General features: G+C 33.7%; 2 protein-coding genes across 2 annotated transcripts; one reads left to right on the top strand and one right to left on the bottom strand.

Annotated features, from left to right (window-relative positions):
* Nucleotides 1-4,619: 4,619 nt before the first annotated feature.
* LOC124915749 (homeobox-leucine zipper protein HAT22-like) lies at nt 4,620-6,771 on the top strand. The gene is made up of 4 exons (XM_047456513.1): nt 4,620-4,680; nt 5,071-5,327; nt 6,461-6,540; nt 6,621-6,771. The coding sequence occupies exons 1-4, from the start codon at nt 4,620-4,622 to the stop codon at nt 6,769-6,771; spliced, it is 549 nt and encodes a 182-aa protein (XP_047312469.1).
* Nucleotides 6,772-35,152: 28,381 nt separating this feature from the next.
* Nucleotides 35,153-40,572, bottom strand: LOC124913914. Its single transcript, XM_047454351.1, has 5 exons — nt 39,817-40,572; nt 39,578-39,681; nt 38,676-38,852; nt 36,323-38,283; nt 35,153-35,418 (listed from the first exon to the last, which is right to left on the bottom strand). The coding sequence occupies exons 1-5, from the start codon at nt 40,029-40,031 to the stop codon at nt 35,263-35,265; spliced, it is 2,613 nt and encodes an 870-aa protein (XP_047310307.1). The 5' UTR covers nt 40,032-40,572; the 3' UTR covers nt 35,153-35,262.
* Nucleotides 40,573-72,089: the final 31,517 nt, after the last annotated feature.

The raw sequence follows: 72,089 nt of genomic DNA, 5'->3' as shown, positions 1-72,089 counted from the left end.
CATATTTAATTAAATTTATTTCATCATTTTAAGATTAATTTGAGATATTTTTTTCTCAATTTTCTTAAATTTTGAAAACTCATAACTAGAGATCTACCACTCTAAAATTTATAAGAAAAATTCATAAATGATTCATATAATTTATACAAAATTAGTATGCATTAACATTCAATCTTTACACAATTACATATTCTTTTACTAAATATGTATGTCTACTCGAATTTTAATTCTTGTAACCTTATATAATGTTTTAAATATCGAGATGTTGTGTTTAGAAATAGACATGGACAAGATCCCTTAGATTTATGCTACATCTTTTAGAGACATCTATTTGATTTGATCAAATAGTATAACGTTTTTTACGTTTAAAAAAGATAAATTATTTTGGAGTAGAGATTGTTCTTTTGAACGAACGTTTGTACCATAACTTCGAGACTCTTTCTTACACGTCACCAAACACCGAACACACTAACAAATTTTTAATTTTTTTAAAGATTAAAGTAAGTGGCGACTCTTATTGAGAGAAGTATATTTTTGACATAAAACTTGATTTTTTAAAACTCGAGTCAAGCTTACCATTTTGATCTTTAATCAGGGACGAATTTAGCCTAGGGCTGAGGTGGGCTTAAGCCTACCCCTAAAAAAAATCCTTATACTTTAAAATAAAATAAAAAATATAACATTTCCAAATATATTAACAATATATATCTTAATCTTTTCATATATCCTAATTCTTTCCTAGTTTTACCGTATCTTAGATTTTATTCTACTAATTTTTATTCTCTAATTATTTCATCAAAATTCTCATATTTATTTTTTTAATTCCAGAATAGGTAAAATTATTTCTCTTTAATTTTATTTTTTTAATTCTCTTCATAATTTTTATGTTCTTAATTGATATAATCATTAATTTAATTATGTATATGATATTTATAACTGATTTTATGTATGTTTGATCATGTAGAATTTGGAGAATTTATCATGTTAGAATTATTTAATTTTTTCTTCCACTTTTTAATCATTGTACTCCAACTTTTTGATTAAACGATACTTGAGTTTTTTTTTATATTTTTTCAACCTTATATTCAATTTTTCGATAAAATATTCAATCCTAAAAATTATGTATATAAAAAAACAGATCATCAATATGCTGTAAGGAAATGAAAAACATTAATATCTTCAATATTTAAGAAGATAGACCGTCAAACTAGTAAAGGTTCTCCACCTACACCTACAGTCTCTACAATCCAAAATTCATTTCTTAGTAATTCTTTATACCCAAAATTAGCATCGACTCATTTAATAGTAATGGTATTTTCAAGCTTGCAACAAAATTTTACCTTGAAAATTTATAGATCAAAACATTATTAACTTTGAAATATGAATTGGTACATTATAAACTTGATGTAATGTTGAATTTTAAGATTTCTACACTTGTTGAGTTGTGTCAACAATTGATCGAGAGTAGGTGATTAAAAGTTTATGTTATGTTGAATAAATTGATTTATCTTGTTTTAACATTACCTATTTTTACCACTACTATTGAGCAAACATTTTCAAGAATGAAGGAGGTGAAGACGAAACATCGCAATAAAATGGATGATGATTTTCTTACTCAATTTATTTAAACATTATAATATTTTTAATATATATATATATAATTTATTGAATTAAATTCTAGCACATTCCAACTTTAAATTATGGATTTGTCCCTGTCTCCCATTCTCACGATATTCGAAAGAAAATAAGGCATGAAGCCTCAACTGATTTGAGACGAAACGTTTCCTATTTGAATGAAAAGAAATCAGATCAAATTTGAATCACCTCTAATGGTCATGTTTTCAAATATGCTATTTTAAGTGAGATTTATTTTAAAATTTTATAAGTTGTATATTTCATTTGAGAGAATAAAAGTTGTAGTTTTCATATTTATTTCTTTTTATAAAAAGGTATTAGATGTGATCAAACTAAATTTCAAAAATATTCTAAAGATTAAATTTCTTGAACTTGTATGGAAAATATTTTAAGTGTTTTTGAGTTATAGTATACGGATGCTTGAGTTAGTCTTTAATTATTAATATTTGTAATAAAAGATTTGTATCAATGTCTATATTATCATGACTTCTTATAACAGTGGGTTAATTTCTTAACCTTATTCATGAAATAGTTGAATTGTATGAAAATTTAAATTATACCTTCGTTTAAAAAAAGTTAAAGAAAAATAAATAGATTATATATATATCAAACTATTATATAATTATGAATATAATTTTCTAAATCATTAGGGATCTGTGGTCTAAATCCCAAACACAATTTCATCCCAATAATTTTCTGCATAAAGAAAGACAATACTAAAATAGTGAATTATAATCCACAAAAAAATGTAGACAATCGGTAGCGGGTACATACTCATAATTTAAAAATAAAGAATGATCAAAATCTATTAATTATTACAATATTACCATAATCATGTAACTATTTAAATTATTACACAAATAATCGTCAAAGCTATGTAACAATCATAGATTTACCTATGACTTTAGAATCCATTCAATTTAGATTAATAACACAAATTATAAAAAATAAAAATAAAAATTGGGCAACACCATTATTTTACTCCACTTAAGAATGACGATTTCAATTTGCCCGAACCAATCCACAATCTTTACCGATTTGATCATTAATTGACCTAAAATTATATTTAAAAAGATATATTTACAATGTCACCACATACATTCATAAGTTATTTCTTCATTTGTATGTTAAAATAAAGATAGTAGGGATCACATATTTTAATTGTTTAATTTATTAGAGTATTTATATTACTAGTTATTTCAGTTTAAATAATTTGAGTATATAAAAAACATTATGTGTAATGTGTAAATTAATATAAAAGTGTAATGCTAGATAATTATCCAAACACAATGGTAATAAAAAATCAATCGTCCAAGTAAAATAAACCGGTTCATTTCTATCCCTAGTCCATATGAATACGCTTAATAGTTTAAATTCAAATCTTAATCTTTAAAATTAATTATAATATCTAGTGTCATATAACCTTCATATGTGAGACATATTACAAACAATGACACTTTTAAAAACTATTTATTCTTGGATAATCAAATGTACTATAAAAATTAAGTAATTAATTAGAATAATTGAAAGTAACAAAAAATCATGTCTATGAAAAACAAATATTATGAATTCAATTTTAATTAAAAACGGTTTAAGTTGAAGTCATTATAAAAAATTGATGGAAAATAAATATTAAATAAAATAATTTTAAAAAAAATCTAAATTTATGTTATGATTGATTTGTTTGGGGACTTAATTACTCTTCAAGAGGACTTTTTACACAATAAATTGTATTATTATTATTATTTTATTTTATTTTTTACAGATTATGCTTAAACAAATTAAATGTATTTAATTTCTATCAATAATTTACAGAATAAAATTTAAACTTGGTGGACTTATAAAAACAAATATGTATATAACTGATTTAATGTGTATTTAGATTCTAATTTAATATTGAAACAGGATTGACATAATAAATCACATCACTCTATCAAAAATCATTGTAAAAGTTAAATTGTATAACCTGGAAGGTTGAACTAATATCACAAAATTATATATATTTCCACAAAATTACTGCAACTGGTTGTTCATGATCTCATTCATGGTAATTGACCAAAACAAATACAAAGATTGCTTTAATCAACAAGAGATTACAAAATAATTTATAATGTTAATGTTGATCATTCAATCTAGGATTAATTATCTGGATGTATGCGTGTTGACTATATCATATATCTTTTGACCACCTCTTGGAAATAATAATAATGATTTTAGTAAATTTACATGTGAGGCTAAATCTCATTGAAAACTTAACTATCTGTATAAAAGTTTGTATTATCATTCTCATCACCTTTAATAAATAAATAAATAAATAAATATTAATAATAAAAGTTAAGTGAAAATTATTTGGGAAATCTAATTGATTTAATAATAAAGTACGAATTATTATATTTCAAAAATATTAATTAAGTAAAATTAGAATGAATACGAATATTTGAATTTAGTGACCATAATAATTCAATTAAAAAAAAAATGTATCCAACCAAGATAGTCATTACATGTCGCGACTTCAATACTCATTTAAAGTGTATTAAATGTAAGCGGAAGGGGATTGTCTTAGTGTGTCAATAATTCTGTTTAATTCTAAAATCTAGTAGAATCTCAAATAACTTAATTGGGTAAATAATTATTTTGTGAGAAATTATATCCAACAACAATTGTATTAATTAAGGAAACTAGAGACTTGAGAAAAATAATTTTTTTTGTGAGAAATTTTATGGCTCACATGATTATGTAATTAGATGAAGAAGAAATGAAATTAGTTTTGAAAATATTTATCATTTTTTGGTGATACATTTTGAGTCAAAGCTAATAGTAATTATGGTCATTAAGGGGAATTTGTATGTTACGGATATCTTAATTATTACATGTAATATTCATGACCTTTTTCCTCTAATTCGTGAAGTACCCTATAAAGATGTCTCTGCCATTTCATTGTTTTTCCCCCAACAATTGGCCAAAACATTCTCTCTCTCTCTAAAATGGGTATGAATGGAGAAGATGAAGCATGCAACACAGAGCTTAGACTGGCTATTGGAACCAGTAAGTGTCTTTAATTTTCATTCCAAATGGAACAAATTATTGAATTCAACCTATAATTGATTCAGAGCAATAATCCTTCTAAGTTTTTCTTATTGTTGTTAAGGGAATTTTCTAGTTTTAATCTCTCTTCTTCTTTTTTTCATTTTTGGTTTGATAAACTCATCACAATTCATTTTATGACTTGTAATTTAACAAACTTGGTTGTTTGTCTTTCCCTCTTCATGAATGCTATCAATGAAAAGTTTATCTAATTTTTTTATGAATCTTGTTTGTGAATGTTTATGAACTAACAAATTTACATACTAGTTTCTCTATGATAAATAAATTATGGAATTGAATTATAGTTTTTTATTAATGTATGGTTCAATGAATACGGATAATTTATCTCAGGTAATTTAATCGCCAATAGTAAGAATGATGACAAACACAAAAGGAAGGCACTGTCACTTTCTATGCCTGTGGATATGGACCCGATGGATGAATATTCCGACGAAAATCAAGACGATGTTGTGGAAATAAACGAACTTGATATATATAAGGAGAAAATGGGCCGCACTTCCATTCATGGAAGAAAGAAGCTAAGGCTTAATAGAGACCAACTTTCCCTGCTCGAGGAAACCTTCCAGATCCAAAGCACTCTTTCTCCGGTAACTTTCCATTTTTAGTTTGTAATTTTGATTTAAATATGCCCAACCCGATAAGTCGAACATCTAAATGTTTGTCTATTTGAACATAACTCATTTTAGTTTCTGAAAATTGATTTACATGGACATTAATGCATGTATGTGTTACATGAATTTCCTGACCCAATATGTTTGATTGTCATGTTCAAAAGGCTCCACCTCATTCTAATTTGTCAATCGTGTAATGGTTGTGATCAATCGATATTGGAGCAATATCACTCATCGGCATTGGATATTGCTAGTATCATATTAAGATTTAAATATTCTCTTATTTATTTTTCATTGACTAAGATGAAATGTCTGGCCTTAATCCAATCCTGGAGTAAACAATAAACACTGTGAGACTGAATGATGTTCGATTGTGGATGAAAACATCATATTAAAGTGAGAAGTCTGGTAGGTTAATATGCTAGTACTCTTACATCAGTTATATGGATTATTTGAAGTGATGGGAAAACAACTTGAAAATCATAGTTACAAAAATAAATATTATTTTGTTTAAAATAAAAATAAATTCAAACAGTATATAGTTATTATTAGTTTATTCTTACTTACAATATTAATGCTTAAACTAACTTGTAACGTAGAAATACAATTTACTTGACAATTGATATTGTTTTTCTCTCTCTTATTTGTGGAATGTAAAGCAAAACCGTGTTTAACTTAAATCGAACAATCTTCAAAGCTAGAAATTAGTGTTATCTTAAATCGAACTATCTTTAAGGCAAGAATTTAATTAAATGTTTGGTTTTCAGAAACAATAGTGCTTCCATCTAATTACTTGGTTGTTAAATTAAAAGCTGTTGACAATGTAAGTTAATAATAAATACATTTTGAATTAGGTCTTATCATAAAAAAACTGCTTTTTTAAGAATTATCAAATTTTGATCTCTTGATAATATTCTTTATTCACTGTTTAACTACATAATCTCTGTTTACTTAGAATAGTGTAAACAATAATTATGTATCAATAATGGTTTGTCTTGTGTCAATAATATCTTTTTTATTAAATTTTTTTTTTTTTTAATAATTAAGCACTTAGCTGAGAAGATATTTTGTGTAGCAATGTATTAAAACATTTGTTTACATACCTGCAGTCCCAGAAACAAGTATTGGGCGATAGATTGAACTTGCAACCACGACAAGTTGAGGTGTGGTTTCAGAATAGAAGAGCGAGGTATTATCAAAGATCTTCTCGTAAAATTTCAAGTTTTGTTATAAAGAATAAAAAATTAATGAATATGAGCATTAATGCAGGACTAAGCTTAAGCAAACAGAAGTAGACTGTGAGTTACTAAAGAAATGTTGTGAGAGATTGAGCATCGAGAACCAAAGGCTAAGGAAAGAGGTGCAAGAACTTCGGGGAATGATCCACCCTCGTCCAGCATGTTGTATGCACAAAATTTGAATGCTTGATGCTTCCATCTCGGACACAAAATGCCTACAGTGTGAAAGTTTTGCAGAAGCCAGCCATTATTCTTGGTTGGTTTAGAAGAAAAATAAAATAAAAACAATAAGAATACTCTAATAGTAGTACATGATGTAAGCTACAATATTCCTACACATTGTATGGATCCAAAGTGTGTTTTTTCTTCCTTTACCCTTTCTTATATGGCTTCTCATTTAGAGACAAAATCAAAGGAGAGTGTTTATTTTACCACCCAATATGTTATTGACATTTGAAACTCACAAACACTATTATTTATGTTGTTTTATGGTATTTAAAGAATGTTTATTTATCTTTTGTCAATGACGACAACACTATTTTTTTCCTTCTGTGATAGACTACAAGAAGTTATATTACTATATATATTAGTCATGCAAATTCAAATAGACCACACTAGGCCGATATGCACCCAATCTCTTTTATTATTTACATAGGGTGAGGCTTGTACCTTTCAAGGATATTAGAAAGCGATATTCAATGTCTTTTTCCTTTTCTTATCTTTTCCTTTGCGAGAATATTTTTTTGTTGTTTTCTTACATTTTATTATGCTTCTTTAATTTTTTTTTCGTTTTCTCTACTACCTTTATAAAATGATCATTCCTACTAAATATGTAGACTAACAATATTTGCATCTGCTTGATTACCTTTACAAAATGATCGATCATTCCTACCAAATATGTAGCCTAACAATTGCATCTCCTTGATTACCTCTAGTTGTCGAGGAAACTATAGCGAAATGGATTCTTTTACATAGTTGCATGTGCAACCCAAATCCATGTTGCCACCACCATAAATAGTTTCGACAAAGGATAAATTCTGTGTTTGAACCATTAAAATAGTAGAAGATGTTTTAAATTTTAGAGCATGTGGATCTTCCAAGATATCTCAAATTTTATGGCAAATTGAAGAGCCCAAAAGAGTCCTCAAAAAGAAATATAATTACCTGTAGAGAGGATAAGTAAGAGCCATTAAACAAAAAGTCATGGTTTAAACCATCCCAAACCAAATGAGTTGTTATGTGGAAGACAGGTTTTCATATGCAAAAATATCCCAAACCAAATGAGTTGTTATGTGGAAGACAGGTTTTCATATGCAAAAATATTGATCTTTTATCCTCAATATTTATTTTTTAAAATCCATGTTAAAAAACTGTTTAAAAATATATTTCAATAAGTATTTATTGCACGAGATTAAAAATTAATAATTAATTTTGAATTGTTGTCTATAATAATATTTCAAATTAATTATTAATCCGTTTTACAATTTAAATAAACTAAAGTAATCATCAATAAATTAATAATTTCAAAAAATATAAATTTTGATCATACTAACAAATTCAAAACTGTTTGAAGGGGCTTGGTTAACTAAAGGATATACGAGCTTATTGCACAAATTATTAAAATAATAATTATTTTTACGGTCATTGTCATGTTAATCGGACTTTAGAAATAATTAATTTCGAATTAGAAATAAATAAACTACAACCTAGTTTTTGACCAAGGCCTTATTTTGACGGACGTGCAACCCATTCAAGACGTATAAATGAATAAATTACGACCTATTTTTTGACCAAGAAAGTCCAAGGCAATCTCCTCCAACCGGTTCTTCATGGTTTTCGTTAGTTCATCCGATAACTAAGTGAAAGTCGCGTGAAGACTCTAACGATTTTTTAAAACGCATTTTTATCTCTCGGTAAAACTCCGAATTTAGCTATGAAAAGTACTACATCACCACATAGATGAATGTAACTTAAATCCTCTAGCTATTTCAACAAAGAGATAAACACGAAATCCCCAATAAAGGCCGAAGAACTATTGGTTATCTAGAACATTTTTCGGCAATTCGAGCGTTGTTTTTCAATTTTTGGCTAAAATTTTTATGGTAACTTATATATAGTGTTTTTATATATCGTAGAAAGAAATGTTCTTATATATATATATCATTACAAAAAAATACTCATTTACAATAGGTGTCCCAAAACTATCTTTGTATTAAAAACGGTCATTAGTATTTGTCTTAGTATTATTTCGGAATTTCGCAACCACATTTGCAAGTACCGTTACATTACAAATCGCTGGTTGCAAATTTGCATTGGTATTTACACTAACTGTTTCAACAAAATTTCCACTGAATCCAGATTTATTACAGAAAATCCAATTTTTTCTGATATTGTAACTAAGCATTATTAAAATATATTTGCCATAAGATTTGTAATATATGTTTTATTAATAAATTTAATCTTTTGTAATAGAAATTCTAATAAGATAGGTCTATTTAACAATAAAAATATATTCAACATAAATTGAAATAACGTATAAAATTATAAACTGCAATATGTTTCACAATAGCCAATATAACAAATATATGAAAATAAAGCAATAAAATTTGCATCTTTTCTATTAAAAGTTTATTCAACAAATACTGCAATATCTACACATTTTATATGAAAATGGATAAATGACAAAATTAGGATTATTGTTGTAAGGATTTGTCAAATTTAGAACTCTCTTAATTTTTTATCGTTTTAAGAACTATAGTTATAATATTTTGTTATATTTAAGACTACTCACTAACGGTGTTAATTTAGGTAAAAATCTATTAAATTATTTATCATTTTTTATATTTAATATATTTTTTTATCTCATTAATATTTATCAGTTTTAAACCCACCTCTCAATCTTTTAATATAAGTTTCTCTCTTCATTTCCAATTGCTTCAATGGCAATATCCTACCCACTGTTGTGACTTGTGATGTATTGTGCTCTCTCTTATTACAAAATTTTATTAAATTCTTTAATTAATTATCTTTTCAGTTCATCAACCAAGTTGTTAATTGAGTTCTTATTATCTAAATAAAAAAATTTAATCAAAAGCTTGCAATGTTGTTAGATAAAATTAGACCGGTTCACAGAACTTAACATAAATAAACTCTTCATGCAGGAACAAGGAACCGGACCGGTCAAACAAAAGAACCGGCTAAGAAGACTAGCCGGTCAAGCTACTAAACCGACCAAGAACACTTGGAACATGACCGCACAAAGAAAGGATCGGCCAAAGCTTAAAACCGGAAACATTAGACAGCCGATCAGCCACAAGGCAGAAGAATAACCGGAAGCTGTCCGGTTAAATCAATCACACCGGAGGCCATTCGGTCAAGCCAAATGACCGACAAGTACAAGAAGACAATTTGGGTATCTGTTGAGTATGATACCAAAGGAACAGACTGAATACTTCCATATCTATACAAGTCTGAGGAAAGTCTGCAGGCTGCAGAAGACAGTCCTACAGGATCTTTCCACTTCGGGATAAGTCAGAAAGAAGATCTTCCAAGTACAGACAACTGCTTAACAGATAATGTCCACATTGAGTAAAAGACAAACCTAGCAGGTTTGTCTTACACACCGGAAGAACAGACTGCCAAGTCTGTGAGATTGACCGCCAAGTCTGAGGTTGACCGTCAGGTCTGAAAAGATGACCGCAGGGTCTGAATTACTGAATCACTGAACCTCTGCACCTCTGCTCAGCCAATCAGATTCAAGGAAGTGAAATATGACCGTTGACATATTTCATCTATAAAAGGGGCAGTTGAAGAAGAGTAAACGTGGAACAAGCGGGACAACAAGAGAGATTCTAAGAGCATTTAATTTACAAGTGAAAATCAGTGTGTTCTATCTCTAGAGAAAGCCTAAGTGCTGAAGTTGAAGTGTGTGTGTCTTACAACTTCGGTGTAAATTGTAAGAGTGTTATCGAGCAGGAAATAAGTCTCGATCGGATTGTACTTGTATTCCTTAGTGAATATCCTTCTCGCGGTTTCGAGAGGAAGGGGTGACGTAGGAGCTTTATCTCCGAACATCCATAAAATTTGTCTTGTTACTTACTTTCTACTGGTTCCATTTTCTAACCGACTAACACCGCTCTAACCTACTTAACTCTATTCAAACCGGACCGCCATGTTACAAAAACCGACCCATCAAGTCTTCAAACCTTCATCATCCGAAACCGGTTCTGCCTATCATACAAGTGTGCTGCTTCAACCTGAAACAAACCTCTTCCGCGCTTGAACCTAGTTCAAGGGTTTGTGACAGTTTGTGTAGTATTGAAACCCCGGTGTTAATCTCTAACCGGATTAACCACCACCTTTGAGTGAAACCCGCTAATCGGTCCAACCCCGGTCCTCCAGCGGCGCCCTAGATCCTAACAATTGGTATCAGAGCAGTTAGTTTCAATACTCAATTAAGCATGTCTTTCGATAGGCCTCCAATGCTAGAAGGTGATGACTTTGCCAACTGGAAGGCACGCATGCACCTACACTTAATCACTTTGGATGATGAGATGGAGTCCATTCTGGCCGAAGGACCGATAATCATTGATAAGGACATAAAGGAATGGACAACTGAAGACAGGAGAAGAAATAACATGGATAATCATGCTAGAAACTGGATCTCCAACAGTGTGGATAGAAATACGTACTGCAAGATCAGAGACTGCAAAACTGCAAAGGAGACATGGGACACGGTTATTCAGATCTTTGAAGGAAATGAAAGAACAAAGGAAAACAAGATAATGGTAGCTACTCAGAAGTTTGAAAGCATCAAGATGAAACCGGGAGAAACTATGAAAGAGTACAGTGATCGGTTCACTAGTGTGTTAGATGAGCTAGCAACACTTGGAAAGAGGTATGACAACAAGGAGGTTATCATGAAAGCTTTAAGATCTCTTCCAAGTGCATGGGACATAAAGACAATGGTGATGAGGGAATCAAACTGCCTAAACAAGATGAAGCTGCATGATGTATTCGAAGATCTTAAGGCATATGAGTTCGAAATGAGGTCTAGAACTGAAGAAGAAGTCTCGGCCTCAACCTCAACCAGAGCACTGATCACATCCACAGAACCGGTTGCTCCTGCACCTACACCGATCAGAACCGCCGAACAGTTCACCGAGGATGCCATGGCTATGCTTGCTCAGAAGTTTGGGAGGTTCATGAAAAGAAGTCAACCGACAAACTACAACTATGGTGATAAATCCAATGTAAGGTGTTATAACTGTAACTGTTTGGGACATTTTAAGTGGGAATGCAGGAAACCGAGGAGGGATACCCGGAAACCGGATAACCAAGATACCGAAACAACTATCAACAAACCGGTGAAGGAAGTGAGGTTCAGAAAGCACTGATAGCCGATGATGGAGGAAGCTTATGGGCTCACAGTGACAGTGATGATGAACTCACATGCCTCATGGCAAATGAGGAACAGGTATTTGACTCTCCCTGTGAAGAATTTACTAAAGATGAGTTATATAATGCATTGAATGACATTGTAGAAGAGTATAAGAACCTACTAGCCATGTTACCTAAGCAACTCAAACTTAGAACCGATCCTATAGTACCCATTCCGACAGAACAAGAAGTACCCATTATAACCGAACCAGAGGTCATAGAACCTAATGAAATCCCTAGCATAGAAATCAAGTTAGAAACCGAACCACCACTCAATACCGAACAGTCTAGTGAACCAGCTAGAGAACTAACCAAAGAAGAAAATGCCCGACTCCAATATAAGATGACCGCATATAAGAGATCTAGTGATACGGTAAAGAAAATGTGTAGTCATTATAGACATCCTTTTTGCATGTTCGGCTTAGGATACACAAAGGATAACTCCAAAGACCAAAAACCCGTAGAGAAAGTAAGGTTTACAAGGAGTAACCTTCCTCTTATAAAATTCCTTAAAAGCTCCATGACCGCTGAAGAAGAGTTGACCGCATACTATAGGGAAGAAAAGCTAAAATACGACTATGTTGGTCCAACCGACTCTGAGAAATGGCTTGACCCTGAGAAAAGAAAAGCCGACATTCTCAAAAGTAGAAAAGCCAATCGTCAACCGCATAGGTCAAACCAAAGATCACCCTCATTTAAGACTCCCGTAGAAAAACCGAGATACCTGACACCGAGTGCCAAAAGGACGGTTAAAACTCTAGCAAACAAGGCTGTCCGGTTTGTCAAGGTTTGGATACCCAATGGACTAATCGCATGTGGACCCAAGTGAATGTGGGTACCAAATAGTTGTAAATATGTACATTTTGCAGGATATAATGAAACGACTAGGAAATTATGAATGGTACTTGGATAGCGGTTGCTCCAGGCATATGACCGGAAACAACAACCTGCTAACCGACATCAGAATAGAAACCGGTGCTCTAATCACTTTCGGTGACAACTCAAAAGGTAGAACTGTGGGCAAGGGTAAGATTGTCCATGGTAACTTAACTATTGATAACGTACTTTTAGTTGAAAACCTACGTTTTAACTTGCTAAGCATTAGTCAGATGTGTGATGCTGGATACACAGTAGAATTCCTTAAACATGCATGCTTAGTTAAGAATTCTCAAGGTATCATACTACTAACCGGAAATAAGTTAGGTAATATCTACAAGGTAGACTGGAAAACTAAGGTGGAACACCCTATATGCATGATAGCTAAGACTGATCAAACGTGGTTATGGCATAAGAGACTAAACCACCTAAACATGAAAACCTTAAACTACATTTGCGGTAAAAAGCTAGTAGAAGGTATTCCTGACATAGTATTTAACAAGGATAAGGTTTGTTCAGCATGTCAAATGGGTAAACAGACTAAATCAACCTTTAAGTGTAAAGGAAATATCCAATCTAGCCGATGCTTAGATCTCCTCCACATGGATTTATTTGGACCGATTCAGGTCGTTAGCCTAGGAGGTATGCTTTACACCATGGTATTTATTGATGACTATTCTAGATTTACATGGGTAATATTTTTACCATCCAAACGAGAAACCGCATCAAACCTTATCACACTGCTTAAACGTTTGCAAAATGAAAAATCAACTCGCATTAATAGCATTAGAAGTGATCGAGGTACCGAATTCACCAATAGTACTTTAACCGCATTTCTTGATGAATCTGGCATTAGACACGAGTTGTCTAGTGCTAGGACTCCTCAACAAAATGGCCTGGCCGAGAGAAGAAACCGGACTCTCAAGGAAGTTGCACGGTCCATGATAGCCGATTCGGGCATTGCTCAGAAATTTTGGGCTGAGGCTATCAACACCGCATGTTATACACAAAACCGGTCTCTAATTAACAAGTTTCATAACAAAACACCGTATGAGGTTTATTTTAACAGGGTTCCCAATCTTAAGTACCTCAAGATTTTTGGTTGTAAATGCTACATTCGTATAAATGGTAAAACATACCTTTCTGCTTTTGATGCAAAAACCGACACTTGGATCATGTTAGGTTACTCAGCAGTAAGTAAGGCATATAGAGTGTACAACAATAGAACTTTAACCATGGAGGAAACACTTCACGTGGTTTTCGATGAATCGGTTGAAAGTAACACTGCATCATGCTTTGATCTACACAACAGATTGGAAAACAACAATATCTATTCTGATAGTGAAGATGAGACACCGGTCTTCAGGAGGTTTGTCCATGACCAAATGGGTAATATTGAAACCCAGCCTGATCAAGCTGTTCCACAACAGGAAGCTGACACTTCGTTCCAATCCGAGGAAGTCGGTCGGTCTGACAATCCTGTTCAACCTACCGACATGTCTAGCCTTGCCAGAATCCATGTTGTATATTTGAAAGAGGTTGACCCCCTTGCTTCTCTCAGGGTACAATCCTCTTCCCGCCGAGCCCCCTTTCTCCTCGGTCCACAGAAGCAAGACTGATGCCAACAGTTCATCACGGAAGAAAGGACTCACTAAGCCGGGATCACTAACTAATACGAATCTAATTAATACTAATAGAATAGAAAAGAACTGTCTTTTCTGTATACTGAAGGTTTTGCCGAATTATTCTAGAATTCGATTAAATCTAAGATAGTAATAGTTAGTTTACGTTATGGAAGAAAGACATGTATATGGGATATTACATTAGATATTGACTAGTTATATATGAATTAAAAATATATCCAATTTGCCCTACTACTGTGAATTTAGATGGGAATTCAAAAAGAAGTTCTTCCATCTAGATTTGGTAGACATCCCTGAACTGAACCTCAAAAGAAATACTAAACATCCTCCTGAGCAAATTATAGGTGACCCTTCAGAACCTGTCCGAACTAGGCGTCAACTTCTGGAGGAATACTTTAATTCCGCTTTTATATTCCAGATTGAGCCGAAAAGAATAGATGAAGCATTGTCAGATCCGGATTGGATCTTGGGAATGCAAGAAGAACTAAACCAGTTTGAGAGCAACAAAGTCTGGTACCTAGTCCCTAGACCGAAAGATCATCCGGTCATAGGAACAAGATGGGTATTTAGAAACAAACTCAATGAGGACGGTTTGGTCACGAGGAACAAAGCCAGATTAGTGGCACAAGGTTACAAACAAGAAGAAGGCATTGATTTTGAAGAATCATTTGCTCCTGTAGCTAGGATTGAAGCCATTAGGATCTTTCTAGCCTTTGCTGCTTTCAAAAACTTTAAAGTCTTTCAAATGGATGTTAAAAGTGTATTTTTGAACGGTGACCTACGTGAAGAGGTGTATGTTGAACAACCACCCGGTTTCAAAAGTGCTGAATTTCCAAACCACGTATACCGGTTAAACAAAGCTTTATACGGTCTAAAGCAAGCACCTAGAGCCTAGTATGATACACTAACCGCATTTCTGTTACAACATGACTTCACCATCGGTTCGGTGGATAAAATGCTGTTTAAATTTGAAAAGAAGGAACATATCCTACTTGTTCAAATCTATGTAGATGATATCATTTTCGGTTCAACCGATCCTAAGCTGTGCGATAAATTTTCAAAACTAATGACTAACAAATTTGAAATGAGTATGATGGGAGAATTAAGTTTCTTCCTAGGTCTTTAGGTTAAACAACTCGAGGAAGGAACTTTCATCAGTCAACCTAAGTACACCAAGGAGCTTCTAAAGAAGTTTGGAATGGACACATGCTCCTCAGCGGCTACTCCAATGAGCTCATCGGTTAAATTGGACAAGGATGATGAGGGCCAATCGGTAGACCAGATCGCTTACCGGGGCATCATCGGTTCTCTCTTATACCTGACAGCGAGTAGACCGGACATTCTATTTGCAGTCGGTGTGTGTGGGAGATTCCAAGCAAATCCAAAACAATCCCATTACACAGCCGCAAAAAGGATATTGAAGTACCTAAAGGGAACATCTGATGTCGGCCTGTGGTATCCAAAGGACTCGTCCTTTAATCTAACGAGTTATTCAGATGCAGATTATGGAGGTTGTAAGATTGACAGAAAAAGTATCAGCAGAACATGTCAGTTCCTAGGTGACCGGCTTGTCTCCTGGCATAGCAAGAAACAGACATCGGTGGCCACATCAACCGCAGAGGCTGAATACCTAGCGGCCGGAAGTTGTTGTTCATAACTCCTTTGGATCCAACAACAACTGACGGATTTCGGTGTCATAGCCGAAGAGTCTCCGATCTTCTGTGACAACACAAGTGCCATAGCAATCACCTACAATCCGGTTCACCACTCCAGAACTAAGCATATTGACATAAAGCACCACTTCATCATGGAACATGTCATGCTGAAGCATATCCGGCTAGAATATGTACCGACTGATTAACAAGTAGCCGATATCTTCACCAAGCCTCTACAGAAGCTAAGTTCTCTCAATTCAGACTTACTCTCGGCTTAACCGATATTAGTCAAATCCTTCCTAAGAATGCTTAAAAAGGGAAACCGGTTCGGACAGACAAAACCGGTAGTTCTTTCTAACCTGTTGGACTTCAAATTTTCTTGGTATCAATGGAAGAACCGCCCAGCTTATCAGACAGAGTAAACCGACCGGCTACTTGGTGCATGCACCAAATAACCGCATCGGGATGAACAACTGATAGCTGACCGGTTCGGAAATAGGCTATCTTAGATTATTTGAATTTCAAACAAAAGTGGAATAACTATCAGTGTTTAAAGATATCTGTTCTGACACATTGCCTTTTCAAAGTAAAATGGTCGCACCTAAAAAGACGTGAAGATCTGATGATATCTTTCACAGTCCAGGTCTATGACCAACATCCTAGACTGCAAACATGCCTATTTCATGAAATACCTTTTATCATGCAGTTAATAGATATCATCACATGTAATACCTGGACATTAGGATACTCCCCTAACTAGTATTTAAGAGAAGCAAACATTCAGCAAAACAATCACAAGACAAAAGATCACTCTCTCACTAAGGCAAAAATGTCTCAGTTCCCTAACATCTTTCAAGTTGATTTCCAATCTGCCTTAAGCACGGAGCATTATGAGGTGTACAAAGTGATCAAATCCCTGGAAGATACTGGTCTTCGGTACTTCCTGGATGACAAGCAGACTATATACTCTGAATCAGTCCTGGAATTTCTGTATAATGCCAGGGTGTTCAGAGGAACTCCCCACTTCGATACCCACATCCAATCGAAAGTGGGAGGTATAGTCTTTGACTTCACCGAGAATGACTTCGCTAGGTGCTTCAACTTACCGAAGCAAGGGTTAACAGATCTGAATGTTCCGGCCGATCTCAAGGCCGAGATTTCCCTAACCTTTGCACGATCCAACCTGCCGGTCGATGATCATGGAACTAAATCACTATTGAAAGCTGAATATCAGCTCCTCAACGATGTGATAGGTAGAAGCATCCTGGGAATAGATGTGACAAACACTTATTGCACGGCGACCTTTAATATGATGGCGGCGATCACCACCGGTACACCGGTGAACTGGTCAAGGGTCTTGTTCGACGTTCTGATCTGGATGATTGGGGTGCGAACAATCGGCCTCGTTCCTCAGCTAAGCTACCTACTAGTTGAACTTGGTGTTCCGACCTGTCTGGGCGAAGGTCTAAACCAGGCTCAAGTGCTGACCAAAGAGATAACTGACTCCTTCTATGAGCGGTTCGAAAGGGCTTGGAGGAGAAGGAACCGCCACAACAACCCTAACGGTGTCGTCAATTCCCACGAACACTAAGTCACTCCTTCCTGCACCCGGTCATTTTGCTTCATCCACCGGGTGTATCTTTATCCAACATCATTATGATCACTTCGGCTTTTCTTATGTTTTTCCTCGGTTTTACTTATGATTCCCTCGGTTTCTTTTGATTACTTTCCATTATGTTGGTGCATTAATGAAAAAGGAATCTTTAATTAATGAGGTAACTCCCACCTAACATAAGTAATCAATATCCAACTAACTTGGTTACTTCTCAACTAACACCTACCTCGGACTTCGCAATCAGCCTCTTCCCAATAAACCTTGGAAACATAAAGATTCTCTTTTCTAATATAACAAAACTGACATTCAATGCTAATATTTTCCCTCCAAAACCGACCCTATATAAAGGGCCTTCCTCTAATCAACTCCACACATCCTAAAACCACAAAACTCTCTTTTGAATTCTATCTCTCAGCAAAACCGTAATCATGCCGAGTCGAACCTTGGGAAACTTCTTGAGCATCGACTTCAAATCATGTATGGAGGAATGGGACGGAAATCATGCAAAGAATATTATGTTTGAATCCCTTATAGATACCGGTCTTCGAACCTTCCTCGAAGAATCCGGTCCCATACTGATTGAGGATGTCAAGGCGTTCTTCAGAAGCGCCTGCATCAGGGGCAATTACATCGTCTCTACGGTAAGAGACCACACTTTCTGGCTTGATGAAGCCAAATTTACCTCCCTACTCAACCTGCCCACAGAAGGGTTTTCTGACTTCCCAACTCTGGAGGGAAGTGAGGCATTTTATCACGCACTACTCTTCTCTGGAACCATTGATCCGGTGGAAAACTATGGGTTAAAAACCCGCCTCGGTAGTCACGCTCAACTCCTTCTTGAGATTGTGACTCGGTCTATCCATTGTCAGTCTCCAAATCATCGATACTCAAAGAACACCTACAACATGATGACCCATATCATTAGCAAAACGGCCATCAACTGGTCAACGGTCCTCTTTCAACACCTGAAATCCATGGTGATAACCAAGAAAGGTCTCGGTTATGCACCTCACATCAGTAAGCTGATTCTCAAAGACCGGCCAGAATTTGGACCGGGCACACCGGCATCTTCTTCGAACATTCTTGACAAGGATGCGGTGGAAGAAAAGATTTCTAGAATGATTATTACATAAGTTGTATTCTTCCATCTTATGTATGTCTGTTTTCCCACCGATTTATCTTTCGTTTTTATTCTGCAATGTTTCTTCAATTTAACCGCGTCATCTGAATATTTTAAATATCTATCTAAGTAACCGATTAACACTGTCAAATTAATCGCGTTCCTATCCGGTCTCAAAGAAAAACCGCTTAAACTCAAAAGATTGCAAAATTCTGCTTACTCAAATAACCGGTTAACTTTAGAAAACCGCAGCATCAATCGGTTTCAAAAAGGAGATTGCGTCATCAAAGTCGAAAGCAAAAATTTCGGAGGGAAATTTCCCGCCCAAATCTCCCGCTCAAAATTCCAAACCCCCGGTTTACCGCCAACAGATTGGCGCCTGTTTGATTACCGCCTTTGGTTTCCCGCCCACTGTTTGCCGCCTATTCGGTTTGGAGGGAAAATTCCCGCCAAATGTTGATGGGACGGTTGGGTTTCCAAACCGCACCTATAAAAGGGGCTCTCGGCGACTTCATTTCACTCTCACGCGAAACAGCTTTCTCTCTCTAAGCTCTCAAACTCTCTCAAGCGGTTATCTGCTATTGTATTCTTCAAACTTTCTCAACTCTTTAAGATGGGGCGCAACTCGGTTCTGTTCAAACATATGACTCAGGTGGATTTCGAGGAAATCCGACAGAAGGGAACGCCTGCAGCAATAGAAGTTATTAACCGGGTAGCCGAGGCCGGACTAGAGTACTTTCTCGGCGGTCCCCACATTCTATATAGAGATGCGGTTGAAGAATTTTTCGACACCGCAACTCTTTCTGACGAAAAGATTACCGCGACTGTCAGCGGCACTACATTTGAACTAACCGAAGAATCGGTTGCGGAGAGCCTGCGCCTTCCAACAGTCGGCCAAGATGCAACGGCGGATATAGAGCTAAAAACGTTCGAAGCAGCTTGCCAGATACTCTCCGCGACAAAGGAACCGATAAAAGTATCCGGTAACAAAGCGACATTGCGACCAGAGTACATACCGATTTGTGATATCTTCACAAAGGCGGTTCAGGCAAGAGGAGGAAACTACAACAGTCTCACCAAGGCTAAAATCGGGATGCTAGTCGGCCTGATGGAAGGCACAAAAGTGAACTGGGCAAAGGAAGTATTCAGCAACCTGAAGGATATGGTGAAACCAGACTCAACCCGGTCATGGGGATACGCCGTCCCTCTTGGTAAAATTTTGCTTCACCATAACCTGAACATCGGTCCCGGTGTCATCATCCCAACAAGAAGACTGATAAGATCCAAACAATTCCTAGAAAGGAAGCAGCCGGCCCCCGGTTCCACAGGTGGCCGAAAGAAGACATCCACCAAGAAATCGGCCCCGACGAAAGAAAAGGCCAAAAGCAAAGGCAAGGAGAAAATAGTCTTCTCGGAACCGCCATCACACACAGAAGAGGAAGAGTCGGCTTCCACATCTGAACGAACCGAATCAGAAAAGACCGATGACGAAGGACCGGATGATGAAGAGCATTCGAGCCCAAGTCCCGATAACACCGGTACGGGCGCAAATCCTGAAACCACCGAAGAGGCCGGTGAAGAAGACAATGAAGAGGAGGAGGAGGACGACCAGACAAAGGCCGATACTATAGCGTGCCAAATCCTAGAGGCCATTACACGGCGAGCTGACAAGGTTGGTGATATATTTCGGGAATGGCACGAGTACCGGTTCACCAAACTCTTTAAACATGTTTTACCGGGCTTCACCGACGAAGAATGTTTCAAAAGGATGAAGGAGATCGAGGACATAGTTATGAACCTCACAAATGCGGAAACCATTCACGATGCTTTGGGCCGAACTAACCTCCTAAGACCGCGAGCTCAACTACATAAGCTAACCGTACGGATCCGGAAGATTACGGAAAGGTACGAAGAGGTAACAACGGAGGATACCTTAACGCCCTTGGTGTTAGAGAGACTTGAGAAAGCGAGAGGGGAACTCGTTGAAGAAATTGACTGGCTGGAGGTGATGTGCAGACAACGCCAAATACCGCACTCTCCAGTTCCTCAGATCGATAAGGGTCAAACTCATGGTGCAACACCGATTCAGGCGGATCCGGTGATAAACAAAACCGATGAAAGGGCGGAGCCTCCTCTCACCGAGCAACCTCCACATGAACAATCGGGAGTCTCCGAACCGGGCATTACAAAGGAATGGGTCAAGGGCCTTCTCCAAGAATTTGCAGACTTAACGGTTCACCCGTTAGACGAAAGGATGCAGAAAACCGTGAGCATGGCACTCCGGTTCGCCAACAATACGAGGAATAAGCTCGTAGAGACAGATAACCGGTTCTCACAAATCGATGCTGACTACCGGGAAGAAGTGGTTTTGCGCGACAACCATCTTAGGCAAACTAAGGCCTTGGAAGAAGAAAACTCAGGAGTAAAGAATGACTTCAATCGGTTTAAAAGAGAGACCGAACAAAAGCTAAGAAAGGTCACTGAGGATCTAGTCGGCAAGGCCTCGGATCTAGAGAAGAAGAATGCGGATCTTGAAGACCGCAACGACAAACTCGAGGCCGACCTCAAGGCGCTGAGCGCACAAGTTGATGAATTACTCAAGGCCAAGTTGTGTGCGGATGCAGCGGTTGTGGAGGCGAATGCCCAAGCGGCTAAGAAAGTCCAGGATGCGATGGACGAAGAAGCCAGGTTAGCAAAGGAGCCACCGCAACTCACCGAAGAAGAAAGAGCCGAGCGAGAACGAAAGACAGCGGCCAAGTATCCGGGACTTGCAAAGTCAGTAGCCGCTCAAGCTGCGAAGGATGCAGAGCGGTTAGATAGGGAAAGACAAAGGCTCGAAGGTTTTGCAACCGCTAACAAAAAGAAAAAGGAGGTCCCTTCCTCTTCGGTTCCGGAAAAACGAAAAAGGGAATCATCAAAGAAGGCTCAAGTGGCCGAGCTGCTGAATGAAGTCACTGACACGGTTATTGAGAGTCTACCGGATCAGGCTATTCACGCCGAAGAAGAAGATGAAGAGCATCTACAGCGGCGGACTACAAGACAACGAGTCTCCGAATCGGCCAGACAACCGCAACCGGTTAAGAAAAAGCGGAACAAGGATTTGATGGCCAGCTACGACTTCTCAGACTCAGAATAGGGGCTCTCTTTCTTTTAACTATGCTTATCTTAGTATTTCTATTTTCGGCTATCTCTCTATATATATAAAGTTATTTTTAAAACCGGCCTACATTTGCATTTCTACATAGTTTTGATAATTTTAAATAAAATAATCAAAAAGGGAGAAATTAATAAGATAAAAGATAAGACTTTTCCGAAAATTTTTCTCAAAATTTTTCCAAATTTTTCGAAAAATTCTCCCAAGTCAGTTTCAAAAAAATCCGGTCAAAGAAAGAACCGGCCTACGTTTGCAAACTTACATTGTTTTGATAATTTTAAATAAAATAATTAAAAAGGTAGAAATTGTTAGATAAAATTAGACCGGTTCACAGAACTTAACATAAATAAATCCTTCATGCAGGAACAAGGAACCGGACCGGTCAAACAAAAGAACCGGCTAAGAAGACTAGCCGGTCAAGCTACTAAACCGACCAAGAACACTTGGAACATGACCGCACAAAGAAAGGATCGGCCAAAGCTTAAAACCGGAAACATTAGACAGCCGATCAGCCACAAGGCAGAAGAATAATCGGAAGCTGTCCGGTTAAATCAATCACACCGGAGGCCATTCGGTCAAGCCAAATGACCGACAAGTATAAGAAGACAATTTGGGTATCTGTTGAGTATGATACCAAAGGAACAGACTGAACACTTCCATATCTATACAAGTCTGAGGAAAGTCTGCAGGCTGCAGAAGACAGTCCTACAGGATCTTTCCACTTCGGGATAAGTTAGAAAGAAGATCTTCCAAGTACAGACAACTGCTTAACAGACAGTGTCCACATTGAGTAAAAGACAAACCTAGCAGGTTTGTCTTACACACCGGAAGAACAGACTGCCAAGTCTGTGAGATTGACCGCCAGGTCTGAGGTTGACCGTCAGGTCTGAAAAGATGACCGTAGGGTCTGAATTACTGAATCACTGAACCTCTGCACCTCTGCTCAGCCAATCAGATTCAAGGAAGTGAAATATGAACGTTGGCATATTTCATCTATAAAAGGGGCAGTTGAAGAAGAGTAAACGTGGAACAAGCGGGACAACAAGAGAGATTCTAAGAACATTTAATTTACAAGTGAAAAACAGTGTGTTCTATCTCTAGAGAAAGCCTAAGTGCTGAAGTTGAAGTGTGTGTGTCTTACAATTTCGGTGTAAATTGTAAGAGTGTTATCGAGCAGGAAATAAGTCTCGATCGGATTGTACTTGTATTCCTTAGTGAATATCCTTCTCGCGGTTTCGAGAGGAAGGGGTGACGTAGGAGCTTTATCTCCGAACATCCATAAAATCTGTCTTGTTACTTACTTTCTGCCGGTTCCATTTTCTAACCGACTAACACCGCTCTAACCTACTTAACTCTATTCAAACCGGACCGCCAGGTTACAAAAACCGACCCATCAAGTCTTCAAACCTTCATCATCCGAAACCGGTTCTGCCTATCATACAAGTGTGCTGCTTCAACCTGAAACAAACCTCTTCCGCGCTTGAACCTAGTTCAAGGGTTTGTGACAGTTTGTGTAGTATTGAAACCCCGGTGTTAATCTCTAACCGGATTAACCACCACCCTTTGAATGAAACCCGCTAACCGGTCTAACCCCGGTCCTCCAGCGGCGCCCTAGATCCTAACAAATGTTATTAAAACTTCTCAAGAACCAGTTATTCGCCATTGCTATAATTCTTCGTCAAGAAAGTGCTCTTCTCCTTAGATTCGATCATTATCACCTCGCCCTATTTTTCGTGTAATTCAAATAACAATTGATCTTATGGGTTATGATCAATACTTCCTGTAATGTTTTAGATTGTAAACAATTGCTTCTCTGATTTATGAAAGCATATTATCAGCCAAACAAAACTACTGTGAGAGACAATCAGTCGATGACCCTCTCAAATTCATCTGCCTGACTATGTCTTCTCTCCATCGGCCATTTGAATTTCCTTTCTTTGTTTGTAGAAGATTCTGTGTTCATCATGTTTATAGTCATCTTAACCTCGAAAATTCTCTGTTTGCTTTGTTCATCATTAAAGCTCTCATTTTTATCGTTTATTGTCACGTAGGTACAATTATCGTCTGAATTCGAAAGAAGCCGAATTTCAAGTAGAGAACGAACACAAAGACGATCTGAGAGGAGAGCACAAAATAGTTCCTAGAAATCACTGGAAGTAATCATCAGAGAATTTAATCGTTGTCGGAATTCGATTGGAAAAGCCGGAAGCTGCAACTAGAAAAAGAATCATCTTAATAAGAAGAAAGACAGATGCGATTGTTTTCCGTCCATTTTTTCCTTTCTTAGAAGAAGAGTTGAAAATTTATGTAATTATGCAAGTTTAATATAAATAAAGAATTAATATGTTAAATAATTTAACAGATTTGTTAACACCGTTAATGAGAAATCTTAAATATAACAAAATATTATAACTACAGTTCTTAAAATGACAAAAAATTAGGTGAGTTTTAAATTTGACAAAACCTTCCAAGGATAATCCTAAATTTATCATTTATCCCTATATGAAAATGTACCTTCAACAAAAACTGCATTAAATTATAAAATTATGTTACGCAATACTCTTTGCAATAATATATTAAATTTGTTATTGTAGTAATCTTCGCAATATCTATAATTATAATTTGCATAATCAATTCGATTTGCATTATTTCGTTTGAAATTATATTTATATTACCCAAATTATATTTTGTATATTATATCATTATCATTTACATTATACATATCTGTAACTTTCTTCGCATTATCACATCTATAATTATATTATTGATAAAACTACAACTATTTCTGCAATTATCTTATTCACAACTTTGCATTATATTAACAATAATCGATACAATTTCATTTGCATTATTTCTAATTCACGATTTACATAATTCTAAATAATATATTTTCAAAATTTGCATTAAAATTGCATAATTTTCGCAACATTCAGAGCATTATTTAAAAATCAAATATTGTAATTCAATTGAATTCAATAATTCCTGTATATAAATAATAACCAAAACAAAGCTTATATTCATGAATTTGAAATCATTCATGTATCAATTCTTAGTACACCAACATAAATTTATTACAAATTTGCAAAACACATTTGCAAATTTAATTCACCAACTACTTATACATGTTCCATAAATATGACAAAATATTAACAAAAACATGCCAAATTGTACACAAAATGGAATTTCCAAATAACTCCTAATTATGCTAGCTTTAATCCATCTTTCTTTGTGATTGTCTACTCATATTTCAAGATATTATGTCCAACCAATATGAAATACAAAACCAATTAGAACTCAAACATTGGATCTCAAAGTTGAAGAAACTGCAGTTTTATAAGTTAAATAAGATATTCAAACAACCCTTAAACGATAACATAATTATATACTAACTAACATGTCAACACAAACAAATCACATAAGAGCATCATATTAGGTATAAGCATCATATTTTGACTTGAACTATCAACACAAACGAATCACCTAATAACATCATATTAACTATAAGCATAATAAATCTCTTATAGAGAAATTACCAATCTTCAGCATATTACATTACATACTCAGCTAGAGAATTCTACTTCTATCTCATAATAGTTAATAAGCAACAACTTTGTTTCCCAACAATTTAGAATCCACTAAGGATATAACATTTATTTTAAATTGTATTGCTAGAAGAATGATCTCAACTATTACGAAAAAAATACAGTAATATAAAAATAATAATATACAAAGTTAATAAACTAGAACTATCACAGGAAGTTATAAAAACAGTAATATGCAAAAGAATGATCTCAACTATCATAAGAAGTTAAAAAACCCTCTAGCTAATAGTCATCACCTAAAACAATGCTTCATTTCCCCAAATTATGACATGTTTGAAGATAACGTAGTAATATAATCCATAAGTAATATAATGCATCATATTTCAAATCACATTTATAAGCTATTTGAATTCTAGCATTATATTAGACTTGAGATATCAACAATATCTAATACATAAGTAAATATTTAGCAATCTAGAAATTGGTTTAGTTACAATAATATAAACAACATATAAATCATCAACTAAGTTTGGCTACAATTGGTTTAGAGTTATAGGTTTGGCTTCAATTGGATGTGTTTATGTTTGGCTTCAATAAACAGGAAGAGACTGTGGCATAACAGAGGCATCATATTTAAGGTCATTCTGTGCCAAAGCAAATATATAAAATTCAAGTAGTGTAGATGATTAATGAACCCATTATTTAGGGTATATAATTGTGTATTAAGGATGAAGAAATTCAAAAACATGTATTGTATATATATCATAAAAGTATAATAAAAATGGTAAACAACCAAAACAAGTATTGTTTCTAGATAAAGAGTAAAGAAAAACCTGAAAGATTGAAATGATTCGACTTCAAACTATAGCTCTATCTGTTGATCTATTGCAGAAGTTATAAAAACCATCTAGCTAATAGTCATCACCTAAAGCAATGCTTCATTTCCCCAAATTAGGACAAGTTGACATACAAAGTTTTGGTTAGAGAAATATAGAACTCATAATAAATCTACAAAATAAGTTTTTTTTCAGTTCAAAGAATCATACAGTTCAAATATTTAATATCTTTTTTTTCGGAAAAACGACTTAGCGTCATTTCATTAAAAATTCCCAAAAATGGGAAAAAAACCACGTGTTTAAGAGATCTTTCTAGACAGGCCTAGAATGATTTTGAAGTAGTAACATTCTGAATAAAAGCTAAAAAGCTAAAAACATAAATGAATTATCTGATTACAATGTTTTCAATTCTAGTGAGTTTAAAAAATGGTAAATTCTAGTTCCTACAGATATTCCAATTCTGCTCCGTGCTTGGAATTCTTGTTCACGTTCCCGCGAGGGCGCTGCAATCCAATACAATATCTTTCCATAACTCTTCAACTCTCCTGCGGGTTCTGCCATATACCCTTGCATTTCGTTCTTTCCAAATGGTATACACCACTGCTCCAAAGCCGCACTTGAACACGCTTGTTGAAAATCTATTTCCATTGGCTTTGAGTAGTACTGCATCTTTGATTTCATTCCATTTGCTCAGGAAACTGATCAGCTTCAGGCTTTTATAGAATCTGTTCCAAAGCTCTGAAGCAATACAGCAGCTCCTGAATAGGTGATCTACGGTTTCTTCATTTCCTCTACATAGAAGACAGTTCATGTTCGGGATGCTCATATACTTGCTGATACGATCACGAGTGCTGAGTCTTTCCTAGAAGGCGAGTCATAGGATGAACTGGTGTCTAGGGATAATCTTCGTTGACCATACAAGAGGAGCCCATTCTACTTTCTGTGCTTTTTCCCGGGTTACCTCCCATATTTTCTTCGATACCAGCTTCCCATTGTCCTCAACTTTCCATTCATGAATATTCGGTTTGTCGTGTAGTTGTATGTTACTTATATGATTAAGTATCCTCTGTTCTTCTAGATTTCTTCTCAGGAGTGAGTCCCAATTCTCGTATTTAATGTCTTTGATTTTTGCTTCTATGTAGTCCCTTCTGATGCGGGTATTTTGAAACTCCTCCTTGTGGATGATAAGTTGGTTTTCAAACCAGGGGTCGTGCCAGAATAGAGTGCATTTCCTGTCCCCTAGCCGGATGTCATAAAGATCTGTAATATTGCTTCTTAGTTTAAGAATCTTTTTTAGAGACCAACTCATACCTTCATGAATTTTGCAAGTCCATATGCTGGTTTCGTATTTCCTAAACCTCTTATGCACCCATTTGATCCATAGTGACTCCTAATTGCGCTCCAAAGCCCACAGATGCTAGAAGGTGAGAGTCTTGTTCCACTCGATACAGTTCTTCAAGCCGATGCCTCCCTCGTCCTTCGGTTTGTAGAAAGCGGTCCATTTGACTTTTTTTCCTCCTCTTTCGCTACTGCTCTAGATAAAGTTCCTCATCAGTGTATCGAGCTCCTTCATTACCTTCTTCGGTTCTTCAAGCCGATGCCTCCCTCGTCCTTCATTACTTTGTTGCGCCCAGTAGCCAACTATGCCCATGACCACGGTTTTGATAAGTTCGATCCTCCCTGCATAAGAAAGTTTTTTCACTGCCCAGCCAGATATCGTGTTTTTTACCTTTTCAATCAACGACTTGCAGTGTGAGATCTCGATCTGCTTCGCGGTTAACGGAATTCCTAAGTACCTTACGGGAAAACTTCCTTCCTTGATGCCCATGATGTTGAAGATGTCTTGCTTCGTTTCGTCATTCAAGCCTCCATAAAATGCCACACTTTTGCTTTCATTAATAGTCAAACCTGTAACCTCAGAAAAGAAAGTTAGTGCAGCCCTAATAGTTTTAATGGAATCAATGTTTGCGTGCGCTAGAATGAACAAATCGTCAGCAAAACATAAATGAGTTACCTCCTCTACCTCACAGAATGGGTGAAAGATGTATGGATGATTCTTCCGGGACATAGTGAAGATGCTCTCAAAGATCGCCATGATAGCTACGAAAAGGTAAGAAGAGAGGGGGTCCCCTTGCCTTACCCCGTTTTCACCCTTGAAAAAACCTCCGTGGACTCCATTGACGCTTCCAACAAAGTAGGATGATGAAACGCACTACATAATCCAATCAATAAAAATCATAGGAAAAGCAGATACAACCAGAAAGTCTCGAATGACTTCCCATCTAACAGAGTCAAAAGCTTTCTTGATATCTATTTTGAAAGCCACTCTCGGGGATATTTTCTTATTCCCGTAACCTTTTAAAAGGCTCTGCATGAGAAGAATATTCTGAGAGATTGTCCTACCGTGGATGAATACAGATTGATTAAGATTTATAATTTTTCCTATGACATTTTTAAATCGTTTAGAAATGATTTTTGAAATTATTTTATAAATCACATTGCAGCAGGAAATTGGTCTGAAATCTTGTACTTTCTCGGGTACCGCAGTTTTGGGGATCAAGGTTAGGACCGCTATATTTCATTGCTTTAACATCTTCATGTTCTTGAAAAACTCCAGAACCCCATCAGTAACGTCTTTACCCACAACCGACCAATTGTCTTTGAAGAACTGTGCATTAAACCCATCAGAACCTGGGCTTTTATTCCCATCAATACTAAACAGATCTTCTTTAACCTCAAACCGTGTGACCACCCTTATCAACTCGCGACTATCTTCTGATAAAATTTTCCTATCAATAATCTGATACAAGGTATTCAAATGACTTTGATGCTTCTTTCTTGTACCCATAAGTTGCTTATAGAAATCGATAGCCAAATCTTATACACCCTTTTGACCCTGAACATATTCACCATCATCATTCTTTAGCCTGTATACATTGTTTCTCATGTTTCTAGCCTTGCATTTTCTGTAGAAGAAAGTTGTGTTTTTGTCACCCCACGAGAGCCAACTCTATCTTGATTTCTATCTAATAAAATTCTCTTCAAGAAGACTCAGCTTCCTGAAATTTTCAAGCACGTCTCTTTCTATTTCGTTGAGTTGTTCATCATTATCATCCCTTAATAACCCTTTCTGAACTTCTTCCAGTTCTTCTCTAGCAGCCAGAACTCTATTGGAGATATTGCTGAACTTCTTCTTTTCAAAGCTTTGGAGATGATTTTTCAGGAGTTTAAGCCAAACATTTAATATCTTAATTAACTTGGTTTATTAATCTATCATTCCAAATGATCATACAGTTCAAAGAAGACAACATTGATACGTAATTCTATTACCATTAATCAATATAGTAGGTAGAGTTCAATCATCATTTTGGGTTCAATTGTAGATCAAAATATAAAGAATTTATTTTGTGATTTACAATTATTCGACTTCAAGATGAAAACAATTATTACTCTAGAAGCTTATTTTCTAATCTATTGATTAAGAAAAACAACCAACCATTAGGAAAACAAGAATGAGGCAAATTTGTCTTCTACAAATAGATTGAGGCGAAATCAAATAGACAAGAATGAGAAGAAAAGTTACCATGAAGAATGAGGTGAATATGTCTTCTACAAATAGCGAATAGATTTGTTGTCTTATACAAAAGAAAATATGTGGGCGGAAAGGGTTGGCTAGGGGAGGCAGTGGGGTATTAAAGAATCAGGTATTAGAGAATCAAGTATTAGAGAATCGGTTTGGAGAAGCTTTAGGGTTCGACGAGGTTTAACTAGGAAGTGGGTGGCGGGGTTTGGATAGGATGTGGGCGGCGGGGTTTGGCTAGGATGTGGGCGGCGGGGTATTAGAAAATCGTTGATGTGGGCAGCGATGGTAGGTGTCGGGGTTTGGCTAGGATTTAGGGAGGCTAGGGTTTAGAAATGATGGAGGAGTGAGTTTGGATAGAGAGAAGGAAATGAGAGAAATGATAGAATTGGCTAAGTGTTAGGCGTTTGGGAGAGAGTTTTGGCGCAAATAAAATATTTACGCGGTATATTAAAAAATTTCAACTGAAGGTAACTGCAATAATTTTTGCATTAAACAATACATATCGCGAATTAATTTTGGAGTAAAGAGTTCGGCAACTACTATGCATTAAACTGAAATATAGCGCTGAACTGCAATACCTACAACAATAATATATATTAAAGACCAATGTCATTTCTAATGCAGATCCAATGACATATTTGGTAATTATTTTTAAACTATCGGGTAAAAAATGCATATTTAGATAGCAAATATCAATGCATTAATCTTCATTTAGCGTTGAATTTCATATTGAAGGCCAATGCCATTTTTAATACAGATCCAATGTAATTTTTAATAATTATTCTTCTTATTCGTGAACAACCAAACCTGCGATGTTCAAAGACTAGTTTTTATTTCATATAATTAGAATATTGTAGAATTTAACAAAATATATTAAGCAAAATTATCTACAATTAAGTGAGCAGTAACATTTCAAACTACAAAATATGTCATCTCCTAATTGTTCTTCCATTTTCCTCCATTTGTACTATTATTCAAATTAGTTTGTAGATGATCCCTTTCCTCCGAAGCACTTCCAAACAATTCAGTTTCATCAAATGTATCTAACTCACCATGAATAACAATGGGATCACTCAATTCGTTCACATAATATAAGAGAATATGAAGGGAATATACAATTCTATGGTATAATATCTTGTTGATACACCACTTCATTTATCCATATTTCTTCTATCTTTCCTCTTGCTTTTTTTTTTTGCAAACGACCATCCATCCAGAATTACGATCATTCATTGTGGTTGGATAGTTCGAATAGTAAACTTGTATAGCTTGTTGAACAAGAACAAATGAGTCATACTTAATATATCTATGTCCCATGTTCACGTCAATTTCATTCACTCTAGTACCTCTAATAAGATCAAACTATAAACATTTAAATACAATCACATGTAAACATGGACCAAGGTATTCTAATTCAATAATCTCCTACAAAAGTCCATAATAATCAGAATCATTTGCATGAACGAAAATACCAATATTCACGGTTGATTTATTATATCCAAAATCACCAGCTCTCCACACATATCCACTAATGAACTACGTTAAATATCTAGTTGCTGAAGTCTTTGGACCAAATGATATAAAATACGTTAATTCTTTGTCAAGCTGATCCCTTCTTTGTTCTTGTAAAACCTTCAAAGTGAATTATTATAATGTTTAGATCGGAACCATAATGAGACTTCACATTTTTAGTCATAATGAAAATTGAAATCACATTTCACCGAAACCATGATGAGAATTGACAATCCGATTCATTAGGATCTACTTTTACATTCATACCACAAAACGTCCTTAAATAGTTAAATAAAATAAGTTATCAAATTCATAATAAAGAATTATGATATGATCGTTCAATACCTATAATATGGTTCCACCTTCGGACAATTTAGTAGGACATATGTGTGAGCAACTAATGTTTCTTTTCTGGTCATGAATATCTTTGAACCACCACTTCCATGTCCTAGGTAATTAAAAATCAAAATTGGTTGTTAATTTTTGTTCAATGACCCTTCCGTGTTCCTTTGAGGTTGTCTTTATTTACAATTTATATTCGATTCAAAATATTACGAAGTAAATATTGATATTTCTTCAAGAATATATGCATTGCATATGGATGTTTCAATTCTAGGCTTGTTTTCACCTTATTCTTCAAACTCTTCAGAAACCTAAATTGGTAAATGTATCAAAATATGGTAAATGTACTAGACCTCTCTAAGGGAAACATCCATCTGTATTGTACTAGACCTCCTATTTTTGCTTCATATGGTAAATGTATCAAAATATGTTCCATTGAATCAAACAAAGATGGTGGAAAATCTTTTCTAGGTTGCATATAATTACAAGAATTTGAGCTTGTAAGTTATCCACTTTGTCTAGGCTCAAAGTTGAACAATTAAGGTCATGCATGAAATTACTTAAATCAGTCAATTAGGTTCTCCAAACGAATTGAGGTAATATTTTCCTAAATGCAATTGACAATAACCTTTCTAAAAAACCATGACAATCATGACTTTTGAATCCGATCAAATATATTATTAAAATGTATTTATCCAAATATATAAATGATGTTATATAAAATCATATATAAGAATAACATAATCGAAGAAATATAAGAATAATATGTTTAATATATAAAATGTATTCATGATCTTTATATTTGTTCATCAAATGGTGAAAATTCCCTAAAAATATGATATAACATGAAGACATACATTAAAATGAGAATATTATTTACTTTTATTTATATATATATATATATATATATATATGATGAAGATACAAGATAGAGACATATATTTACCTTGACATTAAATGAAATTATATACAATGAAGAACTTGATGGTCTTATCAAATGATGAAGATAGAAGATATAGAGATAAAGATAGAGATATAGATATATTGTAGTGTGTAATTGTAAAAGATGACGTGAAGGAAGTAAGTACACAAGAACATTGGTAGTTGGTGGTAGTTAAAATTTTAATTACTTTATTAATGCTAAAATTGTTACTAGTGTAATTAGTTTTAACGTGAAATAGAGATTCGTAATAAGTTTTGCAATATTATATTATATCGATATTGCAAACGTTAAAGCAATTTGGTGTTGAAAACAGTTTAGTGCAAATGTTACTGCACTTTTATACATCAGAATTATAATAAAGAGTTGAAAAACATTTACTAAAAATGACATTCGATATGCATTAGTTTTCGTAATAATGTGTATTATTGATATTGCAAACAATAAAAAAATCGGCATTGAACACGGTTTAGTGCAAAGTTTAATGCATTGTCAAATAGGGGAATTATAATAGTGAGTTAAAAAATATTTACTAAAAATGTCATTTATTCTCCACTAGTTTTCGCAATAATGCGTATTATCAATATTGCAAAGATTAATATTGCAAGGATTAATATGCGTATCTTGTAGTTTTGTAAAAGCTACTGAAAAAAAGTTTACAAAATAAAGATTGAAGATTAAGTTAATAAACAAAGATAAAATTGTAAAAGTTGAAGAACAATTATCACTTTATTAAATAAAATTAAAATAAGTAATATCAAATTTTAAAAACAAAAACAAATTTGTTTTGTTATTGAAAACTTGAAGTTGAACAAAAACATAAAGTGAAGATGAAGATAGAAGTTAAAATAACTTAGAATGAATATTAAAAGTATTACTTAGGAGAGAAAAACATTTATTATAAATTAATTAATGATGTGTGGGTAACGATAAAATAATTAATATATTTATTTATTGATGGCTCTATAACTTATTATTTTGAATTTAAAAAGACATTTAAATTTTATCAATATATATATATATATTAATATATTCCAGGTATCGAGTATGGGTTTCTAATACTCCCCGACCTCGAACCCGATCGTGTAATGTTTTTTACTCCGCATCTCCGACACCGATTTAAAATATCCGAATCCGATCATCAGGTATCTACGGGTACCCATTGTCATCCATAGTTATGATTCTCACCTTCTATAATTAAGCATATGATTGAAATCTATGTGCGGAATCTCGATTGACAGAAATTGTGTATAACTTAACCATCTATATATATAATGATACTTAATTTTTAAAGTGTCCGGATTTCTGGGTCGAGGGATGCGGTTAATTTGGATATATATATATGAGAGCAATGAATATTTGGGTCGGATTGTGGATTGATCCGCCCATTAACTTAAAACGGTTAAATATAAAAATAAAAATTATATGGTGTGGTTCGAACTTGCAACCTAACAAAACAAGTACAACCTTTAACGAATTAGGCTAATAAGACTTTATATTTTAAATTCAACACCAAATTTGATGAACGCATGACGTTTTAATAATATAAGTTCAAATTTTTAACTAACTAATCTATATATATATAATGATGCTTAATTTTCAAAGTGTCTGGATTAACGGGTCGAGAGCTGTGATTAATTTGGATATATATATGTGTGAGAGTAAATGGATATTTTGGTCGGATTATGGGTTGACCCGCCCATAAACTTAAAACGGTTAAAAATAAAATTAAAAAGCTATATATATGTTTTGAATTTGCAACATAACCAAATAAGTACAACCTTTTAACCAACTAGGCTAATAAGACTTTATATTTTAAATTCAACACCAAATTTGATAAACGCATAACGTTTTAACAATATAAGTTCAACTTTTTAAGTAACTAATTAATATATATATATATATATATATATATTAGTATATAATGATGCTTAATTTTCAAAGTGTTCGAATTCCCGAATCGAGAACGGTGGTTAATTTAGATATATATGTAAAAATAAATTACCGTAATTATTTTTCTCAATTTTTATATCATTACTGATAAAATGCACGGGCTACGTGCTAGTTTTACTAAAATCGTTATTACATTTTTGTCTTTCATATCCGGTGGGTCAATTATTTGTACAAAATATCATTCATTCCCACTGTTATACATGAGGATGGTGATTAAAATTTAAAGAAAATGAAGAGAAAAAACAATTTGTTTGTTTAATGAAGAATCTCCTCCTAATTTGTTCATATTTTCCTGTTTAACACCAACATCTCTACTCAATAAGATCACATTTTCTTTATTTGATTAAATCCATAAGACATAAGAAGGAATTTATTAATGGCAATGTGAGGGGATATGAGTAACAAACCGTCAAATGTATATACATTTCTCTTTTAAGCTTATACAATAATAATTAGCGATTTATCACATCTCTAATAGAAGGTTGCTGATTTTCCTAAGCTCCTTAAGAGCTGCCACGGCTGCAACTTGTCCTTTTCCGGCAAGAATGTTTTTAGAGAAACTCTCCAGAGATGAACCACCCTGACCCCAATCTTGCTGGATAATAGATGATTCAATTACCTACAATTCCCCCATAACACAAATATCCTTTAAATCAGGATAACTAATTGCAATAATGCATCATGACTTTATTCCGAAACACTGACATATCTTCATTTGGACCGAATCAGACAATTCTTATAGACCTTATTTTGAAATAGAATATCATCAAATCCACACCCACTTAAGAAAACATGATGAAATTGTATTTCCAAACATTCAGAAGTGTTGATAATAAATGTGATCAGATCTAAATAAAAGGTGTATGTGAACTTAGTCTGCTCCAAAATACATACCCCTAAAAAGCATCGACAATAGGATTACTCTTCCAATTGGAGATGATCTGATTTGGCTCCGTGATATCAAAAAAATTGTCTTGAAGAGATTTACAAAATGTCCAAATATCATGTTAATCCAATGCTTGGATCATGTTTAAGGTAATGGGATTAAGCTAGCTACAATTTTAATAACCAAACTATATAGATTTGTATAGAAAAATTCATTGATGATTTGTTAACCATATTCGATTCCAAATCCAGATGCATAAATAAAAGTATTTCCAAATAGATCTGTTTAGTACATTTGCTGCTATGTGAAAAAAATGTTTTTTTTTTATTTCCTCATTCAAGTAAATAAATAATAAAATAAATAAATCTATAGGGTAACTTTAAGCAAATAATCATGAAGGGAACATTTTATTTTCTTTAGAAATATTAGAGTTGATTCTTTCGAGAACACTAGCAAGATCCCGCAACCATGATTCTCTACTTCTAATAATACAATTATTCTTAGTAGGAATCGAACAAAGACATTTTTTACTTGAACTATGTTGGTGGGTTATATAATGAAGAAAACTTGTCAACTTTATTATGTAAATATATATCATGTGTATTTTCTTGCATGTTTTTAGTAAGAAACAAATTACCTGGATATTCTCTAGCATGCTACCGCCAATGTTTCGCAATGTGCTAACATCAACAGCTTCACCTTTACTAGTTGAAGAAGAAGAAGTATCATTAGAAACATCTAACGGTTGAGAGGAAGGTACTGTATTAGTAGTACAGGCACTGTTCTGAATCTTCTGATCATTAGCAACTTTTTCTTGGCTTCCTCCTTCCACTCTACTCCGACCAAATTTCCACAGCCATGGAAATTTACTTAATAAGACCTTCTGCTCCTTTGGACCAGATATGGGTCTACATTCAGTAACCCCATCATCACCATTCACTGGCAGCCTCAAAGAAAGAACTTCTTCCATAGGACCAGATACTGAACTTATTTCACTTACAAGAACTTCTTCATTAGGACCAGATACTGAACTTATTTCAGTTACAAGAACTTCTTCATTAGGACCAGATACTGAAGTAATTTCAGTTACAAGAACTTCTTCTTCCTTAGGACCAGATACTGAACTAAATTCAGTTACACTATCATCTTCCATTTGTGTTTCAGAAGAAAGAACGACTTTGTAGGCTAACTGCACTTCATTGGATTCATCATCAATTTTATCATCGCTAGGAACATTTGATAAGTCTCCGTTGTTGTTGTTATCAGTACTTGGAAGACCCGAGGAACTCAATGAACCCCCTTCTTCACTCAATGAACCCCTTTCTTCACAAACCACTTTTCCATCTTTTTCCTCTAAATGTCTATCCTCGTTGTCACCATCATCAATAACTGCTGGTGAACACTCCTCCGAGTTCTCATCCGATTCCAGCTCTTTCTCGAGATCCTTCAGCAAATTCCTCCTAACCAATGGTTTATGTACTACCTTCGGTGAAGAAGGAACTGATCCAGTTCTAGATAGTCTCATCTTCACTTTTTCCGACCAAACTGTTTTCCAGTTTGGAATTTGCTTCTTTTCTTCTTCTTCTTCTTCTCTATTATGCAGAATCCTCCATTTCTCTTCCCAATAGCTATCCGGTACTAAACTTAATGGACTCATCGGAGAAACTGAATCCGACGAAAGACTATGCCCTCTCACAGCCGCTGATCTACTCTTACTATCAAAAACCATCTCACTGTAAGGCTGCAATGGGGTTAAATTATTCGGATCTAAGGCCAAAACCAACAAAGATTTCGCCTTTCCAATCAATTTCTCTAAACAAAAACTGTTCGGGAAATTCAACAACCTTTTCAGACACGAAGTGGGATTCTCCGTCGCAAGCAATGAAGATCTAAGGTAAAGTATCATCGAAACAGCAAGAGACGAAATGAACGCCCCCCTCATCGAATTTAACGAGCTATTGTCAAAGGATTTCATTTTTCGATTGTCGCACGCATATATATTGTCCCATATAATCAAGAGATTCTCAAGAGAGAATTCTCTCCCAAAAAGAACTCTTAACCAACGGAGTGCAAAATATTGAGGCTCAACCCCAAGCTCAACCAAGTGACTATAAAGAGACGAATCGACGATCGAAAGCAAATGATACCAAGCCGAAGAAACTTCAATAGCTGGAGATAAACCCGTTTGGGAATTCGGTAATGGAAATGGTAAGAAGAAATCGACCATGGCTACAGCACCACCAGAAGATCCATTCATTGAAGCATCGAACATGCAATAAGCGTCGTGTTCTAGAAACTTCTCAGATAAAACCACCCCGAGTTCGCCTTCTGCTCCGTATGCATCGCTTAACAATACAATCTCTTTGATTTTCGGATCAAGCTCGTCAAGACTACAGATCTTCTTCTTAGACATTATTTTAGAACTGCTTTCATCGTCTTCTTCCATATAGTCTGGGAATTTCTTAAAATCAAAATTGTACATCGAGTCAGCGTCGAAATTATCGACGAAGTGGTCTTCGTACAGTTTCCGGGCTTGAGCAAGGTGCTCAAGATCTGATTGGAGAACGTATAATAATGGAGCCAAGAGTTCATGCATTCCTGTAAGAAAATACAACCAAAACCCAAATGAAAATGTGTCACTTCTTTTCAATGACATAACTTTTTCATAGAGGAGGCTAGACTGTCGACCAAGGAGTTTTTTGCTGGGATTGAATTTGAGAAGGCAACTTTTAATTTCAAGACTCTTACCACTTGAGTGATTCTAATGTTCACATATTTTTTAGTTCAAAGATATTTTTTTTTCTCGAGGCTAGCTGAGCATGTCAATAACATGACCCATCACTTCAATACAATACAAGTGATTTCAGTTGGGAATAGAAAATGAGATCACATACTTTTAAGTTTAAGACCCTTCCCTTTTGAGCTACTTTGAGTGAGTCTAATGCTGATATTATTATTTAAACATGAAAAAGACTAAAAGAAAGAGTAACCTTGTCTGTAACCACATTCTGGATGTCTAAGACACCATAGCAAGAGTATCCTTCTTAGCATGCTTTGGCATCCTGCAGTCTGGAAATAGTTTGCTTGTTCTGGATATAAACGAGTCAAATCTTGATCTAGCATTCTTTCTAGTTCCGCATTTCGGAAGAAACGGCCCCACATACTATCTGCAAAAATTATCAAACCCAATACCATGTTTTGTATATGAATTAGAATGAAAAATCGGCTGTATATATGAAGACTCAGTTCAGTTTCGAAAAGTGATCCAATCATGATCCAAATTCAAAATTTTGAAAGAGAAAAAAAAAAAGACTAATGAGTATTTGGCTTCTGAAAAATAAATATTATTATTACGAATCAACTGTCTTACCGAACTCAAACATAAAATCGTCTTGGTAAAGCACCTTTTTTTATGAATGTATTTGATTTACAACAGAATATTGATTAATACAACCGAAAACTACTTGAAACTCTTTATTTTGTTCTCCGAAATATTTGTATTTTGGTTGAGTTAATGGTACAAGTAAAATGAATCAAAATTCAGTTTATGCTTATTTTTACCATGAAGGCAAAAATTTATTTGGATTCTTTGTGAAGTTACGTTTCATTGGTAAACACCCTATTCATCCCTTTTCTTATCTAGTGTTTCGGAACCGTGTGATCTAGAAAGGCTAAAATATCGTCTTGATCATATTTAAAAACTGCACAAATTTTCTTCATAATCGAATGGTTGATTGGCTGAAAAGATTTGCTTGATGTTTGATGTCTCAGTTAACAACACATTTCATACAAAATTCAAGATTTTGGTTTCTTATGCAGATTCGAATCTAGATTTAGGTTATGATCCATTAATATGCAGGAACTTTACTTGTTCAGTAATTATTAGCATTACCTGGGCTTTGTGACAATGGATTGTCGATGACAGGTTCAGGGGAATTACTACCATCCTTAGGTATATGTGGATCAACAAGAAGCTTTCGTCTTAGGGCAGCGTATCTGCAAAAGATCATTGAAATGTGGTAGCTTCTCAACTCTAGGTTAAACTGTTACTAGTCTAAGATCAAAATTTGCATCTTAACAACACAGATGTGATAAAAGAAAGAGAAGAAGAAAGGTATTGGTAGGAATTACCTCCTTCTAGACTCTGCAGTCGTCCGGCGGAGATCGTCAATCGATGCAGAAAGGGAGCAAGTCAAAATCCCCAAATCTATGCGCCATCGGACGCCTCTGAGATGAGAAAATCGACGACCATCAGTCACGAAAGTCTCCTCTGTTGTTGAGGAAGGAGTAGACGCCACAGACGATGATTCCATGAATATTTTCTCAATCGAAGCCGAATGAGGCATAATTCCTGACTGCTATTTCTAAAATCCAAACAAACGGGCACAGAGAAGCTCAAAATAATCTAAGAATTGAAGCAGCTATTCTTGTGGATAGAAAACGACTAGAGGAGGAAGCCAAAAGAGGAGAGAGAATAAGTGGATGTAATGGAATGACTTGCAGCAGGAAGAAGAAACATACAGACAAAATATGAATACGAAAAAGAGAAAAGGGCAAGTATAATTGAAAGAAAGCTAATTTAATCGATTATGAAGGATAATATGGCGGAATGACAGCAAGAACAATATAGCAGAACTACAGAAATAAGATAAAAGAATCAGACTGAGAGGATCAAACTAGATATGGATACTGGAAATTAAGGGTGTTGCTTCCGGGATTCTTCTTGGGTTGGGTGGTGGGGTTTAGCCGCGAGAAGGATAAGAAATCATCTAAGAAGAAGAAGAAAAGAACGATTAGAAGACTTCCATCTTCATTTCAAGAGAGAGAAAGTAGAGAATTTCGCAAACAATAATACATCGGTGAAAAGGGGAAGACCTCACTACTGTTATCTGATCATGAATAGAATATTATAGAACTTTGGATATTCTCCATCACTTCTTCTTCACACAATATGCTAGAACTCTCTATAGTAATTTCACTTTTCTTTTAACATATTACAACGGTTATAATTTCCATAAAACTGATAGTGTATGGCTTGGGTAAAAAAATATAATACTATTGTTACTCTAATTTTTTTTTAGTTACAACCATTTTTATATGTCACTTCATTCTTTATTTCTTATTATATTTTTTATTAATATTATATAGCTTATTATTATAAAATATATTATATTTTATTTAATTTTAATATTATTATTATATATAATCATTTATAATATTTTTTTACAAAAATACAATATTTTAATTAAAAAATATCTATTTATTTTTATAACTGATAATTTTATTAATTATTATTATTTTTTATATTTACTTAAATTATAAATGATATTGTTTATTTTATATATTTTTTATTTTAGGTTTATTTTATTACAATTATTAATAATATTTAAATTAAATATATATAATTTACCATTTTTTATAATTAATTTTTTATATTTTAATTAAAATTATATTAATTATTAAATAATAATATTACAATAATTTATAATAATAAATAATATTATTTATAATATAAATAAATATATAAAATAATAATAATTTTAAATTCATATTTTCACTTTAATTTATTAAATAGTTAAAACTAACATTTTTTTTCTTATATATATTATCAAATACAAAATTATAAACTATATACAACTATATTATTTTTTATAATTTATATGAAACATCAATAACTTATATAATTTAAATTATCCTATATTATTTATATCTCCTTATAATTTATATTTCGATATAACTTATACCATTTATAAATGGTGTCAGGTATAGACGGATCAATTAGGGCTCAAGCCAATCCGCATAATTTTTTTTTTCTTTTACAATTTTTTTTTCTTTTACGGTAAAAATACTCCATAATTTCTTAAAATTTTAATTGAATACTTTATTTTTTATCTAATTTTTTAAGTATTATATATATATATATATATATATTATTTTTTATTTTTTTTTAATTCTATTTCAATCTCAATTAATTTAAATGAAAATTTCTTAAATTTATAATTTTTATAATATTGTAAAAACTTGCATAATATGTACAAAAGTCACACACTGAAAACAACTTTAAATTCAAATAATTTTTTATTATTAATTTATATATGGTAAAACAAAATAAATATTATCATTTTGTTTGTTTAATTAAACAAGACATTTGAAATTAGAAATAATTAAATGTTACAGTGATTTACATATGATCTATCTGAATTGAATATAATTATATTGTTTTTTTGAAAACTTTATTAGATTTAGACAAATATTATATATGAATTTTGATTTTTTTTTCTTGATGACATTTATATGTATTAATGTATTAATGATCAAATGTATAAATAGACTCCTAAGAGCCAAGTAAATATAGGAAGTTTTGTTGCTTGTGATCTATTTAGTTACAAATATTCTTTGAACTTGTTAATTTGAACCAAACAGGGAAGCTTGATTGGTGTTATGAAATAAATAATCTTTCAATATTTTTTTAAGAAAATTTACAAAGATTTTATTTTAACTCTTCAATAATTTAGTAACAAGTACAACCATCTTATTTTTGGATTAAGTAAATAACTTATTATTATATGTCCTTCATGAAGAGCAAACATAGATTTGGAAAAGCTTTGCTCAATTGTTAATTGTTGTTTTTTTTTCTTGATTTTTTAGAAAAATCTCTTACCTAGTTTTTATATATTGTTTTTGACATTTTTTCCATAGTATTTATTTTTTATAAAATGAATTCCTTAAAAATAATATTAGAAATTTGAACATTTTAAGTGAATAAATAAAATAGATTATAAAAATAATTTTATAATTTTTTTTTTAATATATATACTTAAAGATTATCTTGATTCACTTTTTTCTTACTTTATTTGTGTTGGATATACTATTTAAGATTATTGTACTTTAAGGTGATGTTTGGTAGAATGCATTAGACTAATAATAGTATATTTATACTAATGGTGAAATTATAAAAGTGTTTGGTTTGATTAATTTTATATGTACAGTAAATCAATGGTATAACTTATACTTTGGATGAGGTATAAATTAATAACACCTCCAACATGTTTAAAGGCAGTATTAAAATTTTAGTTTCTTTTTATTATTTTTTTATCTAATTTTTTTTAATATTAACATTTATTTAATCAACAAATAAAAAAAATATTTTAATTTCAACATATATTACTTACTTTTTTTTTATAAAATAAACTTATTTTATAAATTTTATTATTTAAGAATTTTAATAATTAAAAAGTTAATTTATTTTAATAAAAAAATTAACGTTAATTTTATAATTAGTAGTATAAAATAATAATAATATGAATATTAATTATAATTATTTATTTTTATATAATATTATTAATTTAATAATAACATAATTATATTATTATTTATTTATTTGATATAATATTCAAACTAATTAAAATAAAATATAAATATTTAAAATATCAATAAATTTAATTAGGAATAATATTAAAGAAATAATTAACAAAATAAAAATAATATTTTATTCTTTTACTAAATTTTATACCATCTATTAAACACAAATTATAAACTTATACAATTTATATCATGACTTATACTTCCAATCAATCAATAATAATATATAACTTATACCTCCTTATAATTTATATCTATATATAATTTATATTTTATATATTGTACTTCGTAACAAACGCAACCTTATTATTAGGACATTTTATATGCTTAATTTTATTTTTTATTTTATTAAGTGTTATTTTAATTTATTTATTAAAATCGTTGAAACCAATTTAATTAAAATTATTCAATAGTTTATTGGATGGCATTACTCTAATTGTTTATATATATTGCAATTTTTGTGTAATAAATTTGAAGAACATATTTACACATAAATCCATATTAATGAATTAATAAAATTATTCAAAGATAATTTAATCAGAAAATTATAGAATACCTTTACATTAAATGGTAAGTTAAATTGTAAAGTACTCATTCCATTTATATCAGATCTAACCTTAAAGATATAAATTTATTTTTAGATATAACCAATAATTCAAATTCTACCAAACTATAATCGATCATCTCTATTTAAAATAAATATATTATAAGAATAAAAAACTCTTTCTTAATATAAAAAATATTTTTAAAATGTAAATAAAAGAGTTATAAGTATTTTCACTCGTGGAATGCCAATCAACAATTCATTTGACCAATTGTCGTTTATCCATTCTTTAATTAATGTGCGTGTGAGAGAGAAAGCATATTCAAACCAATTGTTAGGTGGTCAAGTTAGCTGAGCTGTCAACAGTTCTGCCAATTTTGGTAGTATGTTTGAATTATATTTAAAGATTAGCATTATTTGAAAATAATGACCATTTTATTATAATTATATTTAAAAATTATTAATATAAACATAATTTATATATTTTTTTAACCGGATAATATCATCTCATTAAAAATCTCAAAAGTGGACGATCCATATCATATCATATCTATGATTAAAAGATACAATCTAAAAATCATAAAATATCTGATTAGTAACATTCACACAACTATACAACAAATGTCAGTTACAAACTAAAAATTTACAATCAAAATAGTAATAAAGTTAATATATATATTTTTTTAATCGGTTAATACCATCTCATTAAAAATTTCAAAAGTGGGACGATCAATATCATATCTATAATTAAAAGATACAATCTAAAAATCCTAAAATATATGATAAGTAACATTCACACAACTATACAACAAATGTCAGTTACACACTAAAAAATTATAATTAAAGTAGTAATAAAGTTGTTTATTTCTATATATAAGCCTATTGAGTCATGTAGTGTTTTCTCTTCCGTGTGCATTCCCTTTGCGATGAAAAGAAGATTGAATATAAACTTTATTCGAACTTGGCTATGAGGATAATTTATAAAAAAAAAAATTGAATTATCATTTAAAAAATTTATTTGATGAAATATATATATATATATATATTTATTGACAATTTTATAGTATATAAAATATTATATTTATAAATTTTATAAGAATATGATAAAATAATCATAATTTGATATTCTAATTAATAATTTTCATAAAATAAATAGTAATGGAATAAAGTTGTTTTTGATTAATTCCTTTAATGAATTTGGAGTTATTATTAAAAATAAAATTATATAAGGATTATAAATTTAAGATAATTGGTTATTTGATTCAGCTTATAAAACATATAAATGGAGTTTGAAAATTTATAATCAAATAACGTAAGTTTTCATAAGTCTCTTTTCCACATTTACGCGTCCAAGGTTAGCATTTTTTATTTTATTATATTTTTACTCTTAATTTATTTTTATTAAATTTGAGCATTTAATTATTTAAAAAATATTTCTATAAGACTCATTTTAAATGATTAAAATTTGTACACTTATTAAATTGACCTTCGAAGTGATTCGAGCATGTGCTTTACCTTCCTCTTCGAGTCCAATGAAATGACTTGGAACGAGAAATCGAAACGGTAAGCTCAAACTCATTTAGTTCATTTCTATACGCGTTTTATTTTGTTCTCCCGAAGTTTCTTTCAAATTTGTGCTTATAACTTTAGGATCTACAAATTAGATTGTTATATTTTTTGAAGACTTCGTCTTTAGGGGCAGTTTGTGAGATCCGAAAATTATCATGCTCATGCCTTACATGCCTCACGTGCTCCCGCAGTAGGAGACGTGATATTTTTATGATAGACTTGACCCGTGCACTGTTTTAAGAAAGAAAACATTTTCTTGTGTCGTTTACGCTAGATATGTTAGAGAACTCTTTGACTTACCTTCCTCTGCATGCTATAAAAGATTAAATGAGATAAAGAACCGAAAATATAGTTAACTAACATAGACTTTTAATTGACATGTACATGTTTTAGATCGGCACACACGTAGATGTGCCGACCTAATTGACTTCGAGAGTCGCCACCATAGTTTAATTCTTAAACAAACTAAGAAAGAAAACATAGTATTTGTTTTAAGGGTTCGGTGCTTGAATACACATATGTAACACATGAAAAAACCTTTGTCCCAAAATAAGCTCGAGGTTCGAGAAATTTCAGCATCGATTTGCGTGTTAAAAATCTTTTTATAAAAAAAATTATTTTAAAATATTTGTGAGATCAATCCTAACAGTTTAAAGTTTATTATAATGATAATTAATTTCTGATCAAATTTCAAAAAAACTTTTAACATTGAAATAATCAAATAATTTGATTAAAGAAATCATTATTTTAAATTAATTAAAAACAATTAATTTAAAAAAAATATTTATTTGATAAAGAGTATCTAATTGATTTTCAATTTAAAATCAATAAAAAGGGATATGTATACAAACGTATTTCTGACCAGAGTTTCATTTTGGTTCGTAGGTTAGTGATACTCGGGAAATGACTTTCGCGTTTCATCCTCCGTACCCGTTTTAAAAACGATCTCTATTACATAAAATCTTGACTTTTGGAAAATGGGTTGTATAACATTTTATTTTAACTAATTATTCTTCCGGTTCTAGACATGTACATGTTTTTTTTCGTATATTTAAAATTGTAACATCAATATTTAAATACTGGTACATGTTGCTGATAATGATGACTAAGGAGAAATATATCTGAAGAACATCAGTTTTAAATGCATTATAGTTTAAAATCTCCCTCTTCTAGCCTAGCGGCAATAAGAGGTGAATACTAACCCTAAGTTCCTATGATCGAACCCATTAGGCAGCAAGTTATGTGCCTCATTAAATTGTTAAGTGTGTTTGCGTGTTACATACTTAATCCGTTGTCCAATTTTCCTGCCACTAGGGTTTAAAGAGAAGGAGAAGAAGAGACAACACAACACGATCGGTACGGGAGACCCAATATTGTCTTGTGCCGTTCTTTAAGTGTCGATATTCACGATCTGTGCGATTAGTGTGTCGTGTGCGCCGCGATATGCCGACAATATTATCGCGGTCGTAAAGAAATCGCACACCGTTCATTGTCGTGCGAACTGTGCCATTTGTGTGCCGTGTGCGTCGCGATTTCATCTTTTGGTCGGAAGGGTCGTCTATTTGCATAAATTTACTAAATCTCTTCGTCAATCTCTCTCGATTGACAATTGATACCATTCTCGGTCAAGACTAGAATGCATCAGTATATCAATTCCTTGAAATTCTACAAATTTCAAACCTATGTGTACTTTAAAGTTGTTAAAAGCTTTTAGACATGAATCTGTTAGTGTCGGCCACTTTAAATATGACTTTTGCAAACATCGTAGCTTCAGCAGTACAGTTAATTCCCTCTTTGTCAATAGTTGGTACAAGCCCGACCAACTCTCTCAATTAGTCAATGGGTGAATCTAACATATGCTCCCCTGATCTTAAGACAGAGAATTCAAATGCAACTAACCGTTACAAAGACTCAAGAGAGAATATCACGAATACCCTCCTTTAAAATCATGGATCTCCAAAGCCAAGAGGAAAGGGTGCAGATCAGACTAGCGTGAACAAGAAAATAATAAGGATTTTGTAATCAATACGCCATATATGGTTTCTACCAATCCCAATAACACTCATGAGATGAATGCAAATGATAATAGAACTGTTAGTGGAATACATGTTGATAGCCTAGATTGTGATAGTCTATGACATGCTATAGGAAAATTTAGAGTAGTTTAGGAACATATTCTAGGAAATAAAAATGCACAGGTTATTAACTCGGATTCCAATGAGAATCAAATTCAACTTGAGACTATTAAGACTCTTGACTCAGACAAAAAAGTGGGGGAAATTAATCCAGAAATAATTTAAAAGAAAAAGAATTAATGTAGAAAATCTAGGTGAATCCAGAAAACGCAGAAAATGACAGCGAAAGCATTTGGTAAAGAAACAGACCCGAGGAAATGGAGGGTCGGTTTTAATGAAAGGGCCAACCTAAAAGGGCTCAAAAATCAGATAACGAAATTGTTGATACTAGACAAGATATGCCAAATTGTTTTAAGCAAAGAGAAAAGCCAACAGTACATAGAGAAGATCAACTTGCATTACCCACAAGACTGGAATCTCCTAAAAAATAGAAGTACGATACTATTGTGAGCTGGTCTATTGAAACTTTGAGAGATCTCTCTAAATGCCCCCAAAACTAGAGTCTACTTCATCAAGAACAATTCTAATTAGAAGGTAGACCAGATCTGGAAGAAAGTTGAAGAACAGAGCAAAACTCAATGGAAGGATCATAAACAGAGCAAAAGCAGAGTAAAGATAAAAAAACAGGACAAAATAGAGTAACGAGTAGAATGAACAATAGAAACAAAATGCGGGTCAGAAGAACAACGGGGAAATAAAAGTTGACAACCCAGTTCAAGAAAAGGGAAAGATTTCGTTGGAACATTTAAGCCAAATGTTGAAATTACCGGTTCCTCGTTTGAATTTAAATTACCCCCAAGAAGTTGAGGAAAACTATGTAAAGTCATGGAAGAATGTCATAGTGGGAAACTTCATCGGAAAAAATAAGGTGCCATTTTTAGTAACAAAAAAACCCTAATGGAACATGGGGGAAAATAGTCTAGAAAAGGTAACATCAAACATTAATGACTTGTACTTTCTCTAATTCAAAGAAGGATCAGATCTCAAAAGTATTCTGATTAATAGACACACATTTGTTGGGAAGAACTACATGAAACTCGAAAAATGGTCATAAGGTATGAACATCTTCAGCAAGCCTAAATAAACTGTGCAAATCTGGTTCCAATTGCGCAACATCATGAAGTATTAAATCACTTTGCTAGCCTATTGGGAGTCCACTTTACATGGACCAAACTACATAAAAAGGTGAGCATATGACTTATGTTAGAATGTGCATTGAGATACACCCGAGATCAAATATTCCATACCAGATGACGATAACAAACAAAAAAGGCAAACCCACAATTATGAGAATCTCATATGAGTGGAGGCCAAGTAGATGTTTTGACTGTAACACATTCGAACATGTATGTTACAAGTGCCCAAAAATGATTGAAGAAGAAAGGAAGAAGAAGATCGAGCAAGAGACAAAAAAGAAACAGAAAGAAGAATAGGAAATGTTGGAAAAGGAAAAGGATGATAAATAAAAGTAGAAAGAGGTTACCAAAGAATCAATATTGAGTAAGTAGAAGGATCAAGATAAAGAAGAAAATTCAGCATAGAGTTTTGAAGAACAGGGGAAAGAAGATAGAGTGGTAAGAGATTCAGAATCAAAGGAGGAGAATGAAGAGGTAACAAAGAAACTTGACCCGGTAGCAAAAATCAATACTGAAAAGGTAGTGGAAAGGGAAAGTGTGAGAGAAAGCAAGAAAGAGGAAGTGGGTGAAGGAAATGGGAAAGATAAAGCGGAGGTAACTGAATCGGGTGAAACTGTGCAATCTCCAATTCAGAAAAAGGTTGACTAGAGAAACATGAAAATCCAAAAAATAGTAAGGTAAGAAAATTAAGAAAAATACAATTCCTTATAGAACTGCTATATGGAAAAAACATAAAGGAAGAAAAGATAAAGGAAGGGGAACTAAAGCTGGAACATCTTCTTTTCATTAATGAACTTGATGACACAACATGGACTTCTGTAGGCACTATGTCCATCATAGATTCAGAGACTACCTTAGGAGGCACCTCTGTAGCAAGGGATTCAACAAAGATACTAGCTGACACATCAACTAATGCTTCAAAATGGCCTTTAACAGGCACTTTATCTAGTATTTCAATCAGTCACTCAACAAGGACTGTGGCTTGCACTATGGCTAGAGAAGATTCAGAGGCGACCTTAGGCGTTCCCTCTACAATGGGGATTCCTCCAATCTGGCTTTTTTTTCCTTGGAGGCAATCTCAGTAGCCTTTCCGATAGAGTTACATTTTTGACTATTAGAGCTTGCAGCCGACTCCTCAATCCTCAGCATCCTCTTCTTAGCTGGTGTCGGACGACGAGAGAGTGTTGAACGCTTGGAGAAAGTAGTCGACTGTCTGCTCGACTGCTGAGTGGATAATTTGCGATTGGTTTCCTTGATCTCTTTCATCCTGATAATATAATTTCCAACTGTACTGCTGGTCATTATTCTGTTAGGATGAATGGCTACTTCTTTACCTACGCAGACTTATAGGTGTTCAAGCAATCTACTGATCTGAACAGCAAAGCCAGATTGCTGCTTCTTTGGCATCATCACCATCATCGCCAGGGTTGAGAATAGAACAAACGACCAGTTGATGGTCATTTCCTTGGATAAAGCTACCAATATTTCGAATCTTTCCAAAGTATAAGCATCAAAGGAGCTTACCATCGCCTAGAGAGATTTTGAAATAAGGTCGTTGAGAAGACATAACTCCGGCTTTAGTAGCTTTTTCTTCCCATGAGTCTCAACGGGAATGGACACGTCTTAGAATACCATTTTCATTTCCATGATATCTTCGGCTAGAATCTGATCGAAGACTGAAAGCCCCTCTGTTGGAAGCCCAACATATTGGGTGAAAATTTCTTCGGAAATAGAAACTTTTATGTCTTTCACCATTGCCTGAATAGCGTCTCCGGCCATCATTGTAGTCTTGAAGAACTCACGAACCTCTGGTTCGTGAACAGTGAACGGAACCTTGAGAAACTTCCTCAGACCGTAAGTTTCTAGGGATTTGAACATTTATACCATTATCGGCATCTTTAAGGTGTAGACGAATTCGAAATCCACCTGCATTATGTTTTGAGCAAAAGAAGCCATTTCAAAAGCTAGGGTTTGATAAGATGAACGCTGAAGATGCATAGGGATAGATTTCTAGCGAGACGCTAGAGATTTAGGGTTTCAAAATCGCAAAGGGGATAATGAATCGTCTTAGGGGTATTGGGAATCCTTTATAGAGCCTAACAGATACTTGTCTTAAAATTAAATAGAAGACATTATTTAAATAGATATGCGTGTGTTATTTAAATAACTTATGCATATAGGTCACATTTTATAGAACATGATAGATATGTGTCTTCATGTTATTCTTTTTTAATTTTTTTTATTAAATTAGATAAAATAAAATAAATATTTATTTAAAAAAATCTAATTCAAAATAAGTGGAGGGAAATATTTTGAATTGTTTTAAAAATGTGACCGTTCACTGTCTAAAGAGGAATTAAAATGACATCGTATTGATAAGATTAAGACAGTTCTACCACTTGGCTTAAGATGAGTCGTCTAATTTACACTTAGATATCCGACTGACTATGCTGTCTGCATGCCTTGTATTTCAGCTTAGTGACATGGCTGTGTTTAAGGCGTGTTGCTGACTCACAAGAACAGTTGTGTCAACAACCGATTGTCTATCAACTTAGTGTCTTATTATGATGAAACTAAAAGCTGTTTAAGCACAACTCGTCTGATGTACAGTATCATCAACCGACTGTTCTTTCAACACTATTGAAGACAACCGTCTCAACACGTCTGGCTTATTAGCTGACTATCAAATTCCCCATAAATTTATGTATCATTAATTAATTTATATCTAGATTAAGTAAAATATTTCTAAAAAAAAAGAAAACTTAGTCTCGCGAAGTGGTTTCGTGAAGATGTCCATCACTTTGATCTGTTGTCACGTATTCTAGTCGAATGTGCTTTTGCGCCACGAGGTCCTGGATAAAGTGATGTTGAATGTCGATGTGCTTAGTTCTTGAATCCAATACCAGATTGTAAGTTATCGTGATAGAGCTAGTTTTGTCATAGAAAATTGGAGACTCGTCTTCCTGAATGCCAAAGTCTCTTAACTGCTATTGAACCCACAACAATTGAGCACTATAACTACCTTTAACAAGATATTCTACTTCTTATGTAGAAGTGGAAATAAACGTATGCTTCTTGCTAAACCTTGAGATCAGACGATCACCAAAGAACTGACAAGTTCCACTAGTGCTCTTCTAATCAATCTTGTAACCTACATAGTCTGCATCAAAGTAACTAATTAAGTTGAAGTTGGAATCCTTCGGATACCATAATCCAACACACTGAGTTCCCTTTAGATATTCTAAAATTTGTTTACCAGCTATGTAATGAGATTGTTTAGGATTAGCCTGAAAACTCCACACACGCCGACGACAAACAAGATGTCTAGTCGGCTGGCTGTTAGATAGAGTAGAGAGCCGATTATCTCTCGGTAAGCTGTGATGTCGACATCCTGGACACCCTCATCTTTATCCATCTTGTTTGACGAGTTCATTGGTGTTGAAGTAGTTGAGCTACTCTCCATGCCAAATTTCTTCAGTAGTTCCTTGGTATACTTTGCTTGATTGATGAAAGTACCAGCTTCAAGTTATCAAACTTGAAGACCAAGAAAGAACGTCAGTTCACCCATCATACTCATCTCAAACTTATCTTATATCAGTTTAAAAAACTTCTCACATAATTTGGGGTTAGTTGACCCAAATAGGATATCATCCACATAAATTTGAACAAGTAATATATGTGAATCTTTAACAAATCTAAAAAGTGTTTTATCTACCGTGCCTACAATAAAATCATGCTCAAATAAGAATTTAGTCAAAGTATCATACCAAGCTCTTGGAGCTTGCTTAAGACCATATAAGGCTTTTATCTAATTTGAAAACATGATTAGGCAGAAAATGATTCTTAAAACCAGGAGGCTTCTCAACATAAACATCTTCATTAAGAATATCATTCAGAAAAGCACTTTTAACATCCATTTGATATACTTTAAATTTCTTGAAAGCAGCATAAGCTAGAAAGTTTCTAATAGCTTCAAGTCTAGCTACAGGGGTAAATGACTCCTCAAAATCAATTCTTTCTTCCTATCTATAACCTTGAGCTACTAGTCTAACTTTATTTCTCACAACTAAACCATATTTACTTACTTTGTTTCTAAAAACACATCTAATTCCAATAACAGATTGATAATTCGATCTTAGAATTAAATGCCAAACTTTGTTTCTTTCAAATTGATTTAACTCTTATTGCATAACATTGATCCAATTTGGATCAAGCAATGCTTCATCAATTTTGTTAGGCTCAATTTGAGAGATAAAAGAAAATTTTACAAATTCATCTATTAGTTGATTTCTGGTTCTAAGAGGTGCATTAGGATTACCTATGATTAGTTCAGGTGGGTGGTTTATGTTCCATCTGAAGTTCGGTCCCAGAGGGTCAGCTGTCTAATCAGCTATCTCAGCAACATCCGGACCGTCAGCAACCTACTAACTTTTAGTCTGGCTGTTTTGTTGAACTTCAATTGGTTCAGCTGGCTAATCAGACAGGCTTATTCTGTTGACTTGAAATTCATCACCGCTATTAGATTGGATAGTAGCAGCTTCCAATCTGTTATAGACTTCAATGATTTCATTAGAATTATTTTCAACTAATTCATCGAATACGACATACATAGATTCATCAAACGTTAGAGTCTGTTTATTAAAAAATCTATAAGTTTTACTGACAGATGAATAACCTAACATGTAGCCGACATCTAATTTGGCATCAAAAGTAGTCAAATGAGTTTTCCCATTTTTATGAATAAAACACTTACAGCCAAATATCCTAAAATATGAAATTTTAGGAACTTTGTCATAGAAAATTTCATAAGGTGTTTTATTAAAACGTTTATTAATTATTAATCTGTTTTAAGTAAAGCATGATGTGTTAATAACTTATACCCACACCTTTTGAGATACACCAGAATCAGCTAGCATTGACCTAGGTGCTTCTTTTAGTGTTTTGTTCCTTCTTTTAGTAACACCATTTTGTTGTGGAGTTCTAGCACAAGACAACTTGTGTCTAATACCAAATTCGTCAAGGAAGGAACATAGACTTCTGTTGGTGAATTATGTCCCTCTATCACTTCTAATCTTTATAATATGATAGGATCGATGTAATCGATAGAGACGGGGGTCTGGCTATTTAGGACGTCTTAGAACAAAAGATTTGATAGAAATCCTGTTAGGGATTTAAATCACTTTCTATTCTGCACAAACCCTTGCAAACTCTTGAACAATTCAAGTGCGGAAATGTTTGCTCAGGTTTGAAGCTAAGAACCAAGAATAAGAAGATGACAGAATGAGAAAGACACAACAATTTGTTTATGGAAGTTCGGAGCTAACTATCCTACGTCATCCCTTCTTCCAACCACCGGAAGGATTCACTATAAGTTACTTTGAATCAAATACAGTTGCACAATTAGCTCACTATTAAACAAAACAAGCTCTGTTCAACTTACAATATGATTAAGAATATCTCTATTATTATCTATAAATATATTGAATGTTAAAGTATAAATTAAAATACAAAATAATAAATGGTAAGAGTAATAATCAATATACTTATTAATGTTATTTTTATTTTATTTTATTTAGAGATATTTTAAAAATGCATAAGATTAATAAATATATATGATTGATATTAATTTTATTATTTTTTTGTTTTGCAGGCCCATTAATTTATAAAGAAAATAAATAAAAAGACCAAATCCAAAAAATATGAGAGGCCCATCAACAATGAGATCCAAACAAATAATATATATATATATATATATATTTAATACTATTATGATTATTATTTTATTTTCATTTTGTTGTAGAGAGAAAGAAGCAGGCCCATCAGATTTATTAGGCGAGGCCCATCAGATTCAGATTAGGCCTAATAAAAAAGGAACCCTAGTTGAAGAGAGATATTATTTTTGTAAACTTCACAGCCGTCCCTCACTACGACTTCTTCCAGAGAGCCGAAGATGAAGGGTCATTTGACTAATTCCTATCGCCGACTTCTTTTATCAAATAGATGAATCTCCCACTCACCGAAGACCGCATCATCCGCATCATCCGTGTTCATGGACTGGATCCAGTCTCCCACCACCGAGAAGACCGCGTCGAAGATGGATCCATGTCTATAAGAAGGAGATGCAGTAGAGGAACCATGCGATTATTCTTTAGTGAAGCTTTTCTGAAACTCTTTTCTTTTTTTTCTTTCCCTTTTTCTTGAGTGATAGTGAGTGCTGGTTATATATTGATTCTGCTGTAAAACATTTGCCTTTTCTGTAAGTATTCTTCTTTGTAATACACATTAACCTCAAATTTTAAGTTTCTCTTTTGTGTAAGTGTTCTTCATTTTTTTCGAAACTGCTTTCCTCTTGTAAATTATCTTGAATGTGTTGTTTGAGATGTACTAATTAATCTTTGTTAGCTAGATATGTGAATATTGTCGTGACCTTACTGTCAATCACGATATAAATCTCACAATAATAGTTTTGTAGAATAGATAAAGAAGAACAGAACGAGTAAAAGAACAGAATGAGAACAGAATAGGTAGAAGAACAAATTGAATAGAAGAATAAATTGATAAAAGAAACAGAATGAATAGTAGAACAGACTGAATAGAAATTGGGAGTTTATTAGGGTTAGGGTTACTAGGAGCGACGGCTCTGGTAATTAGAAAGAGAAAGTATAACAATTTAGAATACCAAAAATATATTCCCTCTCCTTACAATTCTATCCTTATTTATAGACTAACAAATTATAAAATAACCCTTAAAAGATATAACTACGTCTATTTCAACCCTCAGTAATTTTGGAAATAGAATCCTCATCTTTGGAAATAACATCCTCATCTTTGGAAATAGAATCCTCATTGTTGTGAATATTAGATTCACAACAAATATTGTTGTACTTTTTGTTAGATTAGGTTGATTTTTAGTTAGATTTTGGATGTTTGACTGTTAGATTTAGATTCAAAGAAGAGGGAGTTGGGAAAATGAATGTCTAAAACAGAAACATTCCTTGTCTAATTTTGGCCATTGTTATTATTAACAGAAAATTTTTACAAGATTTTTACATTTATATCTATTATTTTATTTATTTATTTTATCTGATATTAACCATGAATAATCAAATAATAACTAAATAATATAATAACTAAATAATGAAACATAAAATTTTTTTATTAAGGAAGTAATATTTAGAAAAAAAATTTATTCTGGAGTTAAGGACTAGTTTGGTCATTATTTTTTTTTTTTATATTTAATCTTTTATTTTGTTTTAGGGCTCTAAAAATCCTAAAACTAATTTTATATATTCAATGTAAACTACTTACTTGATTATAAATTAATATTGGATACATGTCTATTAATATATTAGTGTTTGGCATGATTAGAAAAATGTATGCTTCTAATTTAAGTATTATTTTATAAACTCTACTATATTTATATAATTTTTATGCTTCGTTTCGTAATTAATGTTTTGAACGAATTGAAATGATTAATAAAATATATCCTTAACATTAAGACTTAGTATGGTAGGATCCAAAATGTCTAAAATGTAAAGTATAATAATATTTTTTTAAAAGGCCAAAATTGTTAAAGTAGAGACTGTTTTTTAACAAGAATGTGAGACATAGCGCCAAAAGCCCTTTTTCACGTGTAACCAAGCACCGAACCTTTAAAAAATTTCTTCTTCAAAGGCGTTATTGTTTTACATGCCAAATAATTTATTTTTCCTAGTTTTATAAAAATTTAGGTGGCGACTCTTTAGTCACAAACTGTTTTTTAAACAATTCCTCATTTGATTTTATTTAAAATTTTTTTAAGAGATTTTTATATGTTATATTTATTTCTTAAAAGTCAAGAAAATTATTTTTTTGGGAAAACGTTTTTAAACGCGTATAGTTTTCTGGCGACTCTGCTGGGGACATTTTGATGCTTAACTTGAAAAAAAAAACAATTTTGGCCAATTTAGAAAATATATTTTACACTTTAATGTTATTCTCCAGGAAAAAATAATTTGTTTTCTTAATGTGCATGAGCTATGGGGCTCCGATGTGAAGATAGTATAAGGTATACGTCGTTGGACGAAGCCTATACATCTATTGATTGTGTGCTAGGATTGTCAATGAGGAATGACGATCTCAACCCGCCAAGAAGGCTTTGTGTGATTTGAGAGTTGAGAAGAACACTAGGAAAAAACCCGGATTAACCCTCTCTTCTTTTCAAATATCCCCTACTATTGAAAATGAGGGATTTTGAAATAGAGGTGAGGGGGATGTCCAATTGAGAGCTCCCCTTACATCGAGAGATCCCTTTTGGGATAGTATCCTTGTCGGTGGAACAACTCTCTCTTAAGCCATTTCCAACTTTAGAACAAAAAGCCAAAAAAAAGCCATTTCTACCAAGCCGTTGACTTGTCGTGCCCAAGCAACAAAACCACGTCGAAGAGCCTATTATGTGTCTACTATATATATTAAATACATGTATAAATATAGATGAGATAGGCGTCCAAAAGTATGTTTTTAAATCCGTTTGAGAATAAAAGAGAAAATTAAAATTCATAACATAACGAGTTATTATCTTATAGTCTTTATTACACATATATAAGATCATTGACCGCAAAGACTAGAGATTAAGGTGTTATTTGCGAGGAAAGCAAGAAGGCTAACAATCTGGGAATTTTATGAAGAAAATAACACAAAAGTAGGCAGAGCTAGAAATGGAGGAGCAAACGAATAATGAAGGGCCTAAACTAAATTGTTTCTTATGTTATTTTCCCTTTTGAGTTATCAAAGTTTTATCTCACGTCTAAATACAACACGTTTTTTAAATGAATTAGAAATTGGACGCCTATTACGATTAGGACACATACGTGCATAAGGGTGACACCGCTTGTCCCCATTACTTGTTTTAAACTCACTTCTCCTGATGGTTCCACAGACTAAATATTTTCACCACGGGTCGCACACGAGATCTCACCACCGGACGCTTCATCCGAAAAATGTCTGATACAGAACCCACATCGCAAACTGCATCGCCCTCTGTTCCTCTTAGACCAATGGTTGATGAGCAAACTACTTCTGGCGTCATCTCGGGGATCCAAGCAGACAATCTTAATGAGAAGATGTCTTTACTACTAGACTGTATGAGGCAATTACTTAATCCACCCACTAGCCAAACAAACCCTTTATTCGGGGCTACTAGTAGACCCACTAACCCACTTGAGCCCAACGTATCAGCTACTCATATGACACATGACCCTAAAGATGAGGTGCTAGTAGAATCATGGTATGCCTCAGATGACGAGGAAGCTCAGGAAGCCGCTCTTGAGATACTAAGGCTACAACGGAATCAAGAAGGGAAGAAGGTCGTGATTGAAGAACCGAAAAAGACAAAGTCTGTAGTTCCAGGCATACCTCAAGGATGGAGTACCGATACCAAAACAAAACAAGCTCTGAAGACGGAAACTACTTCACCTGCTGGAGCACAAGCTGCATCGCCACTAGTCGTCCCAACAACATCGATACAATCAGCTAGTCAGTGCGAAGAACTAGCGCAACTCAGAGCTTCTCAAATCGAAATGAAAGCACAAATAGATACCCTATCTAAAGGGAAGTCAACACACGGAGCTGAAAGTTGGAAATTTGGATTAGAGGCAGCTAAGAGGGTCGTGGTCCCTCACGGACTAAAATTACCACATCTGACCAAGTATGCCGGAAATAAAGATCCAACAGCCTTTATGAACATATATTTGACGAATATATTTCCATTACAATTCGGAGAGTCTACAATATTGTAATTATTCCCTCGGTATCTTGAAGAAGTGGCACTTGAGTGGTATTTGCGTCAAAAACATAGCACAACACCAGACTATTGAAGAGCTAGCCAATGTATTCATAAGTCGGTTCGGTATGTTTTTGAAGGTGGACAAGCCTGAGAGAAAACTTAGGAGTATTAAGCAGGGTCTAGGTGAAACTTTCGAATCATACATTGATAGGTGGAAGGCTGTGGCTTCACTGATCGATGGACTACCAAATGAACAAACTCAAGTGGATATGATCTACGCTAACATGAATGTAGCGTACACCAAAGTCATGTCGGTCAACACATATTCTTTCATGGAGGACTTGATTGCTTCTGGAATGGGATACGACGATGCATTAAAGAAAGAAGCCATTGAAGGTAGGACGACCTACCAAGGCAATCCTCATTTTAATCAGAAAAAGGCTAAATCACAAGTAAACTACATCGCCAATGCATGGGATATGGAAACATCGGATGTCATGAATGTTGGGCAAGGGCACCTTCAGGGATCATCTGCTAGCCGACAACCATCTTATTCCCCAATGTCTAAAGGAAATACTTCGTTTACACCTAAGCCACCCAGGAAGTTTGATGATTTGGGAATGACACTATCTGAAGCTCTCCAGATTTTAAAGAAAAAGAATTTAATCTAAGTCCAGACCCCCAATCCCGATAAGTCTATATTAGGGAGGTTTCCGAATGAGTGGTGTGAATACCACCAAACTAAAGGGCATGGGACTAATTATTGTCTTTCACTAAGAGGTGTGATTCAAAAACTTATCGACGATAAGATCATCCCAGCCCCAAAGGCCAAATCGAAACCTCTACCAACTCATACAGTGAATCTAATCGAGGTGTGTGAAGATCTGATAGACGAGTGTGATTCGTCGGGTTTGATTGTTGAAGATGAAAAGTTGATAGTCGTTACTGATATCTGTGGTGACGATATTGAAGAGTCGAGCCAAATGCATACAACAAATAATCAGGGTTTAAAGCCAAAGGAGGAAGATGTTTCAAGACAAGGATAGTTAGATTTCTTTTGTAATGAACTACGTCGGGCCTGATTTTCTCATATTATGAGAGTACGTAGGCAACCTCTCACGAGGTTCGGCCCTAAAAAAAATCATATCTTTTGCAATGAACTACGTCGGGCCTAATTTTCTCATATTATGAGAGTACCTAGGCAACCTCTCACGAGGTTCGGCCCTAAAAAAAAATAAAAAATCACATCTTTTGTAATGAACTACGTTGGACCTGAATTCCCCTAGCTATGGGATACGTAGGCAGCTTGTATGAGCCCAGTCCTAAACGTTTTTATAAATACACAACCCTATGTCAACACTAGGGGCATTTTTATAAAAATGATGATGAACTTTTAGCTTAGGTAAAAAGTTAACCTTGACCAGGTCAAATGTCAAAATCCAACATCGAAATTAGGGGCATTGAAAACGATCAAATTCTTTCACGCAATTGATTATGGTCACATTGAGACAATTGTTGACATTTTGATGAAAAGTGAAACGAGGATTTAGAAAAAAAGTAAGGATAAGGAAAGGTCAACCGCTTCCTTGATTGTCTCAAAAAGAGCCAAAGTAACTCTTGAAATTCGAATAGAGTATTATCTGATTGAACTCACTCGAAAGTCTTACGGAGCGTTTGAAATATTGTTGGAAAAGCTCGTGGAAAAAGTCAAAATGCCCAAACTCGGAACCATTGTTACCAACATAGGCGTTTTATCTTTAATGGAGGTTATGCGAAAGAACCCAATGTCTCTAAAAAAGAAAAAAAACAAGAATTTATATTAAATAAGATTGTGTTGGTTGAGATATTGAAATCACCACTTGTTGTTCGACCTAGACTCTTGTCTGGAGTGCTAAATGCAAGAACAAAAGTGTATCGATTCTATCAGATATACCCCGGTCGTTGGAAGAAAAATGGTGAAAAGAAACTCATAATGGTTGAGATATTGAAATCACCACTTGTTGTTCACCTAGACTTTTGTCAGATTTGCTAAAGGCAAGAACAAGAGTGTATCGATTCTATCAGATATACCTCGAGTATGTCTAAGTAAATACCTTTTAAGACTTAGAGTTCGAAGCACATAACTTCCCAAAGAGAAACGAGATCTAACCTCATGGTACATGGTTGAAAGATTAAGCTTGACTTGAACTTCATATATTGATGTTCGAGCTTATATGATCCTTCAAGGAAAATCGACGCTATCGTTTGTACTAGAGTTTGAATTCGTAATTGATAAACTCTGTGTCGAAGAAATGCACTTACGATTGGTCTTTTTCTGAGTAGTCAAAGAGACAATGTACTGAACCGATTCTTGAAAATGTTTTGATCCAACATCACCAAAATGTGAGAACGTAGAGGCGCTAAAATACCTAAAAGGTTAAGAAGGTGTACATTTCGTTTTTCAAATTGTGGTTAACTAATCAATTGATGAAATTAAGGAACCCTATATACTAGGGGCATTTTTATTAAAATAAAAATGGAAAAAGTATTTAGTTATTTAGCTTAAGTGGACAAGCTAAGTAATTTAAAATTTCTTAGTTTAAGTGAACAAGTTAGATCTAGTTATTTAGCTTAAGTGGACAAGCTAAAAGATATTTCTTAGTTTAAGTGGGCAAACAAAGTAGTAGTGAGGTTAAAAGTAGAAACATTTCGGGGTCTTAGTTTAAGTGAACAAACTAAGTCAAACACAAGAGTTTCATTTCTTAGCTTAACTGGACAAGCTACGAAGATATTTCTTAATTTAAGTAGACAAATTAAGTTATAACACAGGGTTCATAGTTTAAGTGGACAAACTAAGTCAAAATGTAAGATTTTCGTTTCTTAACCAAAGTGGACAAGTTAAGTCAAACACCATAAAATTTTAATTCTTAGTTTAAGTGGACAAACTAAGTCAAACACAAGAGTTTCATTTTTTAGTTTAAGTGGACAAGCTAAATAGAGAATTAACTTAGTTTAAGTGGACAAGCTACAAAGATATTCCTTAGTTTAAGTGGACAAATTAAGTTATGACACAGGGTCCTTAGTTTAAGTGGACAAATTAAGCTCAAAACCAATAATTGTCAATATGAACTAAATGGATAGCCATTGCATTTTGAATTCTCCAATAAACGTCATACGAGTATCAAGTTGGAAATGTCGTGAACATGGGCATCATCAGGTTTTATCTCTCTATCTTTTAATTGTTTTCAGTAAACAAATCCGAGAAAAGCATAAATTTGGGAGATTCAAATGAAGTGACTATTACTCAAGCTTGGACATGCGTTTTACTAAAACTAAAATTTTCATTCAAACTTTGTCCAAGAGGGGCATTCTGTAGACACTCATTTTTGTTCCCCCAAATTTTATTATTTTTGAGTTTTTAAAAATATTATTCTAAAGGGCTAATAGTATTGGAATTAGAAATTATTTTAAGCAACAATGCCGTATTATGTGGATCCTAAAATAATTAATTGAAGGATTATTAAAAAAAAAAATTCGAGTGTGACAAACAGATAATTAAGGTGAATAATAGATTAAAGGAATTATTATCATTTTGGGAAAGGGAAAAATTAATTGATCAAAATATATTAATAATTAATGTTTGAAAAAAATTAATCTATTATTATCTATAAATATATTGAATGTTAAAGTATAAATTAAAATACAAAATAATAAATGGTAAGAGTAATAATCAATATACTTATTAATGTTATTTTTATTTTATTTTATTTAGAGATATTTTAAAAATGCATAAGATTAATAAATATATATGATTGATATTAATTTTATTATTTTTTTGTTTTGCAGGCCCATTAATTTATAAAGAAAATAAATAAAAAGACCAAATCCAAAAAATATGAGAGGCCCATCAACAATGAGATCCAAACAAATAATATATATATATATATATATATATATATATATATATATATATATATATATATATTTAATACTATTATGATTATTATTTTATTTTCATTTTGTTGTAGGGAGAAAGAAGCAGGCCCATCAGATTCATTAGGCGAGGACCATCAGATTCAGATTAGGCCTAATAAAAAAGGAGCTCTAGTTGAAGAGAGATCTTATTTTTGTAAACCTTCACAGCCGTCTCTCACTACGACTTCTTCCAGATAGAGACGAAGATGAAGGGTCATTTGACTAATTCCTATCGCCGACTTCTTATATCAAATAGATGAATCTCCCACTCGCCGAAGACCGCATCATCCGCATCATCCGTGTTCATGGACTGGATCCAGTCTCCCACCACCGAGAAGACCGCGTCGAAGACGGATCCATGCCTATAAGAAGGAGATGCAGCAGAGGAACCAGGGAGGAGGAGGAAGAGGGAGAGATCAGAGAACGACTGATTATTCTTTAGTGAAGCTTTTCTGAAACTCTTGCCTTTTTTTCTTTCCCTTTTTCTTAGGTGATAGTGAGTGCTGGTTATATATTGATTTTGCTGTAAAACATTTGCCTTTTCTGTAAGTATTCTTCTTTGTAATACACATTAACCTCAAATTTTAAGTTTCTCTTCTATGTAAGTGTTCTTCATTTTTTTCGAAACTGCTTTCCTCTTGTAAATTATTTTGAATGTGTTGTTTGAGATGGACTAATTAATCTTTGTTAGCTAGATATGTGAAAATTGTTGTACTTTTTGTTAGATTAGGTTGATTTTTAGTTAGATTTTGGGTGTTTGACTGTTAGATTTAGATTCAAAGAAGAGGGAGTTGGGAAAATGAATGTCTGAAACTTAAACACTCCTTGTCTAATTTTGGCCATTGTTATTATTAACAGAAAATTTTTACAAGATATTTACAGTCATTTAGATCTATTATTTTATTTATTTATTTTATCTGATATTAACCATGAATAATCAAATAATAACTAAATAATATAATAACTAAATAATGAAACATAAATTTTTTTTATTAAGGAAGTAATATTTAGAAAAATTAAAATTTATTCTGGAGTTAAAGACTAGTTTGGTCATTATTTAAATATTTTTTTTTATATTTAATCTTTTATTTTGTTTTAGGGCTCTAAAAATCCTAAAACTAATTTTATATATTCAATGTAAATTACTTACTTGATTATAAATTAATATTGGATACATGTCTATTAATATATTAGTGTTTGGCATGATTAGAAAAATGTATGCTTCTAATTTAAGTATTATTTTATAAACTCTACTATATTTATATAATTTTTATGCTTCGTTTCGTAATTAATGCTTTGAACGAATTGAAATGATTAATAAAATATATCCTTAAAATTAAGACTTAGTATGGTAGGATCAAAAATGTCTAAAATGTAAAGTATAATAATATTTTTTTTAAAGGCCAAAATTGTTAAAGTAGAGACTGTTTTTTAACAGGCATGTGAGACATAGCGCCAAAAGCCCTTTTTCACGTGTAACCAAGCACCGAATCTTTAAAGAATTTCTTTTTGAAAGGCGTTATTGTTTTACATGCCAAATAATTTATTTTTCCTAGTTTTATAAAAATTTAGGTGGCGACTCTTTAGTCACAAACTGTTTTTTAAACAATTCCTCATTTGATTTTATTTCAAATTTTTTTAAGAGATTTTTATATGTTATATTTATTTCTTAAAAGTCAAGAAAATTGTTTTTTTGGGAAAACGTTTTTAAACGCGTACAGTTTTCTGGCGACTCTGCTGGGGACATTTTGATGCTTAACTTGAAAAAAAAACAATTTTGGCCAATTTAGAAAATATATTTTACACTTTAATGTTATTCTCCAGGAAAAAAAAATTTGTTTTCTTAATGTGCATGAGCTATGGGGCTCCGATGTGAAGATAGTATAAGGTATATGTCGTTGGACGAATCCTATACATCTATTGATTATGTGCTAGGATTGTCAATGAGGAATGACGATCTCAACCCGCCAAGAAGGCTTTGTGTGATTTGAGAGTTGAGAAGAACACTAGGAAAAAACCCGAATTAACCCTCTCTTCTTTTCAAATATCCCCTACTATTGAAAATGAGGGATTTTGAAATAGAGGTGAGGGGGATGTCCAATTGAGAGCTCCCCTTACATCGAGAGATCCCTTTTGGGATAGTATCCTTGTCGGTGGAACAACTCTTTCTTAAGCCATTTCCAACTTTAGAACAAAAAGCCAAAAAAAAGCCATTTCTACCAAGCCGTTGACTTGTCGTGCCCAAGAAACAAAACCACGTTGAAGAGCCTATTATGTGTCTACTATATATATTAAATACATGTATGCATATAGATGAGATAGGCGTCCAAAAGTATGTTTTTAAATCCGTTTGAGAATAAAAGAGAAAATTAAAATTCATAACATAACGAGTTATTATCTTATAGTCTTTATTACACATATATAAGATCGTTAACCGCAAAGACTAGAGATTAAGGTGTTATTTGCGAGGAAAGCAAGAATGCTAACAATCTGGGAATTTTATCATTCTGCTGAGAACAATTCCGTAGATATATTTGTCGTTGTAAAACTTGGCGGTTTCAAAGAACTCACGAATAATCTGTTCGTGATAAATGTAGTGGGGGCGAAGAAACTTCTTCAACCCAGAACCTTCTAATGATACAAACATTTAAAGCATTCCAGGAATCGGTATAGTAGATACAGACTGGAAATCTACTTGAAGAGATTTTGGAGAGAAGGAAGTCATTTCGACGAGATGAACACAGGAATTTGACGTTTAGAATTCTAGAGAGAGAGAGATACGGATTTGGGAGTACTCAACCATTTGAGTAATACCAGTCATTAAATATCAAAGACCTAACGTATAATTAATATCTAATGATTATACCAACCGTTAAAGATTTATAAACCTATTCCCAAGGAACACAACTGATAATGTTAATCATGAAAACATGATGTTAATGTATAGAGGAAATAAAATCAGAAATGTCAGTCACTCTTGACAAATTGGGAGACACCTGTCTTCAATTTATTTGAGAAGTGACTGGTTTATTTTGGACGGGAAAAAGGTACATTGACAGATTCATATGCAGATGACAACTGTCCAGATAACCAGAAGATGAAAAGTCTAAGTACACAAGTAATTAGACGTTTATTCTACTTTTCACATTTTCACTTCTACTTGGAAAATCTGTCTATTAGAAGACACGTCTAATTATGCATAAACAACACGTGCTGCACGTGTGTCTAGTTAGACGTGAGCCACCACTTGCTCTTGACATAAACTTCTAACGTCAATTAGACATATATGTCTAACCTCGCAGGTTAAAAACCAAGACATAAGTTCCCGAAAGAAGATAAAAACTGCTTGAGTAGACGTACGTCTAAGTAGTTATGCTTATTAAACTTTTAGTCTATTGGACGTATTAAGACCTATGTCTTCTTGTCTGTCTAATTACGTTTCGAACAACATGTTCCCCCTCAATTTATGCACATAACAACATTAATCAAGATCAACATAACCTAAAATGTTTCTAAAATGAGAAAACTTAGTTTCGGGTAGAGGCTTTGTGAAGATATCTGCCGTTTGTTGATCTGTAGAAATATATTCAAGAAGAATCTGCTTCTAATTACATGCTCTCAGATAAAGTGATGCCTAATTTCGGTATGCTTTTTCCGAGAATGCAGAACTAGATTATAAGTGATTGCGATAGCACTAGTGTTGTCGCAGAAAATTGGAGATTCTTCAGCTTCAATCCCATAGTCCCTAAGCTGTTGTTGAACCCACAAGAGTTGAGAGCAACAACTGCCAGAAGCAAAGTACTCTACTTCAGCTGTAGACGTGAAAACCGACGTCTTCTTCTTGCTAAACCATGAGATAAGACGATCTCCAAGGAACTGGCAAGTTCCACTTGTGCACTTTCTATCAATTTTGCACCCTGCATAATCTGCATCTGAGAAACTGGTCAAAATGAAACTGGAATCCTTCGGATACCACAGTCCCACATTTTGAGTTCTCTTTAAATATTTAAGAATGCGTTTAACAACAGTAAAGTGAGAGAGTTTAGGATTAGCCTGAAATCTTCCACAGACACCAACATCAAATTGGATATCTGGTCTACTAGCAATCACATAGAGAAAATATCCGATTAGTTCTCTATAAGCTGTGACATCTACACTTTGGCCACCTTCATCTTTATCCAATTTACTTGAGGAGCTCATTGGAGTGGCTGCAGTAGAGAAGTTCTCCATCCCAAACTTCTTTAGTAACTCTTTGGTATACTTGGCATGATTGATGAAGGTTCCTTTCTCCAGCCGACGAACTTGAAGCCCAAGATAGAAAGTTAATTCTCCCATCATGCTCATTTCAAATCTGTCCTGCATGAGCTTAACAAATTTCTCACATAATTTGAGATTAGTTGAACCAAATATAATATCATCAACATATATTTGAACAAGTAGAATGTGAGAATTTTTAGTGAATCTAAATAGTGTTTTATCCACAGTTGCAATAACAAAATCATGATTAAACAGAAATTCGGTCAAGGTGTCATACCAAGCTCTAGGAGCTTGTTTCAGACCATATAAAGCTTTATCAAGTTTAAAAACATGATTTGGTAAAGTATGATCTACGAAACCAGGAGGTCGTTCAACATAAACATCTTCATTTAATTGACCATTTAAAAATGCACTTTTCACATCCATTTGAAAAACTTTAAAATTCTTAAATGATGCATATGCCAGGAAGATTCTAATCGCCTCAAGTCTTGTTACATATGCAAAAGACTCATCAAAATCGATACCTTCCTCCTGTCTGTATCCTTGAGCAACTAAACGGGTTTTGTTTTTAATAACTAAGCCATCTTCACTAAGCTTGTTTCTAAAGACCCATCTTGTTCCTATGACTGACTGATCAGTCGGTCTATGAATTAGATGCCACACTTTATTTCTCACAAATTGGTTTAACTCCTCCTGTATAGCATTTATCCAATCTAGATCAACCATTGCTTCACCAATTTTCTTGGGTTCAATCTGAGAGATAAATACAGAATTGACCATTTCATCCATTAATTGACGTCTTATCCTTTGAGGAGAGAAAGAATTTCCGATGATCAATTCTGGTGGATGATTCTTGTTCCATCTGAAGTTGGATCAAAGGGGTTGGTCATCTGATAAGGTGACTCCGCGACGTCTGAACTATCAACAGTTTGTTGAACATGAGTTTGTACGTCTGGTTGAACCTCAACCGGATTAGCCAAAGGGTCAGACAACGAAATCCGTTTATCCAGAACTTCTTCCTCACTTATAGACTCAAGACTGGTCGCTTTTAGTCTGTTAGAAAGATCAATGGGATCAATGGATTTTCTCTCAATAGGCTCATCAAAGACTACATGGAGGGATTCCTCAACGGTTTTTGTTCTGTTGTTGTATACTCTGTAAGCCTTTCTTACTGAGTAATATCCCAACATGAATCCTTCATCTACTTTAGCATCAAAAGTGTTCAAATAAACTTTTCCATTGTTATGAATAAAACATTTACACTCGAATACTTTAAAGTAAGAAACTGTGGGAATTCTCCCATAATACAGTTCATAGGGAGTTTTATCAAAACGTTTGTTAATTTATTGACCGATTTTGTGTGTAACAAGCAGTGTTTATGGCTTCTGCCCATAATCTCTAAGGTACGTCTGATTTAGCCAGCATAGATCTCGCTGCTTCCTTCAGAGTCTCCACTCTTCTCTCAGCAATACCATTCTGCTGTGGAGTTCTGGCACTAGACAACTCATGCCTAATCCCGGATTCTTCGAGATAAGATGATAGGTATCTGTTAGTGAACTCAGTTCCATGGTCACTTCTGATGCATGTAATATTTAAAGATTTATGATTCTGAATTCTTTTAAATATTCTAATCAAGTTTTCAGAAGTTTTATCCTTTGATGGTAAAAATGCTACCCATGTAAACCGCGAAAAATCATCAATAACAATTATGACAAATCTCATTCCTCCTAGGCTCTTTACAGGAACTGGACCAAACAGATCAATATGTAACAATTCTAAGCAACGACTGGATTGAGATTTCCCTTTACTCTTGAACGATGATCTGTCCTGTTTGCGTAACTAGCAAGAAGAGCATACCTTGTCCTTTGAAAACTGAAGTTTAAGTAAACTAATAACTAAATTGTTTGAACAAATGTTGTTGATGGTTTTGAAATTCAGATGGTTCAACCTTTTATGCCATAACCACTTCTGATCATTCTTGGCAATCATGCACATAGGATCAGAAGATTCTTTTTGCCAATTCATTTTATATGAGTTTCATACTCTACTAGAAATTAGTAAAGTGTTACAATGTCGATCTTTAAATAGGCATGCATGAGTTTGAAAATCAACTGACAAACCATTATCACATAGTTGACTAATATTAATCAGGTTATAGCACAAGTTGTCCACAAGTAGCACATCATTAATGGTTAGATTACCATAGATAATCTTACCCTTACCCATGGTCTTACCTTTCTTGTTATCACCAAAAGTGATCTAAAGTCCAGAACAATCTGCTATATCGGTGAGAAGCCGTCTGTTTCCTATCATATGCCTGGAACATCCGTTATCCAGATACCACACAAATTCCTCGATACCATCATTCACTTGTACCTACACAAAACAATATTTACAATCTTTTGGTACCCACATTCAATTGGGTCATCGGTCAATTAGTCCCTTAGGAATCCATATTTGGGTTATTCTAATGAATTTCTCATTTTGTTTAGTAATTAATGCGTAAGATTTCGACATAGCAGACACCTTCCTGCTAGCCACTGATCCTTTAGCTTTTGAAGATTTGTTTTTGTAAAACTCCTTCATTTTGAGTTAGGTTTTAAATTGTCAGACATGCTGACTATTTCTAACTTATTTTTTAGCCAGTTTACAGTCGGCGGAACATAAGTTATTTCATTCTTCAAAGTTACTTCTTCATGAATGAGATTAGATTCAATATCAGTTAAACTCCCTTTTACAAAACTTATTGGCTTAAGCTTGTTGGTAGCTGAGTTTGACTTTTTGTAGGACCGATTTGGGTCATTGCCATCAAATCCTAAACCGGATCTAGATCCAACAGGTTTGAACATGCTGATATGATGTTTGACAGCTTCTCTAGACCTTGTCCATGCACTAACAACATAATTTAGCCATTTTTTTTCATATGAAATAGTTTGAATCTATTTCTTGAGTATTTCATTCTCAGATGAGATCTCCACTTCTTTCTTTTCAAAAACATTTGTTTTAGAGGTTTCATGAGAAGAAAAAATATTGGCCTCATATTTTACTTTCATCTCATAAAATGAGTCTAATAACTTCTTGTACTCAATGGACATTTCATTGAGTGTAGTAGTCAACTCTTCGTTGGTAAATTCTGGTGTAGAAACATCATTTACCTTGGATTGATCGTCTGCAATCAAGCATGTTACAACTTCAGTCTTTTTTTCAGCAGGAGAATCCTCTGAATCGCTGTCGGCCCATTTGAATTTGTTTTCAACACACATGAAAACTTTCTGGTCCTTCTGATTCTTATTTTCTTGAGCATTTCTACCATAGATCTGAGTCAGCTTCTCCCATATTTCTTTAGCAGAAGAGCATGACTTGATTTCGTAGAATATGTTCATGTTGATCAATTGATATAGAATATTTCTGGCCACATTATCCAGGTTGTTGATCATATTGTCTTTAGTGGTCCACTCACATTTTGGCTTTGAAATCTTTATGGGGCCATCAGTAATGACGCTCCACATATCACAATCAAGAGCAGCCAAGTGAGCTTGCATTCTCATAATCCAATAGTCACAGTTGTCTATTGACAGAATAGGGATCTCGTTGATGATAGACATGATTCAGGTTCTTGAAGCTTGAGAATAGGAAACAGAACTCTGATACCAATTAATAGGATCGGCGTAATCGATAGAGACGGGTGTCTGGCTATTGATGACGGGTTAGGACAAACGATTTGATAGAAATCCTGTTAGGGATTTAAATCACTTTCTATTCTGCACAAACCCTTACAAACTAAGTGCGGAAATGTTTGCTCAGGTTTGAAGCTAAGAACCAAGAATAAGAAAATGACAGAATGAGAAAGACACAACAGTTTGTTTATAGATGTTCGGAGCTAACACTCCTATGTCACCCCTTCTTCCAACCACCGGAAGGATTCACTATAAGTTACTTTGAATCAAATACAGTTGCACGATTAGCTCACTGTTGAACAGAACAGGCTTTGTTCAACTTATAATATGATGAAGAATATCTCTGAGCTAAAAAAATGCTTTGATTCTAACTCTCTCTTGATAAACACACAGTAAAGCAAGAAAGTAGCTCGTTTGTATGCTTAGATTGAATAATCTGTAATTCCAGCAATTCTTCTGTTGTCCTTGAGAATCTTTAAATAAGGAGCAGGTACCAACGGTCGAATCTTCCATAATGACACGTGGCGAGCTTCCATTGGAACGCCTCCATAGTACACAATAGACTCTTAGCACTAGGATCGTGGCCGTACCAATATCGTAGTGCTCCCAATATTCTTCTAGGATATTCCTACAAAAACGAGTAGTGGGAAGAATATTTGCTTACGTGGCATTAATCGATTAGTTGCAACTGGCTGTCGTACTGATCTTCACTGGAATGTGGAGCAGGAGTAGCGTACAACTAGTTGATAGTGGGTAGACGGGTGCTAGCTTTAAGCAACTGCTTAAGCATAGCATTATACGTATTTCACTAAGACGACCTCGTCTAATGAAATTAGACGCCCCCGTCTAATAGCAGGATCCATTGGGATTAGACCACCTGGTCTAATGGGATTAGACAACACGTCTAATAACACATCCCTTTAGACTAATCTGAAGGAGTTAGCACGTCTAACTCTCATCTGTTAGATTGCATGTCTAACTACGTCTGTTAGACTGCACGTCTAAATACGTCTCTGTTAGACTGCACGTTTAACTACGTCTCTGTTAGACTACACGTCTAACTACGTCTCTGTTAGACTACACGTCTAACTACGTCTCTGTTAGACTGCACGTCTAACTACGTCTCTATTAGACTGTACGTCTAACTACGTCTCTGTTAGACTGCACGTCTAACTACGTCTGTTAGACTGCACGTCTAACTACGTCTCTATTAGACTGCACGTCTAACTACGTCTGTTAGGCTGCACGTCTAACTACGTCTGTTAGACTATACGTCTAACTACGTCTGTTATACTACACGTCTAACTATGTCTCTATTAGACTACACATCTAACTACGTCTGTTAGACTGCACGTCTAACTATGTCTCTGTTAGACAACACGTTTAACTACGTCTGTTAGACTACACGTCTAACTACGTCTGTTAGACTACACAACTAACTACGTCTCTGTTAGACTGCACGTCTAACTACGTCTGTTAGACTGCACGTCTAACTACGTCTCTATTAGACTGCACATCTAACTACGTCTAACTCAATGCATCTAATACCCAATTAGTCTAATGAACCTCATTAAGACTTAGTCTAATATAACATGTTTTCGATACACCTGCACCAAAAACAATTAGACGGCTTAGATTGAGTTTTATATACATTCATCATAAAAAATCCAATAGTCAAACTACTTTGACACTTAGTCAAAATAATTTGACCCAACATAACGCTTAAAGAATTTTTATTTTTAATCTTTTAAAAATCTTGTTTAAATTTTTAGCAGTTTGATATTTAGATGCTAAAAATATTATTCAAGTAAATCTAGAATAGTCATCTATTATGACTAAGGTATATCTCATTACCCTAAACTAGTTACTAGAATTGGACCAAATAGATCCATGTGCAATAATCCAGACACCTATCGGATTGGATATTCCCTTTGTTTTTAAAAGTTGATCTGACATGTTTTCCCATCTAACAAGTTGTACACACCTTATCTTTAGAAAACTTTAGTT

This window comes from Impatiens glandulifera, chromosome 9 (genome assembly GCF_907164915.1).
Source record: "Impatiens glandulifera chromosome 9, dImpGla2.1, whole genome shotgun sequence".
Taxonomy (NCBI): Eukaryota; Viridiplantae; Streptophyta; class Magnoliopsida; order Ericales; family Balsaminaceae; genus Impatiens; species Impatiens glandulifera.
This window is presented reverse-complemented; position numbering and strand designations above follow the sequence as displayed.

Coding starts and splice junctions, on each gene's coding strand:
- LOC124915749 (XM_047456513.1), top strand. CDS start 4,620: ATGGGTATGAATGGAGAAGATGAAGCATGCAACACAGAGCTTAGACTG. Junction 4,681..5,070: donor TAGACTGGCTATTGGAACCA/GTAAGTGTCTTT, acceptor AATTTATCTCAG/GTAATTTAATCGCCAATAGT. Junction 6,541..6,620: donor TTTCAGAATAGAAGAGCGAG/GTATTATCAAAG, acceptor GCATTAATGCAG/GACTAAGCTTAAGCAAACAG.
- LOC124913914 (XM_047454351.1), bottom strand. CDS start 40,031: ATGCCTCATTCGGCTTCGATTGAGAAAATATTCATGGAATCATCGTCT. Junction 38,284..38,675: donor AGAATGTGGTTACAGACAAG/GTTACTCTTTCT, acceptor ATTTTCTTACAG/GAATGCATGAACTCTTGGCT. Junction 35,419..36,322: donor GCATGCTAGAGAATATCCAG/GTAATTTGTTTC, acceptor GGGGAATTGTAG/GTAATTGAATCATCTATTAT.